Here is a 72,089-nt window from a genome sequence, read left to right as displayed (position 1 = left end):
TAAAAATTCACTCTCGGACTCACTGAATTTACATTTAACCTCTTTTTTGCCCAGAAAATGTTTTATTCATGAGGTTTTTCAAAATAAAGAGGCATACCACCTTCTCTTGTACCCGGGGAGATTACACTTAAGGCTGTGTATCAGGTTTCTTTGGTCGCATAAATTAATTAACACCGGCGCTAATTTCAGCAGCATTGCAGTGAATCCTCCTAAGGCGGGCACCTCTCTTTCCATCTAGTCAGCAGAAAGCACATCACAGTTGCTTCCCGGACTCAACTTCACAGCACATGAAGCCACAAATGTTGCACAATAACTTGAGGAAAGAAAGCCCAGTACATGTTCAAATCAAGTGGGACTCGTGTGAAAATGAATCCTTCACTCTCGCTGAATGTCTCAAACCCTCAGCAGTCATGATACTTCTCATATCGTCCACGCTGCTTTTCTCTGCACACCCTCTGAGGACAGCCTCTGTGTGCCGCTCAGCGTTTCCTGGGGGGATTAATGGAACCTAATATGGTGATTGCAGCAGGGAATTAATACAAAGGCTGCTCCATAAGCTTCCTAATACAAAGTGCAGGTATACTAATCTCCTGACATACGCTGTGCCATGATGCAGAGTGATCTTAGCTTTGAATTGGCCCGTGTGAGTCATCGTGGTACTCGTGACACTGTGGGTTTACACTCAAGAGGGTTGTGTAACTATGGCAAGCTGTTTTAACATTTAATAGCTAAACTTGACTATCTGTAATTAACATTAGAGATATCTACAATTGCATTTTGACTATTGAATTGTGACTAGTCAGAATTCGTATTCAAGATATCTATAACGTCATTCTGACTAGTCAAAGCCAAAGTTAGAGATATCCGTAATTCAGTTTTGACTATCATAAATGACAGTTACAGATATCTCAAACGTCATTATGACTAGCCAGAATTGTTGTGTATGACGTTGCTCATGCAAGGTTTCCCATTGGATATCGGTCCAACAGAGCATTTGAACAGTGTTAGCAGAAGCTTTTGCCAACTTAGATAGTTCGGTAAAGTTGGAAAGATAGTCACAGATTCAAACTTCCGGGATCAATAACTCACAAGCGAAACATTGTTAAAATACAAACGACGGCTCTTTCTAACCGTAGTTAGGTAGACAACGAGCTGCAACCTCATTTTAATCAAAACAAGCCATAGCCGTTGTAGATTTATTGTCTCCAGACACACTTTATAAACCTATATGGGGGCAGCGCAGCTATGTTTGAATAGCTTCCGCCTCCCACTTGCTGTTGCTGCTGACGTAATTACAGATATCTGCAATGTCATTTCGCCTAGTCAAAACTAGTTCAAGATATCTGTAATTACATTTTGACTATCCCCAACTCCAGTTAGAGAAATCTACAACATCATTCTGACTAGTCAAAATTTATTTTTAGATATCTAAAAAGGACAATGTAGATATCTTCAATTGAGGGGAATTAAAAATAACATGAACTGGAATTATGACTAGTCAGAATTAAATAGTAGATATCTGAAAATGGAATTACGACTAATCATAATTCAGTTGCGGATATCTGCAATGTGAATTACAGATATCCGCAACTGAATTGTAGATATCTGTAAAGAGAAACCCTATACACATGAATGGCAAAAGTAGTTTGAATCGTACTAGTCAAAATGTAATTACGGATATCAAAAATTAGAGTTTTGCATAGTCAAAATAGAATTGGGGATATCTTGAACTAGAGTTTTGACTAGGTAAAAAGACGTTGCAGATATCTCTTATGAATATCCAGTCTAGCTGTTAATGTTAAAACGGCTTGCCATAGTGTAACATCCCTGCAGTCGCCTTATGAAGACATAGTGTTGTCTGAGTGCATATAAATGTTGACTATAGCCACTGATTTTCACAAGTTACGTTTCTATGATATTCTGTGAGCAATTAATTATCACTTCTAATTAAAATGTATTTTACCAGTACATTTGATTTGAACTGTACTAACTCATTGATGAGTTTTACAGCAATCTTTTGTTGCAATGACAATGCGCGTGTACTCCTCTGAATCTTAATTATTCTCTCAGTCTCCAGCTCAGTTCTTTGGTCGCAACATTTTTAATGAAACGGCATAATGCAGGATTTTCCAGTTAATAAAGCACAAAGTTCAGAAGTGTCTGTTTCATTTTGCAGAAAACACAGAGGGCACAATGTAACCCAGAAAACTGCTCAGTCTTTTTCTGCCTATTAGCAATGTGCTGTGCTTTTTTGTTTTTGAATTGTACCCGGTCTCACATGGAGGACGTGCATAACAGCGACTGCAACAAAGAAAAACGTCTATTAAAAATTGAATTCACGAAGCTTTGATTTAGCTGTTTCCCTCAAATGCTAATCAAATGTCTTTTGCTTTTTTTTTTGCTTTTTTTACAGCGACTCGTGGAAGCTTTTAAAGTGCACTTGTTTTCAGACAGCTACTGTAGGTAAAATGTACGAGACTTGTGCAACTGACAGTGAAATATCTCCCCCATCATTCACCCTCTGGGGTCAGAGACCCTGCAGCAACAAGGAAGGTTCCTGCAAAAGAAAAGAGGTGCTCTTTACACCTACTTTTGGCATTCAGTACAAAGGAGGGAAATCTTTTTGGTCCTTGTAGTTGAATGTTTTCCTTTACTCATTCTCTGCTGATGAATAATGTTGATAAAATTGAGTTCTCTCTCTTTAATCCTTTCAGTTTACCATGTCTGACTGAGGTCAAGGTCCTCAGCTAGAAGGAGAGGCAGGTCTAGCAATTCAGCTGCACACTCGCCTTCTCCAATAAATAAATAAAAGTCTATCGCCGGGCCTGAAGTGACAGCTCCATGGATTTTAATAGTAAACAATGACTGCTCCGGCATATTAAGCCAATGCAGTGAACGTTGAGATTGCATCTCAATTGAATTATTGCCAGCAATTTTGCTGTCATTTTACATTCCCTCAGTTACTGCGCTGATGATAGAGGCGGGAGAGAAGAAACCATCTGTAAAGCCATCTCATTTTTTAACATTAGATGTGCGTGTTTGCTTGATATGACAGGCCATTTATTATAAAATATGATTCTACAAACTGTCAGTCTTTTGCTTCTGGATTTCAAAGGACAGGCAGATTTTAAAGCGGTTAAAAAATGTTATCACCGTGCCTCGTTTTCACCCGTCTTTGACAAAAAGTGAACAGATTTCACACTTATAGATGATTGAAAGTCATTCTCCTTTTCTGTTACAGAAAAATAAATCATATACCAGCACTGCAAAAGCTGTGAGCAGGAGGAAATAGGATTAGATACAAAAAAACAATTCATTTAAATGAGAATAAATGAAGAATTCAGACATCTCTTCTTCTGAATACCTTGATTTTGTTGATAAAAGACTGCCTGTACAACTAATGTTACTATATGTGTGTATAATAGGCTTATAAACATACTTATAAGCAGCTGTACATCATGATTTATTGGGCTAACTAATTAAACCACGACCAGAAAAAGATATACTGGAATACTCATACTTCTTTTTCACCTGCTGCTTATCACACCGTGGATCTGTTTGATTTAAAATTGTCTAATAATAATTATCTGCACACATCAAATACACCTGAGAATTTGTCTTTACTCTCAAATACAACTACACGTTTGGCGCCTTAGGAGGAGGGCGACTTGCCGGGAGCTCCGCATTTGTATTAAGTTTTTTATTTTAGGTTTTAGGCTATTTATTAGGGTTAGTTTTTAGGTTATTTATATGTTAATTAGTTTTGTAGTTTCGTATTTCATAGTTATTGCTTCTTATATTTTTTATTAAATTGTAATGTATTTTTTTATGTTCTTGGATATTTAAATTGTTTTCTTTCTCTTATAGAGATTCCCAGCAAAAGCATTTCACAGTCTTTGTACTTGTAAAACCGGAGTGACAATAAACATCTTGAACGTCTACCGTTCATACCAATTAAAATTTTACATTTGTTCCTCTTTGTACCAAATATGCATGAAGTCAGACTAATTATTATCCTCTCAGAGGGTATTGAAGCCTCTTTGTAGCAAATGGGAAGTTTTAAAGGAGAGAGAGACAGACTGGAAACCAATAACCGGTGCAATCAAGTGGTTTAAGCTCCAACATGTACCCCAGGACATTTTGTTTTGGCACATCACACATGACCAATCAAGCAAATCCTGTGACATCGCCCAGGCAAGTTGTTCCTGTAGTGTACAGTGGCTAATTAGGAAAGTTTGGATGGTTAGAAACTGTGATGGATCGGAGTTTTAGGGCTGTAGTTAACATGATTATTCATGTAAAAAACACAGAAATGAGAAATTCCAATCATTTAACAGATTTACTTGAAAAGCCACGATAGATAATTTGTGCAAACATGCTCTGTTTTCAGTACAGGTGCTTCTTTTGAGGCTCGTTACAGCTGTGAAATAGCAGAGATTGCAAGGACACATTACCAAACAGATAAATATGACAGTTACAATGAACTGTGCCTTGCTCTTTTGCTGCCAGATTCCTGGCCTACACTTTACAAAGCTATGCTTGTATGCTCTGAAAAATATTAATATTGCAGTTCCAACTAATGACACCAACACAACAGCAAAAATACACCTTAGAAGACTCCTGTGTTTAGTGAGCTGGATGAGTAGATGTTTAATCAGTACTCAAGGGACATCAGCTCGGATTAGTCTGAACAGATGAGAACATTGGCAACAGGTCACTTAGACGTACTAATGGATCAATGTAATTCATTCACAAGAGCAGAGGATCAATTAGTATCATCAGTGTCCTCTGCCACTTAATTAATTCTCTTATCTTTCTTGAATTTGTAAAGTGAAGAAACAGGGAGCTATTTTCTTTTTAAAAGAGCAGGACCGAGAGGATCGAAACGCTTGGTGAGTAGCTGAGAGTTATATCATCTTTTTGATTGTAAGTGCGTTTTCAGCACAGTTTCAGTTGAGTTGAGAAAACAATCCAGTCACAACGTCCTTCTCTTCAGTGATGCAGTAATCGTGAGTGGCAGTAATTAAAGTTGAAGAGGCCCAAACAACAAAAAGGTCTGCGTAGGAGCAGGTAGGCATGTTACATTCTTGGTGAGGGTGATGGATTTTCGTAGAAGACTCTGTGTTTCTGTCTCTTTTTGAACAAAAAGCCATTGTCTCTATAGATTCATGGATGAAATTGGGTCTGTTGACTGTAACCAGACAGCAGAGCAGTTTTATCTGCAGCCTGTCTTGGGTTGGCTCATTAACAGAAGACACAAGCTTGCCTGAGCAGAAATCTTTATCTTGGCTCTGTGGTTTGTTTGTTTGTTTGTTTACTTGTATTCATTGATTTAATCCTGAGAGTAGATAGCAGAGAGCCTGCGTGAATGTTCACGGCCTGGATTATTTCCCTGATTTGAACTCTCTAACATATTCATTGTTACCATTTTGAGAGCTGCAGAGGAAAACCAAACTCCTCGGAGGAAAAGACCGGGGAATGAAAGACTCTTCACTATTCTTATCAGATGAATGGCAGTTTTAATCTTGTATGTGCGGCGGCGTCTAATAAGGAATCCCATAAGGATTTTTATGAATTCTGCATACATGATTTCTTTGTTGCAGAGACGGGCCTGATGCTGAACTATCACGTCTCATTTATGGCAAATAAATGGTAAATGGACTTGCATTTATGTAGCGCTTTTCTAGTCTTCCGACCACTCAAAGCGCTTTACACTATGTCAGCATTCACCCATGGTATCATGGTATCTTCATCCTGAAAATTGGAAAGCGATTTATTTACTGTATACCTACAGGCAGTGCTGTTATTACAGATTGTTGCACCCAATGAAATAAAAACATACCTGCAAATTTGATGATAAAAGCTTTCTAGCTGCATGTCCGTCAGAAAACGAAAATGTAGTATACTGAATATTTCTAACAGCACTTTTTTATCATGTCCTGACTTTCAAATATTAAAACCGTTTCTATGTTCTGAAAATTGTTGCTTTTATTACAGGCAATCACAGCCCTCATGACCTTTCCTGCAAGCATCAACTGAGCACTGCTTTAAAGAAATAGTTTGACATTTTGGGAAATACATTTATAATTTAGCTTTTCTTGCCGAGAGGTAGGCGAGAAGATTGATACCACTCTCCAATATCTGTCTGCTAAATATGAAGCTACAGCCAGCAGGTGATCAGCTAAGCTTAGCATAACTTGACATTTTTACTTTTCTTTTCATGCACAGATTTAACTAATTAGATATAATTTAATATGTCACAGTAATTATTTGAATTTAGAGATGCTGGTAAGCAAAACTTTTTTGAAACTCTGTTGTCAGAGTTAGAAGACTAATAGCGCTCTCCTGTCAGCCATCTAGAGCCAGCAGTTTATGTTTACTTAGTTACTTATTGAATAAACAAGGTATAACTTTAGAAAATTTTGCTGGTAGGTGTATTTTTTAAAAACTTTGGACAGAGCGAGGCAAGCCGTCCTGCTTAATATTTTGCATACAGACGATATTTTGCACACATGACCACGCCCCCTTTTGTTGGAAAAACAATCCTGTGTTCCTCGTAGACGACAGCGTAAACAGAGGAAGTTGAAACGTGTATCCAAACTTCTACTTTAAACAAACCGGTTTAAATGAATAAGGATATGCCAAAAAATTGCTGTGTAGTTGGTTGCACCAACAATATATCCCAAAACGCTGATGTCCGATTTGTTCCCCTACTTTGTCCCAAAAACGATATAATAGAGGGGCTTTATGGCTCCAAGCTATATACCAGACCAGCGTCGCGCCATCGCCGAGGCTGCGCTCCCTTTTGGGGGAAAGAACGGCTGTCACGTTAAACAGAAAAATGCAGAAAAGCTGTTGTGTACTTAAAGTAAGTTTGCCAACACTAACAGCACCTCAAAATTTTACTAATTAATATACTAAGTTATACCTACTAACATATGTGTGTATAGGCTTATATACATATTTATAAGCAGCTGTACATCATGATTTATCTAACTAATTAACCCACGACCAGAAAAAGATATACCCATACTTTATCACCTGCTACTTATCACACCCTGTATCTAGGCCGTTTAAAACTGTCTAACAATCATTATTAGACTATTAATAATGTCGTTATCAGTTGACTAACTATGGAAATTGCCCCAGCTGACTTCCAGTATGATCAAATTATCTTCACTGTCTAGCAGCATTGGAATAATGTCCTAGAATATGACAAGTTAAGTGAATTACAATCGGGGGAGAAAATATGGTGATCATTGTGGCCAATTTGCCTGTAAGGCTGCGTCCTCTCTACAGTCTGCACAAGTTAAATACACCTGAGAATATTTACTGACTCTTCAAACATAACTACACCACTATCGTACATACCAATTTAGATTTGGCATCATTTTTCTCTTTGTACCAAATATGCATGAAGACAGACTAATTCTTATCCTGCCCTATTCTGCATAGGAAGTTTTAAAGGAGAGAGAGACCGACGGAGAATCATTAATGTAAGCTCCAACATGTAGACCGAGACATTTTTGTGTCACACATGGCCAAACAAACAAATCCTGTGACATCACTGAGGCAAGTTGTTGCTGTAGTGCACAGCAGCTAATTGGGAAAGTTTGGATGGTTAGAAACTGTGAGGGCTCAAAGTTTTAGGGTTGTATTTAACATGATTATTCAAGGTAAAATCTAGCATGGCTAGATAACGTTCGCTTGATGGGAGGCTGCTGCAGTAATACAGTCATACATTAACGTTATAGCAGCATCAGACTATCGTCTCCAACTAAATCTCAGCCTGTAGATCAAACAGTTGGCTATTAACAGGTTGGTTATTTACAGACACTTAGGCTAATGTGATTCAATCAAATATGTATAGAAGTCTGGATAAGCAATATGTCCACTGTGTTGGACGGGGGAAGACTGAAGGGACATGGCGGCGATCAACCTTAATTTATTAAGGTATAACGAACGCTCAGGTTCAGGCAAGATCGCAAAATAATTATTAGACATGTATATAACAATGTCAAAGTTTGTATGCATTCAAAGACCTCTGACCTCTAGATATGTGAATGAAAATGGGTTCTATGGGTACCCACGAGTCTCCCCTTCACAGACATGCCCACTTTATGATAATCACATGCAGTTTGGGGCAAGTCATAGTCACGTCAGCACACTGACACACTGACAGCTGTTGTTGCCTGTTGGGCTTCAGTTTGCCATGTTAGGATTTGAGCATATTTTTTATGCTAGATGCAGTACCTGTGAGGGTTTCTGGACAATATTTGTCATTGTTTTGTATTGTTAATTGACTTCCAATAATAAATATATACATACATTTGCATAAAGGAAGCATATTTGCCCACTCCCATGTTGATAAGAGCATTAAATACTTGACAAATCTCCCTTTAAGGTACATTTTGAACAGACAAAAAAAATCTGTGATTAATTTACAATTAATCATGATTAATCATTGATAGTCATGCGATTAATCATGATAAAATATTTTAATCATTTGTCAGCCCTAGTATACAGTATATCCATTTCACAAAGCAGATGATTATCTTAGCTTAGCGTTGTGTAAAGATTGGCATATGATGGCACTGTTCAAAGTTAAAGTAAGTCTGCAAGCACTAACAGCACCTCAAAATTGTACTAATTAACATACTAAGTTATACCTTGTTTATTAAATAAATAAATAGGACAAGGATAAGTGAATCTCTTGCTGGATCATACTGTAGTTAGCATACAGGCATGAGTGCATATGCATATCTTATCTAACTCTGACAACAAGTCCTGCAAATTAAACAGCAAAATATCAAACGGCTGATGCTGTCGTTCTTCTTGGGAGGACAGTCTCATCTCTCTCTGTTCCCATGCTTCTCCTCCAACCTTTTATTATGAAACACACGTGTCTGTGTAGTAACCTGATTTAGATTCATGCCAGGATGTCATGTTCAGTGTGTTGAGACAGGCTGGGTGAACTGTGTCATAGTGAAAAGCAAGGATTAATCCAAATTAGGTTTACTTTCTATGCCACCTAACCATGTGAGCAACAAGGATATAAGATGTGCAGTCTGCCATGTAGTATAAATACCATCCTGGTGGAAATAATGTATGGATTTGTCGAGGTCAGAATTTATAGGCAGATAGTGTTGAAGAATCTGAAGGGAGCTGATTTACAGTTACTCGTGGACCGGGTAGACATGAGGAACAACAGTGGGTAAATGGGGAAATGTCAGGTTGGTAATTTTAGTTTCATTTTTTAATAGCATCCTCTGTCTCAGTACAAATGAGAAGTGACAGGATGCCAGGCTTTTATTGACCAGTTGACATTTAAACCAATTGAGGATTCCCCGCCTTATTCAATCATCCCATCTACAAACAAATGTTGCAGAGCGATTCTCAAAACAGACCTCCCCCCCTCCCTCCACTGTGCTGTCAGCCTTACCAAATATAAAGCGTTACTGCCGGTGACATGCATGCATCTCAAGGGCAAGGACACAAATTTGAATTAGGACACTGCACCCTAAATGCTGCAGGGTTTCAGGGGCATGCAACCCTTGGAAACAATGCGCTGAAACAAGAGACAAGAAAGATGGATTGCTTCAGTTCAAGATCATAGTGAATTTGCTGGAGACAAAACTTGGCCAGTCTAGACAGAAAAGAAAACACAGGAGCCAAGTTTCTAATATTTAACTTTGACTGACTTTGTTGCTAGACAGATACACTGTGTATTTACAATACACTCGTATGTTTGAATCTAATGAGGCACAAAATGGTAATCACACAATGTTTTTGTTTGTTTACTCCCCCCCCTGAATAAAATCCTAAAGGGAGATATTTAAATCTTCCATCCGATAACACCTTGACAACAGTCACACAAATTAGGGGAGCAAAGGCATTTTTCACTGTCAAATTGACTGACAGACCTTTTAATTCAACGACTGACTGTGTGGCAGCTAATCATGTATTCTAAATCTACTTAACAGCTGTAAAGCCTTTCTGTCTGCACCGTTTGAATTCACCCTCTGGACAAAAACATTTCTGCATTAAATATCACTAAAATATACAAAAAGCATTTGTGTCTCTGTAAACTGAAAAGGCACGAAAAGAAAAAAAACATTGGGGCTTTTAAGGTCATGCAGAACATGGATTTGGACTATGCAGCCATCCCAAATTGGACCCCCTCTGGCAGCATTTTAGGGCAAACTGAAATGAGCCCAGCAAACCGCAAGAGCAGCCGCCACTTTGTGGTTTGTTATATTCACTCTGAAAAATACAGGTGCCATTAAAGCATTAAAAGTGCTGCATACGACCACAATTCTCCAAATGAATAAATATATAAATGAAAATATGGTTTATAAATGAGCAGCAGGAAATTAACATAGACTTTGCAGAATTTAAGTTCTGCTTATGAATGATGAGTGAATGACAATGAGGAAGCCAATAAATAATGCAATACTAAAAATACATGCCAAAATATATGCAAATAAATGGCAATCATTAAAAAAGTTCATCCAAAGATTTTATCGGTTTAATATATACATATTTCATCATTAACTTATATAATATAGATTATATAAATGTCAATATAAATAAGATCCCAGTTATTAGTTTCCTTAACATTAAGTTTAAATTACATGAAGAATGATCCCATCTAGAGCTGCAATGATGAATCAATAAGTTGTCAACTATTTAATTATTTGCCAACTATTTTGATAATTGATTAATAGATTTGAGTAAAAGTAAAAGTTCTCCGATTCCAGCTTAAAGGGACTGTTTGTAACTTTTTAAGCGTATAAATGTAGCGGGTCGGCACACATGCGCGTTCGCCCTTGCGCGTTGACCCTTAGCTCTGAGAATATCTAGTGAATGCACAGGGAACGTTTGTGCAGAAATAAATGCTGCAGCTCCTCCAGACCAACAGAGGTTTTCCGTGTCTTGTGAAGTGACGGGGCTCCTCAACGAGTTACGTTATCGTCTCGTTACCGACCGGGTGCCGGTGTCTTCGGCTGCCGGATGCGTCGGAAGGCGATAACGTAACTCGTTGAGGAGCCCCGCTGCTGAAGCCTGCACTGAGCAGGAAAAGCCAACACTAGGATCAGTATTGATTCATGGAGAGACCTTCTTCTGGTCTGGTAACATTACTGCCAAGCAGCTGAAATATAGAGTGATATTGTGGTTTTAGCTGACGTCTGCCTCACTGTTTTGAGCGATGCTCGTTCATGTCTATGTAGAGCAAGCAAGCGCGAGCTCGACGCTGACTTTTGTTGATTTCAAGGCCACAGGTGTCGCTGTTAAGCAGCATTTCTAAATCTTACAAATAGTCCCTTTAAGTGTGAATATTTTCTGGTTTCTTTACTCCTCTATGACAGTTAACTGAATATCTTTGAGTTGTGGACAAAACAAGACATTTTAAGGACGTCGTCTTGGGCTTTGGTAAACACTGATCGACATTTTTCACCATTGTCCGACATTTTAGAGACCAAACAACTATTAATTATAATAGTTAATAATTATAACTATTAATCTATTAATTAAGAAAATAATCGACACAATAATTGGAAATGAAAATAATTGTTAGATGAAGCCATAATCACATCCTGTACTGCGAATTGTCCAATAACGTTCATATACTGTAGTGTTTCTGCTTCTGGTGGGCTGGCCTGATCACATTTTGATTAATATATTTATACATAAAGTGCAAAAGAACAATAATGGATATGATAAATGTTTATTAGCACATGCACATATTGTAATACTTGAACAACACTAGGCTTCAGGGGTTATGAATACACTTTAATACAAGACCTAAAGTATCAATTTATATGTGTGGCTCCTTGCCATATAAACTCTGGCTGTCACATTCTGTAAGCAGGGTGCATTTGAGATGCTGTTTTATAAAGCTGCCGAAGCTCCCTTATTAGGCACTGTGGCTTTTTCTCTTCCCTCAAACTGCCTCACAGAAAACTCCAGCACATACGACTGCGGTGTTTGGCCATATTGAATGGAGCACTTACACATTTGGGAAAACTGAAATGGCTGTGATAATGGCTGCATTAGGTTTGTGTGTAATGGTGGACTGCTTTAGCTCTGCAGGGAAACAATGATGAATTTCAGTGAGGAAGTGGCTCGTTAATTTTTTGGTTTGTGACAACGTGCACGATGGAGAAAACGCCTTTTTGTTGCTGCAATCGCTTCTTACTAAGTGACATATTTGCTTTTGAAGTAAATACTAACCAACATAATGGCCTTTTCTTATTCGGGAAACAGAAAAGGCAATCTCACTTAGAATGGTAAACTTCACCGTTGGTAAAGCTGCACTCGTTCAGGCTTACTAATATTTCCTTTCATCATTTTAATAAGGTTAATGTGTGAAAGTTTCAATTAGTCAAATATTGTCCATGTCTCTATCTACTTATGGATCTTTACGGGAGGATTATTGTCTCCTTTCTTTGTCTTTGTAACATCACGTTCATGCTGACAGTATGTGCAGCAAAGTTAATACTAAGCCCAACAGCTTTTCTACATCTGCATCTTGCACTAGTTTGTATCTGGAGGCTATATCCTGACAACCTGAAGGTGCCCTTATGAAGAAAACACACACATAAAAAAAACATTCATGGTTGCAACTGTCAGTGGTGAAGCTAATTAGCTAAGGAACGCTGTCTCTTGAATGTCTTTAGATAGCTAACCACCTTTTTCCTGCCCTTATTTATGCTCCTAAATGCCAGCAGAAGATTTCACACATAGTATGCTACAAAACAATTCAATACAGTTGAATGTTAAACCTGCATTATTTATTTATTTTTTGGCCACTTAGGAGCACAAAAACACAAAATCCAGCAGCTCCAGAGGGAAATATCTGGCTCTTTAGCTGCTAAATGCTCCACTGTGTTCACTAGCTAGTTGATAACTTTGTCTGTGTGTTGTCTGGTGCTCGGCAGGTAGTGTGCAGTTGCTGTCTGGAGATGATGCCAAAGAGAGCAGTGAAAATGAACCACAACATTAAAGTTGCAGGCCGTAAAAAACAAAACAATGTGTTAAATAGGGCTGCGGCTATCGATTATTTTAGTAATCGAGTATTCTACCGATTATTCCATCGAGTAATTGCCTACAATAATATTAGCTGTCAAAACTAAACCAATTTAGTGCATTTAAGTGCCATATTAGGCTACTTTCTGGGTTTTAAACAAATCAATTTCTAAAAAAAATAATTTCAAATTGCTTTAAAAAGGTACACATCTTATTGGCTTCTCCTATAAAGATACTAGGGCTGTCCCGAATACCATTTTTTTGGGCTTTGCTGAGAAATATCCGAAGGTATTTGCAGCTTCGCGGCTGACAAGGCTGACATGTTTCAGTGCCCGGGACAGTGCACTTATGTACACACACGCACCTCTATACATAACAAACAGCGATATCCGTCTACTAATAATAATTAACGTTGAATATGAATAATGAATAATGTTGTGGGATTATTCCTTATTTCATGGGCTATTTTGGGATTTCTACATTATTATTACTACATACTTATATATATATATATATATATATATATATATATATATATATATAAAAAAAATAATAAATTAAAAGACACAAAGCATTCAAATACTGATTTTGAGGTCGATTACCATGACAATGGTCGAAGCTTCGAAGCATTCAGGTCAGCCCTAAAAGGTACTGTAATTATATTTAATTGAACTGGATTGGCATCGATGATTTTTAGAAATCGAATTACTCGAGTAATCGTTTCAGCCCTGGTGTTAAAGGACGCTGAGACAGCCCATAGCTTATGGTAACTGCAGAGTCGGGTGCTAATTCTTGATGGTTCGTCAGTACGAGCAACCCCTTTTAACATACAAGTCGTCATTCGACCACCTGTTGATATAAAAATATTGATTATAGAAGCTTTAAGCTAATTTCCCATGATATTGCTTATTTGTCTGATGCTTTAGCCCCTAGCTATAGCCCGAGAACAACCCAGCACTTATGCAATACCTTATATTTTTCTCCACCAGCCAGTTGACACATTTCATGGAAATACAGAGTACAGTTTGCACCCCCAGTGTGCCCCTGGTTTCAGTGAGAAATGCCATTCTCAGGAAAGTGAAACACAAAATTAGAATCTTTTCCCTCAGTCTGACAAACGTCTGGAGTTAGAGGAGTGCCAGTTAAAGTAGAAAATGCAACAGTATTCCTTCAGCCATTTAAACTGCACTCCCAACTTCAGCAGAGTTTTTCCAAAGCGATAGAAGCTAATGATCCACTGGCAATGCTGAGATAAAAATTGGGCCACTGTCTGTTGACATATTCTGGCAGCTCCATTATGAAGCAGATGATTTGACTTTGTTGGGGGATTATACAGTATGTATCCTGCAGCAGCAAACTCTGTGAAGTGAAGATATCAATAAAACGCAGCAGGCATCACGTTGGACTTCATACAGAGAAGTGTCTCTCTGACGCTCCTTAGAAACACATGAGTGCCGGTTTTAGATCCAGTCATTGCAGAGAAACCGTCCACTGCATTGTAGATATAATCTTGCGCTGATAAGAAATAGATGTTTTTCATTACATCAAACAGCTGTTTTGAATCTGGGCTCTGACATTTTCTGACCCCGGCAGTGCAATTGAGAAATATCCAGTCAGCATGGTGCGTATTGGGGTCATGAGGGGTGCCGACAGTTTCATTTTATTTATGATAATCCATCTTTCTAAAGTTGCTCTTCATCAATAACTCCAAAGGCAAGCATGGCTTACTCTGGCTTTGAAGCTTCCCCAGGAAATGTTGACAGGCATTGTGAAATATCACGTCACGAGCCATATAAAATATTGCCCTCTGATGAAATGTTGTCACCCTTTTGAATCATTGTTTCTCCATGCATTCATGATGTGACCTCTGCAGACAACTTATCCATGATTCACAGACTGAGGAGGACTGCTGTCTGCAGCTCGGTCCTGGTTTGCTTACCGTACTCTACTGTATACGACAGCAATGGCATATGTCATTTTAATTGGTTTTACCTTCCACAAAACTTCTACATTAGCGAGCAAGACCTTGTTGAGCTTGCAAGGTCTGCTTATTTTTTCCGGTCATAAATAATAAATTGATTGAAATGAGCTGCATTATGTGGCTAAATGGCTGGTGAGCAATTTGAATGTAAACAGCGCTTTCTGCTCCACTTATCCATTTATAAGTCTAGCAATAAAAAAGCAAACATAACCCATGAGCACTCAGCGTAAAGAGGGCTGCTCTACAGTAATGTCAGCAAAAGTAAATACCTGCAATAAAGTAGCATCCAGTGCCAATCTATTACAAAAGCCTTAAATTTGTGTTGATTTAAATCGTTGTTATAGTGTTTTTCCGCATTAAAAACATTGAGATGCAGCTCACACAGTAGCATGTAAGCTACAGTACATGCAGTGAATCATTTTACCACTAATTCAATCATTCTCCAGGAACATATAGTTCATCAGGGTAGTCAGTTTTTTTTTTTTAGGTGTTTTGTGCAGGATCTTCAGGTGTCTGTCTGTAATGCGCGTGTAGGCGGGTGAGTGATGCTCAGGTCACAGCAGCACTTAAACTCTCTGGTGTATGACAACATGAGTCAATTATTTGCAGCACCATTTGAAAAGTGCAGGTGTTGACAGGACGCTGACTTCGCTGTGCTCCCAGACATATTGTGTGCGTCACTGTGCTGTAAGATAAATATACTAAGTTTATTCTTTTGTCAAACGAAGACTGCAAACTGGCATTGTCTTCAAGGTGCTATTTAATTTAATTACTGCAGATAAAGGCTGAAAAAATAATTATTCTTTTCATATTCTGTACGTTTTTTCTAAGTGATTTGAAGAAATGATTTCTATATGAATAGAATATTTTGACATTTCGGGAAAAATGCTTATTTTTTTTCTTGATAGATAGAAACGGGGGAAACAGCTAGCCTCGCTCCGTCCAAAGGTAACAAAAAACACCTACCAGCAACTATTACAGACCAATTACCTCTCACAGTTTCAATGGGTGGCAACTAGGGATGGGTACCCACACCCGGGGCAAATTTTTTCAAGACTGTATATCGATAAGCTCCGACGTTAACAGTTCTGCTATCAGTATTGGAGAAATTAAGAAAATTGATTTCCTATTTATTTAGGTTACAAAAACGTTATCTCACTTTTGATCTCTCTTTAGATATTCTGATCTATGGATTTTTAAAAAAAACTTTGGACAGAGACAGGCTGGCTGTTTTTTACTCTTTCCTTTGTGCAAAGCTAAGTGGCTGATGGCAGTAGCCTCATATTTAACATAAAGACATGAGAGTGGTATCAAACTATTCTTTTCAAAGGGGACATATCATGAAAAACTCACTTTTTCAGTGTTTGTGCTCATATATTTGGGTATCTGGAGTGCCTACCAACCCACAAACTGTGAAATAAGACAACCCAGTCAGTTTTTTGTGGGCTGCCTAGATCAGACAACATGTGATTCAACAAGCAATTCAGCTTTGGGTCCCCTTTCTATGTCACATGCAGACTCATTAGAATATATCGCCCACGGCTTGACAACTACCTTTGCAAAGATGCATCATATATTTTTTGTCATCCAATCAGAGCAGACTGGGCTTTTTTCGGGAGGGGTTGCTTAAAGAGACACACACTAAAACCAGTGGGCAACTCCGCGGTCTGAAAAGTGAAACCAATGTGGAAGTGGCTTAAACTTGCATTCTCTCTAACAGCCAGCAGGGGGCGACTCCTCTGGTTGCAAAAAGTAGTCTGATTGTATAGAAGTCTATGAGAAAATGACCCTACTTTTCTCTTGATTTATTACCTCAGTAAACATTGTAAACATGAGTTTATGGTATCAATTGGTAGTTTCAAGTCTTCTTCAATACAGCATGATGTTCATTTAGTAAATTATGGTCCCATTCAGAGTCAAATAGACCATAAAGCAGGGGATGCTTTAGGGCAGGGGTCTCAAACTCGCGGCCCGCAAGACGATATTTTGTGGCCCCCACCCTGATATGAAAGTTTAATGTTAGTGCGGCCGCAAATTTTTTTTGTTTTTTTTATAAAGTTTTTTTTTTGGGGGGGCATTTTTTCATTTTTATTGACAGGACAGTGGATAGAGTCTTGGAAAGGAGGGAGAGAGAGAGTGGATGCGGAAAGAGCCACAGGCCGGATTCGAACCCGGGCCGCCGCGGTCAGGACCAAGCCTTGTTACATGGGCGCCCGCTCTACCAACTGAGCTAACCACGCGCCCTCAGCCCGCGAGTTCTATGTGAATGGCAGTTTGCCGTGGAAGGTCCCTTTGTTGCGCGAGCCCGAGCTGAACGAACCGACCAATCACAGCGGGGTATGTGCCTCCCGGGGGCGGGCAATCAGCCGGGCTTGAAGCAAGCAGAGAAACATTTCACAACAACTATGGCGGCCCGTGTAACATCGCATAAGCTTGATTAAAGCTTGATTTATACTTCTGCGTTGAATCGACGCCGTAGCCTGACGTCACCTCTCCAGACATGTAACTACACGTCGCGGCGACGCAGACCGCAACAGCTGTGATTGGTCCAGTCTCTCAGCGATGCTGAGCGGCCAGGACCAAGTTCTACTTCTCTCTGCCTCCATCTGTTCAATGTTTGTTCACACAAATCCACTCAGGTATATGTTCTCTTCTCGGCGTTGCAGTAATGTCAGTAAAAGTTCTGCGGTTCAACAGTTATTAGCTCCAACTGCCGCTCAGTTTCTGTTTGGAGTACAAGAAGAAGAAGAAACTCATAGAGACGCCGCCGCCAACTAGCGGTTTGGTGGTGTAACTGCAGAGCAACACAAACACAGCAGGCACAACTTTACTGTGGAGTGACACCAAGTGGAATGAATATATATCATGTCTTTTTCAAAGCCTGCAGTGAAGAGAAAGGTTGGTGACGAGCACAGACAATTTCAGGAAAAGTGGGAGACGCAATAGAGGCCATGTTCAGAAGAACCGTTCATGTTCTTCAATGTTCCACTCATGTTCAGAAGAACCGTTCATGTTCTTCAATGTTCCATTCATGTTCAGGACAGTTCATGTTCAGAAGAACCGTTCATGTTCAGAAGAACCCATTCAAGTTAAAGAACTGTTAATAATGACGTTTGAGAAGATTGTTTTTTTTTTTAACAAAGCTTTTTTTGTGGAATACCTGATGCGGCCCAGCCTCACCCAGACTCTGCCTCCAGCGGCCCCCAGGTAAATTGAGTTTGAGACCACTGCTTTAGGGCGTTGCTACCTTGTGATTGACAGGTTGCTACCACAACGTTGTCTGGTCTGGGAGTTGTCTGCATATTCATCTTACAACCTTTCTTAAAACCCTTTCAGTTGTTTTCAGTTCACGAAAGTTAATCATAACCTTTTTGGTCGCCTATAACTATTCAGCGTTGGGTTATACAGAGGGTTAATACAGGTACATTCAGACAGACAAGAGAAAAATAATGTGTTTTTTGAACATTAAAGCATGCAAACATGTTCTCGTAAAAACCCCAAATACAAGAGAGAAGAAGACAACCTGTACAGTGGTTCATGTGACTCAGAAAAACAGCATTTTTTTTGTCTTTAGTTGAGTGGCAGCTCCTCTTGGCAACATGTTCCACTCCACCTACACTCCCCGGAAAACACAGATCCTCTCTGATAATTTCTGTGCATAGGAAATATGTAATTAGCAACCAGACGTACTAATTAGTGAAATCTGCCTATTTCCATTTGCATTTCATCTCCATTTCCACTTCCCAAACAAAAAGCCACATATTACCCAATCTGTGCCTGACAGACGTGTTGATGTAGTCCTGTTGTTGTAATCATGGGTCAGCGGGAGCCAGAAAAATGTAATGGGAGCATGTTATGGTGCAGTGAGTGTGTGTTGGACTGTATGTGGATATAATGGAGTGTTACAGCATTGCTCGAGGCTTCACCCCCTACTCCCGAGCGTTTGCTGCAGTTCTTAGTTATTCAGTGCCACACCACAAGTAGATGCCTGAATCCATCAGACCATAAGCTGAATGAACGTGTGATTGAGTCCTAGAGGTAGTTTCTAAAGGTGCCAGCTCAGTGTACACACACACACTGATGAATGTGCCTCAGAAACATTGTTCTTAATGGACGACTTTGGATCCACCTCTGTTTTCTGCTTGTTGAAGTGCTCTCTCAGTTTCAGCAGTAAGTACTGACAAGTATGGCATCTCAGAACTAAACAACTCAAGACAGGCGAGTAGCTGCACTCTGAAACACCCCAGGTATTGTGTTGAACATCCTCCCTCATCCAAACACTCTTAGGTGCTGCAGGATGTGAATAACAAACCTAAAACCTGAAATTGAGTGCGCTACTATAGCTCGGCCACAAGCTGTACTTCCTCGCAGCATTTTTAGGTTCCTAGTGTCCCCAACAGAATCCCAAAGCTGGTGCAGACACGAATAATTTATCCAGGACTGTCGGGGAACATTTAGACCTTTCAGGCAGTCTCCGTTGTGAGCAACAACTTCACTATTATATGCTGGAAGCAAGGGGTGAAAATAAAAACCTCCACAGCGTTTAAGAGTTCATTGTCAATTCTGCAGAAAATTGCAGCTCTGAATAACATGATAAATAATTTTCAAGGTGAAGTTGGTTGTTAACTTACTTATTTACTTTATATTGTTGGAATGTGTGAGCACAGTAAGTGCAGCAGCAGCAGCACAGACTGAAGAGCAGGAACACAGCGGCGTACAAATAGTAAAGGGATGTAGCACATGGAAATACTGCTGATGTCTCGATTATATTTAAGAAGAAATTTAACCCACTCGGCACAGCAGGGATGGGTTAGGGTAGAAGTGTTTGTAGCAAGATATTTCCTCAGTATTCATCTAACAATATAAAAAAAACCGAACTCACTTCCTTTGTCGTTCCCCTGCAGTAACAGTAAATGGCAATTAGGGCATGCTGAGGAAGAGTTTCGAGAGTCAGCACTGATGGCACACATGGTGGGGGGATGGGTCTGACTCGTAATTAGCCACTGATACAATGTGAGAGACATCAGGAAAGCAATGGTGTTAGGGTGGTGTTATGCCATGCTGAGATGATCCTGCATGGGTGAATTGTTTGATTTTTTTGTTTTGGACTGCAATTTGGGACTTTTCCAGTCTCCATTTACCCATAAAATAAAACCTGAACTGTCTACATCCAACCAGATCTCATGGGAAAGCGTATAATAGCACAGCATTTTAAGGACATTCTGCGTGTCATGATCACGCAATTTAAGTAGGGCTGTATTAATTATAATATTTAATTGTGATTAATCACGTGATTGTCCATAGTTAATCGCAAATTCATAGCACATTTTATATCTCTTCAAAATGTACCTTAAAGGGAGATTTGTCAAGTGTTTAATACTCTTATCAACATGGGACTGGGCCAATATGCTGCTTTATGCAAATGTATTTACAGTATATATTTATTATTGGAAATCAATTAAAAACACAAAACAATGACAATTATTACACGGCTTTGTTGAATACTCGATTCTGATTGGTCAATCACGGCGTTCTACGGTCTGTTATTTCTGTAAAGCAGACCGTTGCTATGGGCGCAGTTCTGATGTCGGACTCTGGCGGACCGTTTCTGTGTCAAATTATTGATTTCTTAAGTAAGTAGCCGTGTAATAAGCGGGATAATGTACAGCTAGCGGGTCATTGTTGTGAAATAATCGATAATGGATTGCGTTAATGCATTCAAGTAATTAGTGGCATTAAAACGATTTTGCATTAACGCGTTATCGCATTGACATTGACAGCTGTTAAGCTTTTTGCAGTTCATTTAACGCCACGTCGTTACAGTGAAACGGTCATGGTTATGTTTAGACAACAAAACCTAGTTAGGTTTAGGAAAAACATCATAGTTGGGCTTAAAATAAGTGCGTAAACTAAGTAAAATAGGTGCTGAAAACACTGAATGCAACTGAAGGTGTCTGGTAACTGCCAAAAACACCAGAAGAAGAATAACCATGTAACAGTAATTCATAGGAACATCACTATGTCCTTTTTGAGTCACAAATGTTACATATTTGGTGTTCAATCCTACAGTTAACGTGGCCTAATAGTGATGGGAATTACTGTCCTGAGGTAAATAACATGAAAGTAATGTAGGCTATGGACCTAAAAGCAATGATAAGAAGAAACAATACAACCCCTGTGCCTACTATGGCTACAGCCTTTCCATCTGAATTGCACTTTGTTACACTAGAAATGGTTTGTTTCATTACTGGATCATCACAGGAATTACTGCATCACATTACTTCACCAGATTAGTTATATCTATAATTGAAAAAGACAAGATTTTGCTAAATTGTGCTAGCTTATGTAAGACTTAATGGTCAATTTCTTCCCAGATGTAATTGAAAAGGGCCTATAAATTGCCACAGGCCAGACGAGGCCAGACAATTCAAGGCATCACTTTTCACACTGAATGTCTGAGGCTGAACCGACGGAGGTGCTTCATGTGGTTGAAGCTCTTTACACAGACAGACCTCACAGTTAAAGTCTACAATAAAACAGAGTAGAAACAAAAATACTTGATCTTTTAAGGTTCAGCTTTATTGTCATTATACAATACAGGATTGCACAATGAAATGCAGACATAGCCACCTCTATGCTACACACATTTATAAACAAATATTCACATATACAGCCATTGCTGAGATTTTTTTACCAGGGTAGATATGTGGGATATCTGTGTGAGGTTCTTCGTGATGCTCCACCTCAGCTCCACTGATGTAGACAGTGGAGCTGAGGTTTTGATCAATGATCAGCTTCTTGGTTTTGCTGACATTGAGCAGTAGGTTGTTCTCTGAGCACCACCCTGCGAGATTGTTAATTTTCCTCACGATATGAAGTCTCACCGTTGTTCATGATGCCAATGATGGTGGTGAACAAGGGTGATAAGAGTGGGGTGAGCACACAGCACGCGAAGGAGGTGCGACCCGTCAATCTGAACTGTCTGTGATCTGTTTATAAGGAGGTCAAGTGTCCAGTAGCGAAGTGTGGTACTCAAACCCGGTGTTGTGTGCTGAGTTTGCCAGCCAGCTGCATGGGGGTGATAGTGTTAAATGCTGAGCTGAAATCAACAAACAGCATTCTGATGTAGGTGTTGTTATTTTCAATGTGTGAGGGTTGAGTGGAGGGCAGTAGAGAGATGGTATCTGTTGGTTCAGAATACAAACTGGTGAGGGCACAGACTGACTGGGATGTTGTCTTTGATGTGCTGGAGAACCAGTTTCTCAAAGCACATCATTAGACTGAGGGTGAGTGCCACATAAGGTGTGATGATGGTAGCACTAGACTTGCTGCGGTAGTCGGTGTTACCAGTGTTAAACGTGGTCGGCCATACACCGATTACACCGTCGTTTTGCTTTTTTTTTTATAGAAATAAATCCAATGTAGTTCATTTTGGCGTATCAGCGGCATGTTATCAATACATAGTCGGACGACAGACGCTACAAACTGAAAGTGTCTGCTCCATAGGGAGTCTGAGCACAGAGTAGCAGGAGTCAGATTTCACACACTGGATGAAAGATTGTTGACAGACAAGATGATGGCGGAGGATTTGGTGTCAAAGCGAAAAGCAAAAGCGCCTATTTGGCAATACTTTGGATTTAAACCCAATGCTATAGCGGGAACCATAACGTTAATGAGGCAATTACCGTGCAGAAGGACGGAGCGGTCATAGCCGGTTTGCACGGCGCAGTGGCGGCTGATGGAAACCTGCAGCCTTGCAACGAAAGCTGGACCGGAGAGGCCAGAAACACAGCCATCCGACGGTAAAGTTTAAAGTAAGTGCTCTACATACAGTATATTGAGCCCCGTCTTTTCTTGTAAAATGTCCGGTATAATTGGTAACACCAGTGTTGTCGCAAGTTTATTAACTGGTGGGAAAATGTCCTCACCGTGACATCCCTAGGTGGCACCCCTGCTTTTTGTACCTTGTGAGGGTCTGCATCTTCATGTGTCCTTGTTGTTGTTAGTGTTGAGGTCACCCTCCACTCAGTCTCTCCTGATCCCTCCGCTTTGCCTCCTTGACGCCAGCTATCAGTCTCGCTCTGGTGGTTCTGGATGCCTCCTTGTCACCTGATCAAAAGGCAGCTTTTTTTGGCTCTCCATTCATTCAGGCTTTTCTGATTGGGGAATGATTTTATTGTCTTTGTGCTCAACACATTATCAACACATTTGTTGATGTATGAGTAACGGATGATGCATATTCCTTTAGGTCGGTGTGGTTCTCGTGGGTGGCGGCATCTCTGAACATGTGCCAGTCTGCAATCAAACAGTCCTGTAGAGCTTCATCTGTCCGTACTTTAAATGGTTTTTTTTCTGATGGTTTGATCCTTTGTATCAGCAGGGAGTACGTTGGCAGGAGAAGCAGAGAAATGTGGTCTGACTGTCCAAAGTGGGGGCGGTGGAGGGCTTTGTAGCTGCCAGGAATGTTTATGCAAACATAGTCCCGGGTATTGATTCCTCTAGTGGGGCTGAGGACATGCTGGTGAAATCTAGGTAAAACACACAACTGTTTGGCTAAAATCGCCAGGTACAATAAAAAAACCCCATCTGGTTGTTTTGTCATGTGCCTACTGATGGCCTCATATAGTTCTTTTACTCACTCTCTGGCTTTCTGTTTTATGAGAGAGTTATTTATGTTCAGGAGCGTGACAGAGAACACAGAAATGACCTTTAACACCGCTTTAAAGTGGATTTTCTGTCGCTGTAACTCAAGCCTGATTTCTGGGAACATGCCATAACTTAAAGACCTACTGTACAAATTTGTAAGAGTAGCCATGTTCCATGAAACACATGTCAGCATGAATACTGATTTGAGCAGCTGTATCATACTCTTGACTGAATTCTTTCTTCCCTGAGGCTTTACTGTTGCGTTCCTTCATCCCTGATTTAGCAAACATGATGCAGAGCTGTGGCTATGTCTTACTCTCAACAGTGATAAATAAGTGCACCAGTATATAGAAACTGCAGGCAACACAAAGGTTACAAGGAAACAAGGTGTAAAATGGCAGAGAATAATGGGTTGTTTTAGTGTTTGACTTAGGATTTATAGGGCCTGGGTGAATTCAGAGAAAGCAGCATAAAGGCTTTGGAGTGTCGTCTCCTGACATTTAGTGAAATGAGGACAGTGTCTTGAAATGCAAATGCTTTGTGCACAAAAAGTTAGCAAAAGATATTTTCCCGACACATGAAGAGTTCACGAATCAAAAAGAGTTTGTTGTTTTGACGGTGAACTAATTTGGGTGAAAAACAGTGTTGGTGTTAGTGCTAAACCGAAACCACGAGCTGCTCTACCCCAGTATTTTAAAATAACTTCAAAAAAGACATGGCGAACATGATTAAGCTTATAATGATAAATATGCAGTACATATTACAGGTAAAATATTTTTAAATATTAAAGAGGCAGTTCACTAATTATGACAATTATGAGGCATTATTTTTCACTATTGTTGTGATTGCAATATCACCTGGAGGGAAATTTTTCAAATTTGGCACAAACGTCCACTTGGACTCGAGGATGAACTGATTACATTTTGGTGGTCAAAGGTCACTGTGACCTCCAAAAACACGTTTTTGGCCATAACTCAAGAATTCATATGCTAGTCATGACAATTTCACAAAAGTGACTAATAGGATAAAATGATGAAGTGATGACATTTTGGACAGACATGGCTGTAAACTGCAACTTCACCGGTTGGTGGAGGCATGCATCCGCGAGGCGCTGATTCTAGTTTTACACATGAAATTCAGTTTTCTCATCATCTGGAGTACTACTCAGCCTGTAGAAGCAGTTGAATAATGTCATCTGTGGCTCTGGAGGAGTTTGTCAAATCTGTGAAAATAACAGTGATGTCATAGTGATGTCATCAGGCTTGCTCTCAAAGAGTTACAATTTTAAAAAGGTACAACACGCAGAGCCCAGAAGCTGTCAGGTTTAACAATGCTGGAATCCTGAGGACTAGATGCACAACTTCAGCACATGCACCAACTAGCCACATCAAGATTCACAAAATGAAACTGGAAACTAGTCAGTGTTTCTTTCACGTTTGTAAGGTTGAATAAAGTGGCTTCAGTGACTAAAACCGTCAACAGTCATGTACTTTTTGTGTTTAACTTCTTACAGTATTCATAGAGTTCTTTTGGGCCCGAGGCGTCTTTAGAGCTGTGTTCAGATAGCGGTGCAGTAGCATACAGGACAGGACATTATCTTGTAATGTAGAACTCCAACCATGATTAAATGATTCATTCCCGTCCACCCGTCAGCTGTTGGCCCCTGTCACTCACTAAAATTGTCTACAATGTACTGCTATTGATTTCTAGGTTGTCATGCCCCGTGGGAAGGAGATAACCCAATCAAATGCAGACTTTGCCTCTAACATGAAAAACACAATTTTCTCTCTGCAGAATCTTCACACCGCCTCGCTGTGTTTGAAAGCCCTCAGGTGAATCTCTTTGAATTCCTTCAGTTTTGTCTTCAGCTGTTTTTTATCATTTGCATTCACAAGGGGGCATCTCACATTTACTGAGGAATTGATAATCTGCAAACCTAATTAATAAATCCATTTTTCAGAAATGGGATTTTTCTGGTTGTGCAGAGTGCTGAAAGACATCTGTCATGTTTATTATGCTAATATGAAAGTCTCACATTAAAACAGTTTAGCACCAGACATTTAAAACTTCCCTTTCTTGGCGTCGAAATACCTTTGAGAGATTTTGTTCCTCCTCTCTCTGATTTCCTCCACCGGCCTACAGGCTATAATCAGAATACAGGAAATAAAGGAAAAGCAAAAAACAGAAAAGCCTTGAAAGTTTGGCAGTTAAACTTTGTGGTTGCTCTTCTATTGAACACAGTTGTTTGAGAATTCCTTCCACATAACTTACATTTACAACATTTGGACAAAGGAAAATAAAGAGTAGGATCAGAGGGAGAGAAGCTATCTCCATTTTATGCCAGTTGATAATGTTAATGTGGTTACATTTATACGTACATTTAAAAATGTCTATTGGCTGTTTTTTTTCACATGCGTTTTCATCCTTTGTTGCAATGCCTGACAGTGCAATATCCCCTGTTATGGCACGTTTTCTGTCATCCATGTAGACTTCCCCATGACCTCCCCCCCCCCACGTTGCCAGAGCCGGCTCTGACCGGTTTGGTGCCTGAGGCAAGATTTTCGCTGGTGCCCCTTCGTGTTCATGAACTCACACAGAAAACTGCATAGCTATATGTCTTTGAGATTAAGCAATGCAAAACACACGTAAAAGAAAAACTATATATATGTATGTATATATAATTTCTCAAAATTATGGCGGGTGATGTCAGTGGTGTAATGGTCGTTGACGAGGTGGGTATACTAGGCAAATGGTAGCCAATAGGTTACCGAGGAGGAGGTGGGTATACTCTCCTATACATTCCAATGTGAACTATAAACCGCCAGAAAAAGATGGGTGGGTATAATCTGTTTACCTGCGTATACCCTCCACTCCATCACTAGCTGATGGGCTGGATTGAGGCTGCAGGCAACCCAGAAAACCCAGCCTATTTAATAGGCTACATAGTTATGTTTTATTTTTTTTGTAATATTTCAAAATAAATTGCATTACAATAATATTATTAAAACACAGTAAAAAGTTATACATTTTGAATTATTTTTTTATTCCCTCATTTGGACGCCTCTAGCATTCATCTATACCGCTTATGCCTAGGGCTGATCCATCGCCTTGCTGTGGCAAGGTGCTTTTTTTTAATCCATTTTCATATCAAACCATTTCCTGACCGTACGACCCTCAGGTGACACGGCATTAACGGCACTTGTTATTTTTTTTCCCATTCCTTGGCTTTAGCAGGTCCCTTAAGACCACTGCTGACACTGTTAAAAAATATAGTTATTATAATTATATACTTTCCTTTATTGATCTTTGGAAGCAGGACTTCAATCTCTGAGTCTTCTTTTTACTATTTGGTGCCATTTTCATGAATGAACATATGAGGCAGTCTGGCATTCATCATGTTTATTCTGTCATTTACACAGTTATCTGAAGTTAGGGGCGTTTGATGAATCTGACGTGGCATTCTCATATGAGCCATGAGGCCCAATGATGAAGGGATGTCATGGTGAGGAAATCTTCCCACTGGTTAGTAAACTTGTGACAATACCGATGTTACAGATATCGCCGGACATATTACAAGAAAAGATGACACTCATTACTGTATATGTAGAGCGCTTACTTTGATCTCTATCGTTGAATGGCTGTGTGTCTGGCCTCTCTTGTCGAGCTTTCACTGCTGGAGTGCAGGTTTCCACCTGGCGCCGCCGTGCCGCACGGTAATTGCCTCATTTTCTTTATGGTTCCCTTATAGCATTGTCTTTAAATCTGAAATATAGGCGCTTTTGCTTTTCGCTTTGACACCAGATCCTCCGTCATCATCTTGTCTGTCAACTCTCTCTCTCGTCCCTTGTGTGTGAAATCTGACTCCTGCTACTCTGTGCTCAGAGCAGACACTTTCCCTTTCAGATTGTAGCGTCCGTCATCCATCAATGTATTGATAACGACGGTGGGGGCGGTGGGCAGGTAACGTAATCGGTGTATGCCTGAACACTGGTAACACCGACTACCGCGGCAAGCCTACCCACCAACTTCAATATCATTCTCGTTTGCATAAAACCCATGTGTCGACAAAATTCCTTCATAATCCCATTCATTGCTGCACAAAAGTAAATTTGTTTTTCAGTGTGATAATAATAATGATTGTTACGTTCAATCTTTCAGACGCTGCTGTCATTTGCTCTTCATGCAGAAATTCAAAATATGGATTAACATTAAACCAACACACCATTATTGTATCAAAAAGAAAAGACCTAAAACAAAATGAACAGAAATGGTTACTACAGTCCGGGTACATCATTTCCTGAGGAATTAAGTTTTCACAGACAAGAAAATCATGGTGTAAAGTTAGAAATGCAATTTCTTTGGGGACTTTTTACTTGTAGCTTTGTGTTGTTTCTTTGTAACAACATCTAACAGATGGACTCCGGGTATCTGGCCTTTTTTTTGCCCTTTTTCCAGCAGATATAACTTCTGGATCTGTCTCAACTACTTCACTGGAGTGCTTGTTTTTCAGAACTTTGTTGTGGCAGGCATACTAGTGATTCTGTCTGACCCGTTTCCTGGATATGGAGATGCTCTCTTCCTTCTCTCTCACTCTCTTCCTGTTAGATTTTACCAGAGGTGGATGATGAGAGGCAGGCCAGAAAGAAAGGAATTGGGGGTTCAGCTGAGCTCACGTGGACCAGCTGCCCCCTGCTTATTGAGGAGTTTATATGTGAGCTGCAGTCTCCGTCCTCCTCTCAGCTGGCCATCAGGCGTTTCTAAGGGGTGCTCTTGGAGATGAAAGAATTACTGCACCAGTCTCTGGTTATGTGATAACATAATGTAGTGAGATACTTCTGTTTTCATTATTCATCTAGGAAGGCTTTGTGATGAGATGGCCTCAATTTCACTGCAGGTCACATCAAGTAACCTAATTTTAAAGAAAAACCAAGGCAGCTATTATATTGATGGATAGATTCTTTATTGTGCAAGGAAATGTGTTACCACAGTCTGTACGTGTATTATAATACATTATTTTAAGCCAACACTCAATCACGACAGGAAACAAAACCAAGGTCATATCAAGATAGAGCAGTGCAATAGGTGTGAAAGTGCATGAAAACTTTTTAAACCTTATGACTGTAGTGGTAATTTAAGCCCACAGTTATGTGCCAATGGCTTCAAGGTAGGAGGACCAAAACCAAAGAATTGAAAAATATTTACTGGCTGCATTTAATAGAGCGCTTTACAATTTGCCTCTCATTCACTCATTCACACACACCAAGGACACTTCGACTTGTAGACACCAACACTCACCGTTGTTTATTGACGATTCACTGCATGAATACACACAGTTAAACGCAACTGAAAGTCTGGTTGTCATTGTCACCGGTTTCAGAATCAGCAGAGGTTAGAGGGCTAAGAGTCATTCACAGCATCATTGCAGAGTCTGTTTTAAAGGGCAACGTTCACTGGAGAGAAAGAAAAGTAAATCTCTCAATAGAAGTGGACAGAGTCACCTGACTTCGCAAATCTCTATTCCATCTGAATTATATCATCTAAATGTAATGACATATGGAGAGGACATAATGGCATGAATTCAGCTAAGGTAGTTTTACGTCATTCAAAAGTTTCAACATTGTACAGGGTCAGTAAACTGAAAGCAAAGGCTGCAACACGGTAATATTGGAAGCTGCATCTTTTATCAAAAGTTTTAAATCTGGTTTCGAATGTATTATTCCAACACCACAAGGTCAACAACAAAATCCACCGATGCAAACAAAACAAACAAACAGAATGTAAGATGAATAACCTAGACTGCAGTAATAAAATCACAGCATACAAATGCCTTAGAAACCCACACAAATTATGTGCAGCACAAAAGATGAGCATAGGTTGTCACATCCTGACAAAATATGATCAGGTTTGGGAGGTTCTGTATTAACCCGGCGCTTCCTCTGTCACTATCCAAATCTAAAATTTAATGTATTTTCTGAAACATCAAATGTTTTCTGTTTTGCTTATTATAATATATTTAATATTTAATTTGCATTCCTTTATGTGTTATCTGCTAATGTGTTTTTGCTGCGTCATGAGTCACATGACGTTACGTCTGTAGCTTATGTTACGTTACAAGTGTACTTATTTTAAGCCAAACTATAAACTAACCAAGTAGTTTTGTCTGCCCAAGCGGCAAAATATGACGAGTAGGGATGAGATCACCTTGCTTTTACCTAATCCAAAATGTACAACTTTTCATCCTGTCCTTTATTATTTAAAGGGACTGTTTGTAACTTTTTAAGCATATAAATGTAGCGGGTCGGCACACATGCGCGTTCGCATATGCGCGCTCGCTTGTGGCCGGAGCCTCGTCTCCGCTGCCTGCTCTCCTTCACTCAGACAGCGCGCGCGTCCTCGCTGTCTCACTCCACCTCTAGACGTGAACGCGCGCTCACTCCACACTGCAGAAGAGTTAGTTTAGCTCTGAGAATATCTAGTGAATGTAGAGTGGACGTTTGTGCAGAAATAAATGCTGCAGCTCCTCCAGACCAACAGAGGTTTTCCGTGTCTTGTGAAGTGACGGGGCTCCTCAACGAGTTTAGTTATCGTCTTGTTACCGACCGGGTGCCGGTGTCTTCGGCTGCCGGTTGCGGTCGGGAGGCGATAACGTAACTCGTTGAGGAGCCCCGCTGCTGAAGCCTGCACTGAGCAGGAAAAGCCTACACTAGGATCAGCATTGATTCATGGAGAGACCTTCATCTGGTCAGCTAACATTACTGCCAAGCAGCTGAAATATAGAGTGATATTGTGGTTTTAGCTGACGTGTGTCGCCTTACTGTTTTGAGCGATGCTCGTTCATGTCTATGTAGAGCGAGCAAGCGCGAGCCCGACGCTGACTTTCGTTGATTTCAAGGCCACAGGTGTCGCTGTTAAGCAGCATTTATGAATCTTACAAATAGTCCCTTTAAAACAAGTGGGTATATATTTAAGCAATAACTCATGACAGGCCGTGGTATGTTGTGATTATTTCACAGCTAAAAGGCTTTTATAAAAGGATCATCAAGTATGGTAATATGAAAGTTATAGACACATTTCAATTTAATTAGTTTTTATTAATTAATAATAATGTTCACAATAAAATAGGCTGCACATACCGAGGCGCTTGCTATGGAATGTACAACAACACAGGCTTATTAACTGGCTCTTTATTTACATTATTGTATGTTGCCATTTATTGTTTAACCAATGAAAAACTGTCCAGCATCAGTAGGATGACTTTGATAACTGCTTGCACTAGGCTTGCCTTTTTGTGTTAGATGGAGGTGTGTTGCTTGGCATGGCGAGGATGCTGCTCCACTTTTCTCCGGTCCCTGAGTTTTGGTTGCCAATCCACGTAAGGTCATAATCTCTCTTGTGTCAAAACCCGTGTCGTGGAGGCAGTTGTTGGTGGATTTCTGCTGCGTTCCTGCTTGCTTATATATTCTGGGCAACATTGTGTAGCCAGCTCTTTAGGTAGCGTTGCATGCTGTTTAGCAGGTGGATTTTTTTTTAAGTTAACCTTCAATTTGTTCCATTTTGTATCAGGTTTTGGCAGCTGACTTTGTCGTTACTTTGTACCTGTAACCTGTGCCGTGTTGGCAGAAGTGATCCCCCCGTGATGCTGTTGCTAAGCAACCATGAGTCTAAATTTTTTTTTCTCAGACGCGGAAGGTTAGACACGTCGTAGCAGTGGCATGTGGAAATTATATCACGACTATGAACCAATCAGATTGCGTGATTTGAGCTACCCGTTTTATAAATATAGTTAATTCTATTCTCATTATTAATGAAAACTCAATATTTTCTAATTATTTTTCACTGTGAATGAGACTCCCAGTCAGTATTATTCTCTGTTTCTGGTTCTGCAGAGCCTGGCCTGTAAACTAGTTAACATTTTCCGTGGCATTCCTAAAGGTCACAGTAAACTCGCAACAACATGTTTTCAGTGGAAATATGGAAAAGGATTAAGGAAAGGTCACATTCAGCAACACCTCTGATTAACTTTTCTGATTAGCATGTTAAAACTTTTTTTTTTTTTTTTTTAATGTATCACATTGAACTGAACAAGTTAAGATGTGTGCTGGACAAGTTCTTCCAGACTGAGCTGATGCAGATGGTCATTTGTGCCAGCTGCCATGTGGCCACGTAATGCTTCCTGTCACCTTGGCCGCAATCACAGTCAGACAGGGCACAGCTGGTCCCAGCTTGCACTTCATCGTCCGCTGTGTGTGCACTGCTCCGGCCTGATGTGCACATCTGCCCTGCTAGAGGAATTGCATCTGTGCTGATCCACAATGCCTTCACACGTCTCTATATGTATCCGCGTGTATGAGCGAGTGCATGTTTGATAAATATCTCTCTATATGCAATATGTCATCTGCATCTGTGAGTTTAAAGTTGATCTAAAACATATTTATATCGTGTGTCGAAATGTTTCCTATAGTAAAAACCAAACCAATGTATTTCATAGTACAGTCATGACATACATGGTAGATGTTAAACATGATATCACACCAGGGATATCTTGCGCGATACTCTAATCCATGCTGCACATCTGACATGCTTGCCACTAAAGGAATACATCTAGAATTTAAAAAATCTTTCATCCCAGAATTAGCTCGAGGGAGATGAATTAATGCGACGATCATCTCTTTAAAATAAATCAAAACATTTCTAAAATTATCTTAGATATCAATTATGTATTGCCAGCTTTAATCTGATGTGTGGTCATATAAAGTTTGAATCATGGATGATGTGCGCGGAGGACATCGCCTGCAGATTCAACTGCCGCTTGCATGTTACTGACTCTTGCATACGATTGCATCTCGTTCATTAGAAGTAAATTTGACGCCTTATTTTACTCACCTACGGGACAAGTCCTCTAAAATTAGAGCATCTGGGTTTAATAAGAGGATTTGTTTCAAACAAAAACAATACTGTCTATAATGTCCCATAATTTAAAACATGAATTCTCGTATAATGTAGTATTGAGGAATGTTTTCAACACAGTCTAGCCACCTACTAAATTTCCTTTGACAATTCTTCCTGATTGGGTTTTTATCTTGAGTTGAAGTTTTTCAAATTGATTTTCTCATCCTGGTTCACGGAGACATTTGTCAAAAAGCTTGCTGCATACAGAAGGTATTTGGACCGCTGCAACTTCTGATAATGTCAACATTATCTGAAACCGAGGTTATTCTTGTTCATTAAGCCCGGCGCCAAAAAGAGACTGGAGGAAAAATTTAAATATAAATTTAAACGAAACAGGGAGGCATGCGAAAATATTTACACCAAACTGAACTACCCAGCTTCCACAGGGCTAAACTTCATATTTTGTCATTTCGAAGACATATTTTCTTTTCCAAAGCTAAAGTTGTAATGTACGTTCTGTGCCTGAGGAAATATATCCGGCCTGTAATATGTAATTGTTATCAAAAGAAGAAAACCTGAAGAGCCAGACAAACACAACAAATTAGTCACCATTTTCAATCCAACTCGGTGTCTGTTTAAACTGCTCATTATTTGCTCAGAATACAAATTGAGAATATAAAGTTGCAACTGGCACACGTTCTGCTTTGAGTTTGCTCTGGTGTTGAAGACTCTTGTTTGTACAAGAAGAAATCAAAAACCCAAATAAGTATAAACCACACTTGATGGTTGAAGTCACTGGTTTCGCTAAAACAGCCAGTTAGACAGATACTGATAAGGGTGACTATAGAGCCAAACACCACCCAAAAACATACATAAAAACGCTCTCAGACGACACCTGTCTGTTGATTAGTGTGTCAGGGCTCTCGCACTCCACCTGCAAGATGTAATCTAAAAAGATTATACATATATATAAATATTATGAATTCGTAATTTTAAATGCATCCCGGGAGTTATTTTGTGATGAGGCGTTGTAATTGTTTCTTTCTGCTTTCCCTAAACCTGCCTCGTCCATTTCCATTCAATTAGTGATTTTCTTTCCCAGCATGCCTCTGAAAGAGCCACAGGGAATAGATGGTTAGTGGATTTTTAATGATTGTGAAGCAGAACGCTAAAAAAAGTGTCTGCTATCTTTGAGCATATTGCATCGTCATTATTTTACACGTGTACTGTAAAGAAGATGATTGGCAAATAGGAATTGTGTCATTTGTAGTAAAAATTAAAAAAAGAATATGGATCAAATCTGAAAGACCTAAAAATGATGACAAGAACAATTACTACCCACCTGCTCACATAATCCACAGCTGCATGCAGCGAGCTCCAGCTGTTCTCAGAGCGGTGAAAAGTGGAAGGCAGTAAGAAACTACTAACGAGTAGAAGTAAATCAGCCCGACTGAGAGAAACTGAGAACATCAGTAAATCAAAAAACTTTATAAAAAAGGAAATCCTTGAAACCTTCACTGATTAGGCGCGGCATGTGGATAGCCAACGAAGTGTCAGTGACAGAATACATCAGGACTACACACACCACATGTATCTGGTATCTTTTATAAAAAAGATTTAATAGCTAAAATCTCAACTTGCTGTCCCCAGAGATCGTACCAACCTGACCAACGTCTTCTCATTTAATAAAATATTGAGAGATATTTAATGAATGAATGAGTGAGTGACTAAGTATGAGGGTGAACTGAATTAATTAGGTGCTCTGCATCTAAAAAAAAGCATATAACAGTCCTCCCTTTACCAGTCATTTCTATAAGATATCCTACTGTATTTCTCAACGTGTAACTCTAGTTCTCAAGTCTTTCTTCGAAGTTTTGGTAATTTCTACAAGTAATACCGGCATCGCACTCGCCAAGTTAAGAGCTGCGATCTGGGAACACAGCTGCTTTGATAAAAAGAAATCCAACAGGGCAGGAACCACAAGCAGTCCGATGATCAGCCAGGTTGTAAGAAAAACCCTGACAAAAGCAAACCAACATGTGGATAAGGGGAGTACCGGCACTTATTTTTTTCCACTTCAAGCACTGGTTTAGAAAGAGAAAACGAATGAAAGCAGTCATTTTGATAGTATTTATTGACCAACAACAGCTAGCTTCGCTGCAGGGTTTACACATCCTCCAACTCTGAACAAAACAACATCCTCCTCCAACCTAAAAATCCAAAGAACTAAAAAATAATATCACCTTATTAACCTCCTAGAAAGACAGCAAACAAGCCGACCCCCCCAATATTTAAAAATATATGTATTTGTATATATATATATATTATCCTTTAAGAAAATATTGACTTAGTACTGTATAACATCATAAACTTCCACTTGCAACCTGGGCTGCAGAAAAGGGGAGGAATAATTGAGTATTTAATGGGTGGCATATCTGTCTTGGGAAGAACAAATGAACTTTGGAAATTGGGAAGATTATCACCTGAGGCTTCCGCACTCTCAAAATTGTTCACAGTCGAGTGATGAAATTCAAGTGAATGATTGTTTTTGAGTGAGCCTGTGCGAAAGCTTTGGTGAGACAAACAAAGAGGTTCATATAACAAAGAGAGAGCGGTGGTTGAAGCTGTCATTTGCTCTCCGGCAGGTCTTCCTCTGATATCGCAGGACTCCAGACTCAAAGCAGAGACCCCCATTTCAGTCAAAGCAACAATGAACAGCAGACGAATGAAGAATGAACAAAAGGTGATAAACTCCCTTTAGACTCCTATTAGTGGTAGTGGCTCCTTTTGAATTTTAAATTAGATGCTGTGCAGTTTCATCCAAGATGATTAACAACTTGGAATAATCCTCATCATGCTAGATTATGACAATATTGCTCAAGATGGAATAACCAAAAACAAAAAGAAGACACTCATCAGCATAAAGTAGCTGAGCAAAAAATTAAGTCTGTTTTATTTTTTTAATTATTTAAAGGAATAATTAAAAAAGTAAATGAGAAAAGTAAACTCTCTGAAAGAAAATAAATAAATCTAACACTTGGAACCCTCAAAATGCATAAGAAAAAACATAAATTAGTGGGTATCTCCATGAGATACCACCCTCATATTAAATAAGAAGCTGTAGCTGAGAGTTAGCTCAGACTGGAAACAGGGTAAACTTTGATTAAAGTTATAAAATTCACCTATCAGCTGCTCTAAAGCAAAGTTATTAACAGGAACCTGTGGGCATCGGCACAGTTTGAACTTTAAGGTTGGGGGTTCACAAAAAAAATCAAGAGGGTAAACCTCCGAGAGGTCTAATGTATCGGGATGTGTGTAGCCTACATATTACACCCTCCAAACAGAATGCAACGCAAGCAAGCGTCAGTTAGATTACATTGTTTTCTATGGGAATGTCCTAACTGGCCATGAGTGACGAAGCGCTGTGCAGCGTGCCGTTTTGAGCTGAACTTTTGTCAGACGCTGTTTCTATTTATTCCTGTCGCTCGCTTCGAAAGTGCCGAAACTGAAGAGGAAGGGCTGATTCGTGTTGTTGAAGTTGAAATGAGGAGTTCTCATTACGATACCTCCTCATTTTACTATAAACACCCAAATAAGGTGGCAGCAGGCTGGAGGGAGATTGCCTGAAAGTATGGCAGTATAAAACCTGTGTTTCTATAAAAACAAAAACACCAACGTCGGAAGATAGCAAGTACTACTCACCCATCTTTTAGTGGTTACGTCTCCAGTCTGATCTTCACCGCTCAGATGATGGAACGTGGTTTGTTTACATCGCGTAATAGAAGTGCATATTTAACAGTGTGTGGACAGAGAGCGTCCGATGTTATTAGGCTATGAGTAAATAAAGAGACCACACATTTATCGTCTTATCTTGTTGTTTTTTTATTCTGTCAATAAGAAGACACAACAGGGTTGATATTATTACAATAATATAAGAAAAATAAACAGAAAAAAGCACTAAAAATGTATTGTATATACAATAATAAATAGCAATTTAGAAGACCAATGAATGCAACAGTATACAATGTGCTTTTGATACACTGTGTCGAACTCATTTTGCAGCACAGGCTAGACTCAATTTCTCAGTACCTCTTAAGTCTTATCTTTCTCATTGGAGAAAACATTCAGATACTCTCTCTCTTTCTTCCTCTGTCTCAGTGTTTATTTACATCCCTCTCCAAAGCCCCCTCAGTATCCTCTCTCCATGCTCCACACAGTGGCAAAATGGCTTCATTTTCTCGTCCTCAGAAGCCAGAGGAAATCGATTGTGTGACTCAGAATCTCTCTCTGCGGCAACTCTCGCACACGACTTAAGGTCCTTAATTTAATCAAAAGGACAGCGTGATTACGTTATGTGTGAAATGCCGTGGTTTATCTGCCCTGAAATATTCAGGAGCTTACAGTGTGTGCTCGGCTCATTGTGCTGGGAGCAGGGGTCATAAATAACCCATTTTCTTTTGTGTCTATATTCCTGAATGTTACTATTTAGTGGCTGGCACCCAAGCAATTTCAGCTATGACCTTTAAGACTTACCTTGTCAGTTTCTGAGTCATTTCAGAAAGGTTTCATCCACTGTGAAGGCAGGAAAACATGCAGGTGAGATCTACTCAAGGCTGAGCGCAAATTGCTTAGTTTTGTGTCAGTCAGGCTGGTTAGTGCTTGTGTAGTCAGTGGCTAAATGCAATTAAATGTGAAACCTTGTGTGCTATGCGGTCCCATTATTAATCACATTAGTCTTGGAGCTGCATCATTTAAGCACAAATAATTTAATTTGAGTTTCTCAGTCATGGATTTCATTCCAAACTTAATCAGGGTCTGAGCTATCACCTGTCTCTCCAACTGTGCCGTGTTTAATCGGTTAATGGACCTTCCGGTGCGTGCCGATTTAAATATCAGCACAGAGTGTATAAAAAGAAATAAAAATGAATGGTTAATCTTTCTTTATCTTGGATTAGACTCTGCATGTACTTATTGTGTTGAAGAATGTTTTGGAAAGTAGAAGAACATAAATAAATTAGGTGATTAACATCAATATCCCAAGGTGCTACTTTGCCAACAATGTGATTGCTGGGGGGGAAAAAAATCAAATTATATGATCAGCAAAACTGACTAATTAATCCAAAATTAATTCTTAAAAATCCCTCCACGTTCTGATACTCGTAAATAGTGAAAGGAGAGCAATAATGAATTTATATTAGCTCTTAGTGGCTGTGATGTGAGTGCTGTGTAATTGAATGTCACCTGCCAGCTCTGCTTTAAGGTTTGATTAATAAATAGCTATTTTGTATCCTTAATTTATGATGTCCAAATAGCCAAATGGGATTGAGAAAATTACAAATTACAAACAGTCCAAGATTGGCACTTCAAAACTCACAAACGCTCCTTGTCCAGTCAGAGAGAAAAGATTAGATTCCTGAAATACACTAGAGGCCTGCGAAGGTGAAGCTCACCGATGCACCTGAATGGATTTATCTAAAACATGTTGACTTTTCTTCCTTGGGATTCTTTGTAAAGAACAACTCTTATTTTGTTATAGGCTTACTATGTTATTGCTCCGGCTTCCTTAACAATATTTCCCAGTGTCTCTGATATTGATGTTTTGCATGTAGGCGACAGTTTGTTGATTTTATTAAATTACTTTTTCATATCCGTCCAATGGCGCAGATATTAACTTGCTTTTTCTTTGCCGTTTGTAGAAATAGTCGCTGTCATGCTGCCATCAGATGTTACACCTTGAAAAATAAGCGGAGATTGTTGTCATGCCTGAAAATAGCAAACATTATGTAAAGCTCATGGTTCTCCCACAGAAATTCAGTGTTTATTTCTATTGGAACTTTCAATAGTCACTTTTAAAAAGGTCTTTTAAACATACAACCATTACTGCTGCAGTTGGTAACCCTGAGCAAATATGATAAAGTTATTTTTATAAAACTGTCACTATATCCTGACAGTAGTACATGAGACAGATAATCTGTGAAAAAATCATGTTGCTCTGCCTATTCCTAGTGCTCCTAATGGCATTTACAAGTTTCTACCGCGCCCGAACCTAAACAACCAATCATAGCCGAGAAGTCTCTGAGCTGCTGTCAACCACTCGCAAAATCCGATCAAACAGTCAAACTAGGCAGCGCTGATCAAATATGAATCAATATTCTGTTACTGTAATGCCTATTTCTCGCCTATAATGTGTGCAGAAATATATTTTAATGTATTGTTTAGCTGTAAAATGAGAAAGCTTGTGTCCCGGCTGTCATATTGAGCACAGTCGAGACAAAACCAAACACCGGCCTTAGCAAACTTTCTCATTTTACAGCTGAACAGTACAGTAAAATGTGTTTCTGAAAACATTTGAGGTGAGAAATAGGCATTACAGTAACAGAATATTGATTCAGATTTGATCAGCGCTGCCTAGTTTGACCGTTTGATCGGAGTTTCGCGAGCAGTGATTGACAGCTGCGTTAGAGACTCCTCGACTCTGATTGGTTGTTTTCCTCCGGTCTGTGAAATCTTTCAAATGCCGTTAGGAGCACCGGAGGACACACAGGAACATATTTTTTCAGATTACCTGTCTCATGCACTACTGTCAAGATATAGTGACTGTTTTAATGAATAACTTTTTTCTTTATCATATTTCCTCCACGTTACCAACATCAGCTTTAACGCCTGGGGAAAGTGGACCATACAGCCACAGGGAGAAGGGGCAAAAATGGCTCCACTCTTCAAGGAGAGCACAACATGCACAACAGACACGAGGAGGGATAAACTCTGCTTTTCCAGAAGAGCATAGATTACGAAAAAGGCGACCAATGCCGAAAATTGACTTTGAGAGATTGTAGCCATTGTAAGTCAGCTGGGCCTCCAAATAGACCTCATAATGTCATACACCCCAGCAGGACACAATCACCTGGCAACACGTTGATTGATAGCAGCAGGCGACACTCCAGCGCATCAGCTCAGGCAGATTTATCCATCATTGGAATTTGGATTTGATACGCTGGTTGATAGGAGAAAATACCATTAGAGTGGCAGGGGATGCAGCTGGGTGGGCCGCCAGAGGGAAGGCTCAAATGAGAGACAATGAGATATCCAGAATGGGTTTATTAAGAATGGCTGATATTGATGAATATCTTGTGGGGAAATATCAAATGCACAAGAGTACATTGGAACGGACAGGATGTCTGTAGAGGCTGATGATGTGTCGTCTACAATGTGCAGTCCATCCTCTTTTTTTTGCTTTTGTCATACATCTATAATCTCTCAATCATATTCACCGGCTTTATTGCAAAAGAAGAAGAAGAAGAGTGCTCACTGTGCAGAAATCTGCTGAGGTTTGTCTGCCTCCCGGGCTGTTTGCTGTGGAGGGTGACAACTTAAATGGCTGATATAAAACCTGACACAACTAATCTATCATGCATCCCCCTGCCTGTCTGCTTGAAATTCCTCTTTTTAAAGGATGGTTTATCGTGCAGCCATAAGTCATGGTGTACAATATTGCTGGCTGCGGCCTTGTGTGTTTACAAGATTGCACGTGTCGTCTGGATTTAGAATATCTGTAACACGGACATATCTGATCCTTTTTTGACATGCAATCTCGATGTTTGGATTACCCAGTAGGAGAGGAAATAACATTGCTTGGTTTATTTGTTTATGTCTTAACAAAAGGAACACTTGACAGATTGAAATGTCATGTACAACGTGTCAAAACAATAATGAAAGTTTGAAAATTTACAAAAGAAAAAAATCATTTTCACAGATTGGTTGATATATTTTTAGAAATAAATGCCTATTTAAGAATGATTCAATTTTTATATTATAAAAAAAACTCCCTTAATTCACTGTGAAGGCAACAGCGATGCTAATAATCCTTTAACATCAATTAAGGAAGAAAAGGGCAACCACGTTCTTTTGAACAGCTTATTAGCAGGCTGAACAAAGCAAGTGAAGCTTTGTAGAAAATCAGTACAGTAATATCAAAGCAGCACCTTATCTGTGAAAAAGCCCCAAAATTGTCTTTAATTTAATGGAAGCACTGAAATAATTCCCTCCCTGCCTCCCAAATGACACTTTAGGCCAGTTGTTGTCTTTGTTTTCCCCGCTGCCTTTGACAAACCCATTAAAACAAGTTAATCATCCATTTTTATGACACAAAACATCAATTAATCATGTCCATCTTCTTCTAACTCCTTTAGAGCCCCATTAAACCATCTATGTGAGCGCCTGTCATTAGAACACTTTCAGAGCAGCCGGCAGACTTCAGCAAGAAACACAGAAAAAATGAGAGAGATGCTCATTTAAAATTAGTCTGGGTCATGATCCAGCTTGATAAATGAAGAGCAACTGACTGTCAGGGTAACATAAACGGGCCAAGTTGAATCATAAAGTTTTGTCATTGTACTGCTGCATTATTCCAATTCGAGATTATTGACTTAATTTGTGTTTTGCTCATCGATGCGATACTTAAGCGTCCCCTGAAGTAGTTAGGGACTCCCAGCACTGCTGATCCACTGTTAACACATGCAGCACAGTACATATGCTGCACCAAATCATTAAATTAAATCGACAAATTCTAATCACATGTGTTTTTCAAACTGTATTTGCACTTCACAGCATGTATCAGCATTCACATATCTGCATGTACTGTTGTGTTCAACACACCATTCCTGTATAAACATGTCAAGGCAGCCACAACCAGTCACTGTCACTGCCCTCAACACGACTGCCAGAACGTTGAAACCTCTCGTCTGCATAATGCAACACCCACTGCCCTGTCAAACACAACTAACCTTGTCAGGTAATGTGCATTACCATGGTTACAGTGGTTTAATACTGCTCATGTCTCTCCGGTCCACGCACGCAGTAGAGGAAGCCTTTGTTGTAACATCGATTAACATTTCAGATCTTTCTATTTTCACCCTCTAATGAGTTCATCTCGCCAGTCTGCTTTGAAATGATACTTGTAATAATACACTGTTTTCTAATTCCTTCTCTTCTTGTCTGAGCACCAAATGATGCATTTGATCATAAGTCTGAGATTTAATGGGATTTAATTTCAAAATTGTATTACACTTTGGCACTGCAGTGATTTCAGCAACGTCTACCATTGAAGTTGAACAGAGATATTTTTGTTCTCGACAGTATCTCATCATACTGTGTGTGTGTGTGTGTGTGTATGCTGTCTGTCTTTTTACAACATCCAACCAGGCGGCAACCTCCAGTTCTGAAAAGTGAAGCCAATGCGACGAAGAAAGAAGTCTGATTGTATAGAAGTCTATGAGAAAATCAGCCTACTTCTCACTTGATTTATTACCTCAGTAAACATTGTAAACATGAGTTTATGGTCTCAATCGCTAGTTTCAAGTCTTTTTCAATACAGCATGATGTTCATTTAGTCAATTATGGTCCCATTTAGAGTCAAATAGACCATAAAGCAGGAGATGCTTCAGGGCGTGGCTACCTTGTGATTGACAGGTAGTTTACCACGGCGTCGTCCGGTCTGGGTGTTGTCCGTGTTACCATCTTACAACTTTAACCCTTTCACAGTGTGTTTTCAGTTCATGAAAGTTAATTGTAACATTTTGGTCTCCTGAAAATGTCTTATTCAGCGTTCGGTTGTACTTAACTCCACCCTCTCGTGTCACTTCTGGTTGCATTAGCAAAGATTCCTACTTCACATGTTATTTCAACACCTTCTGAATCAGAAGAATCAGAGAGAAACCGTATTTGGGATTTATTATGCCATGATCACTGGAAAGTCTGGGTGTGTGTGCCTCTTCATAAATACGCCTCAGATAATAATTTCAGTGTAACTGCGTGTATCTATTAGTGCTGATCTTTGTCATTGGACTGTTTTTTGCAATGAGACTCATTTGCATAGAAAGGGGCCAATTTTGTGCCAAATGTATACTGTATTACCTAATTTAAATATGTGCAAATTGCACAGGAGCACTGAGAAGCTATTTGTTTGGTAGGGGTGCATTTCACCATTTGCGGGTGCTGCATTATAGGAAGGATTAAAGGGGTCTAGCTAGCTAGCGTCCAGGGTCCAGTTGTGTTGATAGCAAATGACCAGACTGTCAAAACTCAGGTAGTCCTGTGATTCCAATCACGACACAGAGTAACTATTGTATGGAGTGATGGAGTGATGTAGGCAGTGCTCAGATCACAGATAGGGCTAAGCAACGGCTAACAAAGTCAGCCCCCCCCCCAGCTGCTTCAACATCTGTGTGGCCATTTCTATTTCTAGTGACAACAAACACAGATATTACATCAATCAAATTACAGTACCGACGTCGTCAGTTGGAAAAACACATGAAATTCATCCTAAGTTCAGCTTTGACAACCCATATATATACAGTAAATACTGTATATAAAAAAGCAAGTGTTATCAGAGGGGGTGAAATATGTCGGGACAGCGTCAACGCCTGCTGCAGACAGAGCATGGTGGAGCATTTGATGAATCTCTGAAGCTCACAACAGACCCAAAGTTGAGTTGCCAGCATGTGATCTTCTTCAATCTTCCACGATTCAGGTCAAACACCATACATCTCACAGTTTCTCCCTGCCATCACTGTCATCCGTTTCTCTCTGAATCTCATATTTGTTCCATTTCCCATGGTGCCTGTTTTCCTGTATTTCTCAAGAGTGAAGCCATTAGGTTTTCTCATGCACACATGCTGTCGATCACACAGCAAGTGTTGAGCCGTTCGTGTTGAAAGGAAATTTCACACAGAACTGAGGCACAGTGTCTACGTAGAATTAATGCATCATTTTTGACAAGACAATTTTTACATCTGTATTTAGCATTGAGTTTATTTATTTATTCTGTCAGTATAACACAGTATTTAACATGCACAACCACCAGCTGAACTGTACTGTGGTTTGTGCTCAAGGAATCAAATTCTAATCATGAAGAAGCAGACAGGAAATGATGAACAATAGAAACATAATGAAGAATACAAAATGTGATGTGTCTTTTCAATATTCTCTTACGGCAGCATTGATTAAATATTTGTCATTTTTGTTTTTAAAGGCATGAAAATAATACCAAAGAGGAATATCAATATAACAGGAGAACAAGTAAAAACACATTAATATCTTAAAATCATTACTTGAATTCATTATTTAAAGGAACATAAAGAGTAATGAGATCCAGTAAACCAATCTAAAATACTGTATTTTAATGAGATCTTTGGGTGCAATAAAGTTAGATGATTATTTTTTTTTTTGTGGTGGAAGTTAACATTTTGGGGCGGCGCTGCCATTTTCTTTGCAGTCATTATCTGCCACTGGTCTTGTCATCTGACAATTGTTCATCAGAAATGAAGAGTACGCCCGAAAGACAAATGCCCATATAAAAAGAAGCTCTTGACAGAGGCAAGGGAGCGATATACAGTGGTATCATGTCTGTCGTTTTGTATTCTCATTTAGCCATTTGTTTTTAAGACACATAAAAGCTTAAAAATTCACAAGTGGGGTGTCTATTGATGTATTTTATGTCGTAGAACAAAACGTTAAAATCTCTTAAGCTTGTGTTAACCAAAGACCCTTTTTCAGGCATCTAACTAAAACAAAGATGAACTGGAAGTGCTAAACTTATTTCTTGGTTTTAGGACTCATTCCTGTAGCACTCTATACTATACAGTATAATCTACATTTTGTGTTTTGAATCGTATTCAGTGTGTAGTGTTTTGTGTTAGTTCAACACTTCTCTTTGATACTTCCAGCCGACTTGCTGTTGATGACGACACATTCCCTATTGGAAATGAAGCCGGACCTGGAAGCAAAATTTTGCATTCAGGTTGTATGTTGAACAGATTTTTGGTAACCTGTCATCCTGCCAGGTTGGAGGTCTGTGGAGAATCTAAACTAAATTAGATTCCAGCTAAGCATGATGGATGCTTGTGCTCTGTGGTGTGTGTACCGCTAAAGATCACATGAAAAAAATCAATATGAGCATCATCCCAGGTTGTGGTTTGCCCTTCGTTCATTTAGTTCTGCTGTAGGCTTTCTAACAAAGCCGGTTACACTGATTTCAGGGCCCGAAGCAGAATTTGACCCAAGGCGTCTAAACCTCTAGAAAACACACGTATGATAGTTTTTATATGAACAATCCTTTCACCATATATAGACTATTTGTAGTGTATCTTTACCCGCCTCAGACCCTACCATCTGCCAGTCTCTGCAGAGGATCTGAAGTAAGAGGGTTTTGACAAGTCTGACTGCAGGCAGCTGAGGGCTCGCTTTGTTTTCCTGAGCCGTGAGCTCCTGTTGGTTTTTTAGCAGCTCTTCACAGTTCACAGCATCCTGGAGTAAATGTAGTTTGAGTCACATTCAGGGGGAATAGATTCAGCCCACAAATATGACACTCGATCATTTTAAAACAAAAGCGCCACCGATCTGAGCAGCAGCTTTGTAGGCATCGCAATAGAGACATAAAATGTGGAAAAAAACATCACCACCGTCTACAACATTTTCTAACCTTTGTTAGAATATCAATGTTTTTCTGTTGATAGTCCTTTTCCTTCGTGTGTTCTTAGTCAACCGAATGTGTCTGAGGGTTTTTTAATGTCTCCAGCAAGAGCAGTCTGGGTTTTACAGTATTTTTGCATAACGGCCGAAGCCATTATGAAATGTATGTTTCTTCCTGTAAAGTTAGTTACCTTTTAATAATTTAAATAAGCTTAAACAGTGCACAAAGTCACAACACAAAAGCATCCCAGAAGATATGAATTTTGAGGAAGACAAAATATCACACACACCCTCACACAAACCATAATTATTCTCCGTATGTTTTATAATCCTGTATCACACTTCTTATTGTTTATTTAAGTTTATAAAATGTGCATTCTTTATTGAACGCATTGTGAGTTCAGTGGTTTCTCATGTATTTAAAAATGTGGAATTAGCTTTCTATGGAAATATTTTGTTAAATAAATAATTAGGAGCAGTTTTTAAATGTTATTTGAAAAGAACTATAAGGCAAACTAAATGCACAAGTCTTAGGTCACCATTCACCATTTACCGCCTGCTTTTTAAGAAAGCTGTAACACAACCCCCTCATTAATCTCACGGTCAGCCCCTGTACTGCTTTAGTTCATGAATGTTTTTACAGTACATTACCTCATCATTATCATTATCATCAAGTTATTCTTACAACACTTCTCGGAGCAAACTCCGAGCGCTCTGAGTAGAGAGAGTGAGTGCTGAACTACAACGTGAGTCACGGCCTCAGTTTGGCCCGCAGCACTGATTCAGAACTTGGCACAGGACCTGTGCACAAACTTATCAATAAGAGGCTGCAGATTGCCAGCTCAGAACTTTCTTTCCCAGCTGAGTTTTTATCTCAATTATTCAGGTATGGCTTGCGATTTCCCTTAATCTCTGGCAGTTGAATTCTAGGAAAGGCCAGGTGGAATGATGAGTAAGGAGCTATAGGCGCTATGTTGTAGCTACAAACACAAGTTATTCTGCCTCGGCCATGAGCGGTGCAGCTTAATTTTCTCCCCAATCTTGACTGTTTTGTGAAATTTAAAAAGTTTGCCCACTTGGATAGAAATGTCAGAGGATTAGTAATCCCATGCTGTCTCTTCCATACACACTTTTGCCTCTTTTTTTTTAAGCGCTGTGTCTCTCAGGGACATGTAGCCTTGACAGGCACAGAGGGGGCACGACAGAAACCTCAGAGGACATGCCCTTTTATGTCAGAGGGAGATGAAGCTGGAGAGAGAGGGAGGCACGGAGGGAAGAGCGGGGCGGTTTGCAGGGAGGCGGGGAGCCACGCTACGGCAAGCCAAGCTAAATCTCCACCCTACTTTGTATGCATGCCTACGCTCACCGGCTATGCATAGTGCAGGAGGAAGGCAGAATTTGTCACCCGGCTCAGGAAATTATTCAGAATTAGTCAGACATGTTTGATATCCTGGGATGCACCTGTCATTTATGTGGTGTATTTACATACAGGATTTGAAGGGAGAAGAGAGAAAAATAGAGAAATGCTCTTAATGTGTTTCTAAATGAAGCGTCATTGAGAAAATGTACCAAATTTCAAAGACTTGAAACATTTAATTCTTCCTCCTCCCTTTGTGGCTTGTAGGTGAACTGAATAAAAGCGTGTTTCACAAATGAGATTATGAGATAAAGAGCAAGCACAGTATTATCTCAGAGATCAAACAGCGATGAAGGGTTTCGGCACTTGTTGCTTTTAATTTAAAATGCTCCTCAAGGTCCCTAATCTATTTATTTTCTGCAAATTCACTCATTAATGCCTGTAAATGATCCATATATCTGATAGATATTCATGATACATAACTGGAGCAATTTGCATGATTGCAGTGTCAACACCGAGGTCCAAGCACCAGTTATGAATATTTATGAGGATGTCTACAAATGCATAATTGTCAAGGTAACCTCTCAAGGCAGGCACGCATACGTACTGTGAGTAGCAGCTTTGAATGCTGGACATGGCTTCCTTTCTGAAGCTCAGTTCAAAGGTAACCGAGGGAGAGGCGCCGAGTATGTGGCGATAAATAACTGGAATGGAGGGTTAAGGTACAGCTGGAGACCATTTTCAATTATTTATTGGTCAATAACATCATATAATGAAAAAGGTACTTGTTATCAAAAAGAGCAGGGCTTTAACCCCTGATATCCCGGTGGCTGGATGACACGTGAGGGTAAAGGAAGGTGGGGGGGAAATGCCTATTAGCTGCGTGCAACGCATACATTCATGACCTCCTTTAGACCTTTCGTGAGAATCCAAAGTTGTTTTTCTCCCCTAAAATGCTCGGGTTTATTTTTCAAAGTGAAAATGTGTCCCTCAGAACTCACTTGATAGACCAATCCTCTTGGACAATAGAGCCCAGACCAGACAGTCTGCGACACCATCAAAAGGGACTTTCTGCTGCTCTTACTGATAATGGGAGGCTCGGGGCAGCACCCAGGGTGAATGTCTGGTGATAACCAAACATTTTCTGCTTCAGAGCTGTTATCATAGTGAAGATGAATGCATTTTGGATGGGAAATACTCAAAGAAACATTTAGTCCATTAAGTCAGACTCCCTTTTCTTTCTTATTGGAGCTGCTGTCTAACACTCGATAACTGTACAAGACAGATTAGTATTGTGGTCTCTAGATAAAGCAGAGAATGCACTCATATTTCCGCTCATATAATTAGTTTGAAGTCTGTGTTGTTCAACTACGACAAGTTTATCAAAGGTGTATTGTTAGCCACGCTAGCGACATAGCAAAGGATTGTAAGGTCCAAAATTTTAATCGTCTAATATTTTTGTTTATGACCAAATAACTAATGACATTCCCACCAGCCTCAGCTGTACTTGAGCTCAATGCACTGCTGGGTCATAAACTTCATCATACTTCAACATGGACATGGACGCGCACAGCTGCAGACTTGTATGCAAACAACAGATGTGCACTCGATTCTACTACAAATGGGGGTCTGTGCAGACGCGTTTCACTCATGCACAGTAGAAAACTAGATGGTGACTTCAAGTGCAATTTGTTTTTTTGTGCCAGGTAGGCTTATGTTATGATGGCTACTCGCCTGCATCCACCCATGTGTGACCGTGCCCTGAGTGAGAGGAAGAGATGCATACTTTCAACCGCTGGAATTATTGTCATTATTTTGAGCTTGTCTCCGTAAAAGATGCAAAGAACATTGGCGTTGTAAACTTTGTGCGAGCAGCAAATAGCTTTCAACAGCGAAAAATACAACCCCTAATTTATTAAAGCATCTGATACGGCAGCACAGCCATGAGGCTGTAACTACTTACGAATAACTTAACTATTTACTTTTGATACCAAGCAATAAGTAAAGTAATATTATTTTATATATTATATATATATTAGCTCTTTTGTTTGTTGTATCCGGCAGAACAACAAGAATTGAAAAAAGAAAACGGTGTGCGTGGCAGCTTTTAATGAGAATAGGACTACAGACAAATACAGTATATTGTGCACGAAATAAGTGTCCAGTTTGCCTTTTTGGTGAGCTTGGCAAACGAGCAGGTAACAAAAATGTACGATGTCGCAACCATTAATTGTCCTTTAGTGTATCCTCACACAGCGTGTGACCTATATCTTATATATTTAATGATAGTGTAGGTGAGGAAAAACATTTTGCACGTGTGGTTGCAGCCAATTTATTTACTGAAGACAGAAATAAAGACAATACTGCATATTAACTTAACACTAGACAGCAATAGTCTAAATCCGTCTGTTCTACTGTGAATCAATGAAACAGACCAGAGTTTGCGTCTGAAGATCAGCTTGTAGCCTTGAGTTTGTGTTACTAGGAGCAAAAACAAAATTAGAAACCATCTTATCAAAAGCCCTCTCTTTTCAGAATCTTCTACATATACTAATGAAAAAACACATTTTCATTTCCTCTGAAATTACTGTATCCAGTCATGTTTTTTAATGTCAGCTGAACCTCAAAAGCCACAAACATTAATGACCTCCCTTAGCTGATGGCAACAAGCTTCTGAAGACTTATCTAAGCACCAAAGCACTCATATTTTTTAGATGTTTATGTTAACCCCCTGAAACCCATCATGTTGTCAACTTAATTTATGTGCAAAAACATGGAAAATCCAACTAATTCACAGCAGGAGCACCATCCACCCTGTAAATGTATAAATGATAATTAGCAACAAAACCAGATGTAACAGATGCAGATGCTTTGGCCTTTTGCAGAGTATACTCTCTATCAAATATGATAGAGAGAAATGTGGTTAACTAGTGTCCTGATTGGCTTTCCTCTCTCACTGGCTGATTTTGGTCTGGACTAACAATTTGATATTGAAAGTAACCTTGGAGCAAATCCATTTAGACTCAGCGCGGTGAAATTGTGTGCTTATGGAACCGGGGTAATACAAGTTTCTTGACTGACATAAAAATCTACCGAGCAATAATGTGATTATTTTTATATTGTACAAGTTTCCTGTGGTGGAATTGCCTCGCCTTACAGAACATGATGGAGACTGTTTTTCCTTTTCAGTCACTAATGCAGTCTTATCATCAGGATGATGTGTTCCACCACAGCAGCCTAATTGAATTTGTCACAGAAATGATCCACAAATTGTTACAAAGCAGAGAGCTATATTTCTTGTTAAACTGTTGATTAATTAATTTCCCTTGCGAAACAACAGATAAAACTTATTTTGTTCCTCTTGAGTGCTTAAAGCAGTTTTATCATAAGCTGATATTGGTTTGTTTGATGGCATTGCAGTAGAAATTTAGCTGCTGTTTTTTATACTTTAAGATGATCATTGCTGTTCTATTTCTATAGATTACATTACATTAGGTTTGTATTAAATATAATAAATCTGATCAGATTTGGGATCAGTGGGCAACCTCCGGGTCTGAAAAGTGAAGCCAATGCAGTAATAAGCCAATAGCCAGCAGGGGGCGACTCCTCTGGTTGCAAAAAGAAGTCTGATTGTATAGAAGTCTATGAGAAAATGAGCCTACTTCTCACTTGATTTATTACCTCAGTAAACATTGTAAACATGAGTTTATGGTCTTAATCGCTAGAATCAAGTCTTCTTCAATACAGCATGATGTTCATTTAGTAAATTATGGTCCTATTTAGAGTCACATAGACCATAAAGCAGGGTATGCTTTAGGGCGTGGCTACCTTGTGACTGACAGGTGGTTACCACGGCGTTGTCCAGTCTGGGAGTTGCCCGTGTTTTCGTCTTACAACTTTAACCCTTTGTTAAATATGTCACAATGTGTTTTCAGTTCATGAAAGTTAATTATAACACTTCGTTCACCTAAAAAGGTCTTATTCAGTGTTCAGTTGTACTTATCTCCACCCTATCGTGTCATATCTGGTTGCAAAAAAACAACATGGTGACCGGCAAAATGCCAAACTCAAGGCTTCAAAACAGCAGTCCTAAAACCAATGGGTGACGTCAGGGTGACTACGTCCACTTCTTATATACAGTCTATGTTTAGGATCTATTGTCCTATGAATAATGAATTCTAAGGACCCCCTCAATTACACTTTTACTTTGAGGGATTGTCTCTGTATGGACAAACATCGTTATTAGACAATGCAGGGGAAGCTAAATAAACACTTGTATCCTCCTTTTTTTTTATGTTTGGCACACACCGAAAACTGCTTACCAACAACAGACCCAGCACGGCCCCATGCATTTTCTTAATGCTCAATTTGGCTGCAAAGCCTCAACGGTAATTACACAGGAAGCACTGACAAATATGTGACTATGCCTTGTTGAATTGACCAGTTTACTTTGGTCCGACTCCTAAAATATTTACTGCCAATGAATATGGAAGCAGGAGACGTGTCCATCTCTCTCTCCCCCCCGTGTTGCAGAGACTCGCGCTATTGTAAAACCGTATCACTGAGGGGAGAAAACAAAGCAAGGTTATGGTCAAATGTAAAGTGGTGCAGGGTGCTTAATGTTGGGACATTAGTCTCTGTCAGGGCTTGGTTAGAGGGAGTTGTGTGCAAGGCTGTGCTATCTGGAGAGGATCCAGCCAAGTCAGCAGGGTGAGAACAGGCTCATTTACCTCCAGTCAGATGTTGCCTTACATCACAGGGCCTCGCTTAAAGCACTGGAGGGCTTAGACTGTTGACTCTTCCTGTGTCTGACCAATTAGAGGATTTTTACTCCAGACACAGTGGATTAACTATATGGGATGAATAAACAGAATTTCTATCAATGTCATATTTTCATACAGAGCCAAGAAACAGTGGACACTGAGGGGCAGAAGTTGTTTGTCTTTCACAGCATTGCTGGGAATTAAAGATTAGGACACCACCAAGAATCGCTTCATGTTGCATCACACACACAGATAATACGTCCTCTCAAATTTTATTTTCTATTCACACATTATGTTTTATTGATGATATGGCTGTCACTTGTCAGCCTGAGTTCACCTCCCTTCACACAGATTTGTGTGCAACAGTGCTGGCGCATCGCTTGAAGGGACTCCACTGTTCTCGCCTGGAAAAATATGTTCTGGTGTCATGCAAATGTTCTGATTTACATCAACTGGAGGCCATAAACTGATGTACTCTGTAGTGTCAGGCTGGATACCTCAGGTGAGGCTGTGCTATTCATCACAATCAATTGTGCGATGATTTCATTATTTATTTAACCAAGCATGTATAAGTCACGTCGAGATTTAAATGCCTTGTTCAAGAATTTCTTGGCCCAGAAGGCGGCTTGAAGACTGAGAAAAGAAACATGGTTATTGCGTTTACCTACAGTAGTATGTTTAAAATGAGGGAGATTGGTTTCATTATTAGTTACATAGTTGGTTGTGTAATGAACAGTAATGTGTTCATCTCCTCATGCTACATTTGTCAGACATATTCTGGAAAATGGAGAAGACAGAGACATTCGGGCAGTCAGTTTTTAATTTCTGTTAACAAACACTTCAGAGTTGGTATGTTTGGGCTGGACTCCAGCACAGCGACCATTATTTTGGCATTTGCTTTGCAAAAGTGGCCACTGAGAACAATTTGCCAATTTCCATGAATCTCAATTTGCAGACTTATTGTGTCTGTACAGCGGGTGAGCTTTTACTTTAGAAAGTGCTCGAGAAGGAGGGGAGCAAGTTGGCCAATTACTATAATTCCTATGTGATAATGGTGAGTTTGTTCTTAAGTGGCCGTAATCACACTCTCCTCGTGGCTGGCGGTTTTACCCTTGCCACCATTATGTATGCAAATGAATAAAACATTATATTATAGCATTTTGCTAAAATGGTGCTTAAACCTTTTTTTTTCCAAACAGTACTGAGTTTCGCTCTGCTAATTAATGTTGTTGTTTTGATGTTAGTGAATAAATTAATTATAACAGAGCTCCTGGGAAATTGAGATTCTCTGTTTCCACTGGAACCATTCGGATGTAATGTTGGGCTTTTTTCCTGAGAGTCAAGTGCTGTGAAAATCATCAGCATTTAACTGCACATTGTTAACTGCACTTGGGGTTTGTGATAAGCACCCTTATGTCACAAAAGTCTTCACATAATCAAAACTCTACAATTATTTCATTGGAATTGCATGTGAAGATTGTTGTTGTGTTTAGACTGCTGGTGAACTGTTTGTATTTCAAATTATGGTAGGCTATATGGTTAACCACTGTTTTCTGAGAGAATACAGGTCAAACGTTAAAGCTGATGTTTTTACATTAACAGTAGATCAAATGCAGCTCAGTTGCCAGCAAAAAATGCTGGCATTGTACGTTTCTGCAAACAACAGATACATTGAATGTGGACGTTTTTTGCATTCGGTCAGAGCAAGTTACGTAGTATATTGGTCGACCTTTATTCAAAGTTACGAGGTATAATGATGAGTGTAAAGAGAAAGAATGTCCATTAAGGGTGGATGGGAGTGGTGGTGGTTTAGTCAAACAAACACAGGACTTTGCTGTTTGTGTTCCATGTGAAACCAAAAGTAAACACTTAATGCTTGTTACGTAACATTGTGTAAGAAAGTCTGCTAAGGGCAGTTGTTATTTATTTTCGGTAGTTACGTTCCGTTGTTGCGTTCCGTTGTTGCGTTCCGTTGTTACGTTACTATTTTAACACAGACAATGAATTCTTTTCTAACCTTAGCCAAGTAGTTTTGTTGGTCTAACCAATCGTTTCACAACGTTAACCACGTGTCATTGTGCGTTTCTGTACGCGAGATACGAGGCTGATATGAAACGTATTTTTGGTTCAGAAACGTCGACATTCAACGTATTCCGTGGTTTGTAGAAACGTACAATGCCGACATTTTTTCTGGCGACTTGATTGATCAAATGACTAGTGTAGGTGCATGTGAAAGGTATTTAAAGGCAGTGACGAACCCACAGACAGAATTATCACCAGACTAGTGGTCACTGACTGTGGTTCCCCTCAGCTATACAGAAAACGTCTTTCAGTCTTTCAGCTCCTTGTTTTGGTTTTCCGGCTCGCAACTTCACTCTCACCGCTCTCATAGTGTAGCTTTCAGTCATTGCTGGCAGCTGTTTTCAGCTCTAAAAATCCTGTACACCACCTGCACATCAAATGGAAAAAACGGACAAAGTTAGGTACAAGCTGTTGAACACAGTGAAGCATTTATCTGCTAAAGAGCCAGCATTTCCCTCAAGAGTTGGTGGAGACCAAAAACAGAGCTAAAAGAGAGTGAATATTAATATTCACCAGGTTCATTTCTAAATGAGCAACTGTTTGCTAACAAGTTATCCATATCAACATTAAAGTGATAAAATGTCAATTTTCTGGGCATGTGTTCCCATCATAGGTTCAATATAGCACACCTCTTCATCCAGAACCAAAACAATATTTAATAACAAGATCATTTTACCACTTTTACATACCAGAGGTTGGCAACATTATATTCCATTCGGAAAGAGAGATGACTGGTTGCTCGGTGTGTTCAATCGTAAGGCAAAACGTGTCGGGTGCTCTTGGAAAACGGGGAAAAAATCAGGATAAACAGGAAGGCAATCCAGGCACTCCAAAATATCAAAAAAGTAGCATGGGGAAGAGAATAAATTAAAAAGCCTTTATTATAATGGCTAAATCATTTAAAAAGCCAACGCTTTAATATTCCATTCGCTGGGTAATGCAACTTAATTTAATTAGCAAGAAACATGACTGATTGGTGACACTTTGTGTTATAGTCATTGACGTGTGATTGGTCGACATATGATCAGGTTGTTATACAAGTGCAGCAGCTCAGCAGTTTTCCCAAAGGTCGTTGTGTTTTCCACAGAGTTTGCTAATGTATATTGCACTTAGGTTTGGCCATATATGAGCGCCACTGAATGAAAATGGTCTTGGATTATTTCCAGGTGGCTGTGCTTTTGAATTACCTCTCAGGGCTTAAAAGGATTCAGCATCCCGTTTTTGCCAAAACTGCCCCTACAGATGCATAGTCAATTCAATTTGTAATTGATTCTTTAACACGCTCGTGGGGATAATGAGTGCTCTGCTTGCTGTTAATAGCTTGCTCAAGTCTTTTGTTAATGCTTTTATATTGTTGGGATACAGAATGTCTTGGTAAACAGGAGCTACACTTGTATACACTTGAGAAGTGTATTTTATTTTCTACATTGATTTAATTGCTTTGCATACGCGTTCCCTTGAAGTGCCCATGATACTATGGATGGGTACCTTATAGAAGTAAATACCATCAGATCAGGCGCAGCTTAAGTGCCTCCCAAAACAATTTAGAAGACAAGCAAGGAGCAATATTTGCATCTCAGTGCAGATGATTTGCAGTACCATAGTAACTCCATCTCAATCCCATCTGAATAAATCTATAACAGACCATTCATGAAAATGGGAAGCCCTCTATTAAAGCCATTTGACAAAGTGGATGCTTGCCTGAATTCATTAATGCCACAGGCTGTTCCTTAAGAATACTGATGAACTCTTACTTCATGTTTGGACGCTGCCAGTGGCCACCGAAAGCCACCGTTATATTTCATGTTAGAATTATTAGAATTAATCCCCAACAGCCCACTGAAAATGTGTTTATTCCTAATAAATGTGCCTTTCTGCATTCTTTGAATAATGTGCTTGTTTTGTTCATAGATGAACTGCAGCGCAACAGCTTGCAGTGCTGTGGAACTTTATCAGACACAAGGGACACAGAGAGCTTTTAAAATACTACTAGTGTTATTTTTTAAACCCGACATTGTTGGTATTGACCACCAGCTCTGTGTGGTGGCTGTAGTGGAGTTAACATCTTTTATACCTCTGTGAGAGCTGTCAGAAGTGTGTTTGTGTGTGGCCTTCATAGTCTGTTTCCTCCCTGGGTGCTCATGCGACTCCCTCACCGGAGCTGCGAATTAATCTGCTGGTAGTGAATCACCATGTTGCCCGCTCCTTGGCATCGGTTCACTCTAATATCTAGTTCAACATAGGTTGGCTGACGGCAAGAGATATGCTAATTCAATACTCTTTTTTACACATCATAAATAAAAGTCTCTACCAAGCCTGGATTTGTGGAAACGCTGCTTCTGTTCTGTGAGATAGTTTCTCTGATTTTGCAAACATCCTCCTCAAATATCGCTCAACAATTTCTACATTGAATGACAAGGACAGTGTGTGACATGACTAACATTGCCAAACCTTGTTATCTGGCTAGACCAAACCATATTTTTTAACTGTCTTTTATGATGGATGTCAGATTTCTGCTCATCTACTTAATAAATGAAAGCATAAGAAAGAGAGTTGCGGAGGATGATTATTTTGGGGTGCCTTTATAGCTCTCCCCCTTCACGCTGCCTGCGTGGTGTGATTTGTAGAGAGATTGAAATGAGGCTGGCTGGTCGAGCAGAGACCCGCTCTTGATTTACACACACTGGTAAATCACACAGACAGCTGGCTGCCGCCGCTGCCCACCGCCCCGCCTAAGACACAGATCTATCTCCGCGCAGGAGCCCCTCCAGATACAGAACCTTATGGCAGGCGGCTATAACACACCGCCCAGCGCCGAGTCCCAACTCCAGCCTGCTGTTGACAGCGTTGGATGCTGTGCAACAACTGCCAGTAAATGATTTCTGGCCCAGGATTGCTCAAGAGGATATTGGACCAAACCTCAGAAAGAGACTTGGTGACAGAGAAAACAGAGCGGTTCAGAAGGACCTGCTGGTCAGGTGGCCATTGTTTGTGGTGGCATGGATAAATACCCATGACTGAAAGTACAGAGACTTTCTGCCGTCCCGTCTCCCTGAAGGAAGGTGGATGCTTTTCTTTCAGTGTGGGAAAACAATTATTTGTTTAAATGAACCTGTGCTTTGTGTCTCTGTGTGCATGTGTGTGTTTGGATGGAGAATGTCCCCGTAGAAAACTTCAAAACGGCAGAGTTTTCACATAAAATCACAAAAACAGTTCTTTAAATTCCATTATATTGCAAACTCACAGTGTTTACTTATCTGGCAGTGTTTCCACATTGTGTGGGCGCTGTTGAATCTACCCAGATCATTTTAACTAGGGCTGTGTATTGTGCAAAAATCTGGCGATATGAAACATATCGTGATGCAGGGGTAACGATTTAAAATATTACGATATATTGCGATACTGTAAGCAAGGCGATACATTGTGATTTTTTCAAATCTAATTATAGGAAACTGTCATAGTATAAAGACAGTAAAAAAAAGTCACTGTGAAATGGCTACTATGGGGACTGACATCATTACACATGAATACAATTGGACTCATTGGATCCACAAGAGTCTCAGCTTTACAGTCATACCCAATTTATGTAATTCCAAGACTGTTTAGGGACCCCAGTATGCAGAAATCAAATATAATTCAAATACACCATTTTAGGGTTGGTGAAAAAAACACATTTATAATGCATGCAGAAAAACTGCATGTAACATAAAGTGGGCATGTCTGTAAAGGGGAGACTCGTGGGTACCCATAGAACTCATTTTCATTCACATATCTTGAGGTCAGAGGTCAAGGGACCCCTTTTGAAAATGGCCATGGCAGTTTTTCATTAACCAAAATTTAGTGTACTTCGTTATCGTTATTTAGCAGTCTTTGTGATGTGCAAATGTGACGTGGTTGGTAACAATGGATTCCTTAGGTTTTTCTAGTTTCATAGGATGCCAGTTAAGATGTTGATTAAAAAATCGATACAGCGTTTTGGAGAATCAATACAGTATCGCAAAACATCATATCGCAATACTCATGGGTTTCGATATTTTTTATACCCCTAATATTAACACAGACAGACGCCTATTTATTCAGATTGTTCAATAAGTTCTTCATACTAAACCAGGATGCAGATGAATTATTAAGCGAGAGACTTCGGTCACACTTTAAAGAATCAGGACACTGCATGAGACAATACTGTAGTATTTAACAAGCACATCACTGTCAGTGATAATGACTTGTACACACAAAACAGTCAGGGTGACTCAACTCATTAAATTGCAATTTGGCATAGAGCACACGTCCCATTAATTCCATTTTTACATCGCCAAAGAACACAAGATTAGATTTTCAATTATTTTTTATTCTATTCAAATTGGGAGATGTGTTTTTGGATGCCAAAACACTTATTTCACAACAGCTTCTGGAGTCCAGGAGAGAACACGTCTGGCCAGAGATTTTCAGACTGAATTCATCATGACTAATCTCGCCCGTTGAATTTTTTAAAAGCGTAGTTTTAGGAGTCGTACTGAGTGAAGAACTTTCTTGACTCTTGCACATAAAACGGACCATTACAGTCACAATCATCATCAAGTATCGGCTACAAAATTGTTAATTTGCATTTGTAACATTTGCACAGCATTTAATCTGTAATTACTTTACAATGTAGGCTTATTTATAACAGTATAATTATTATACTTTAATCACTGTGCTCTCACTGTGAAGTATAAAAAGTGCAACACAGTTTTTTAATGAGAGAACTCGTCTGGATCTAAAATGGAAATCACATATTACAGTATTCATCTTTTCAAGCTGTAGATTTGGCTTCTGTAATCACTTTTTGGTATTATTCTTATCTGTATCTGAGTTTCTCATGGTGCCATTTTATTTTATGTGAACTGTTTAAAGCAAGTCAACCCATTCTGCCGTTCTTGAATGTTGAATCCTGATTTCGTCACTTAAAACATGTTGCATGATCAAGGATGGCACCATGCAGAGAAATAGGTCATCTATAGGGTAGCAATATTGACACAAAAAGAGCTCAACCTCCCATTGAAATTCCCAACAGTAATACACGCTTGTTTTCGTGCCAGCGTTGCTTACTGAGGCTGTCATCACTGCAACAACAAAGCCTCCCTTCCGCGTTACACAGCTGTGAAAAAAGCCGTTATTTACCAGATACCATATTGAGATCACTCGGAGCTCGCTTCACACACATAATCACTAGCTGAGCATGCTGCACCATGCGGGAAATAAGTTCCCCTCGTTAGCTCCAACGTTTACATCCAAACATAGCATTGCATCTCTTCTGCCAACATAATTATTCAGTAGTTTATCCAAACTATTCTGGCCTTTGACATGGACTGAAAAATTATATTTGACATGAGTCTCAATCTGGACAATGATCTGTCACATCGAGGCTCATTCCTCGTATCTGAAACGTTGCAGCCAACCCTTTTTTAATGCAGGCTTAGTGTCATGGTGGCTTATTACCTTATGTGCTGCATGGTTGGCATGAAGTACCTGCTGGCAGCTGAACTGAGGCTGCTGCTGGGGACTTTTCTCTGCTTAATCTTATTAGTGCAAAAGGCCTCTTTTCTTGAGGCCACTATATGTTTCCCAAGTAATTCTGTGTCACCCTTGAGTGACAGTGTAAGGCTTAATAGATTTTACTTACAGTGTCAGGTAGCTGCATGTGTACAGCAAAATGACACGCACAAGATATTTCAGACGGGCTTGTTTCCAGGTCGTCAAATACCAACACTTTGTCACGCCTCTCAAGCATAAGGCAAATGTTTGGCGTATGTATGAGACGCACCGGGCTTTCAAATGCATTTTTTTCGGCGCCCCCTGCTTCCCCACCGCCATATGTTAAACGCACTACTGACGTTTTCGCCACAACACCTGATTTGGTGTGAATGCAGCCTAACTCCAATGTAAACAGAGCCACTGCTGGCTTGCGTCTGGAGGTCAGGCCGGATGCCTTCAGCCAGTGTCTGAGATGTGCGTGGCCTGTCACACTATTGGCTCAGTTAGTCCTTTCATAAAAAAAAACATAATATTATGTTAATCACGTTGTCATATTGCTTATCACTCATGCAATACAGGCTGGATTTAGCACCGTGACGCCATCGGCAAAGGTTGCTGTCATTGGCTTCTTTTTAATTTGCCAGAACATGTCATAATGACAAATGCCGGTTCAGCCGGTTGGCATAAAATCAAAGCTCCTTGATTCCTCCTTGAAGCTCGTCGTACACTGGATCAGACTGGCAAAACCGGGAATAAACAAACTCTAGGTGGATGGATGGATGGGTCAAGCAAACGCAGGACTTTCACAGAGGACACTGCTGTTTGTGTCCCATGTGAAACGTATCTAACTTACATACAGTACATTGCTTAAGTTATGTAACAACCTCACTTATTTTAACCCAAACCGTGATCTTTTCCTAAACCTAAACAAGTAGTTTTGTTGCCTAAACTTAAGTGACCAAGCGTCTGTATGTGACGAGTTGGGAATGAGAACAGGTTGGATGATTATGAATCTTACGTTTATTGTATGCAGATGTGTCTATAAATACATCGTTCCATTCTTACTGATTCAGCAGCTGGACTTGTTTATTACAAATTTAAAGAAATAGTTCAACATTTTGGAAGTCATCCTTTGCTTTCTGGCAGAGAGTTAGGTGAGAGGATTGCTACCACTCTCATATACTACATGTCTTTATGCTAAACTTGAAGCTATCTATGCATATATTAAGTGTAAAAACTGCTGGTTACCTGGCTACTGGACATAGCCAAGAAATAGTCTGGCACATGAACGATAAATTGTCACTTTTACATGTCGTTTTTATGTACGAATTAGACAACAATATACATGTTAATTAGTGACCTTTAGAGGTGCTGGTAGGCAGATTTTCTTATCATTGGACAGAGCAAGGCTAGCTGTTTCCAACCTTTATGTTAAGCTTAGCTAGACTTCGACAGATATGAGAGGGATATCAATCTTTTCATATTACTCTCAACCAGAAAGCGTATCTCCCAAAATGTTGAACTATTCCTTTAAACCTACGAGCTGAAGATGAGCGTGTAAGTGTTACCTCTCACCTTATAAATCCATGATTAACCAAAAAACATCTCTCTGCTAGAATGGCAAACTTAAACAGAGAAAGGTCGTTAATGGAAATTCAGAAATCATCTGCATAAAATCTCCTCATTTATTTTCAGTGCTCATCTCTCTCTTCCTCTTTACAGATCAGCTCTGAGGTTCTGCTCTCTGACCTTATCTGTATGACATTACTCTCTCCATGCCCCACCCTTCATCCACCCCGCTTCATCTTGATTTCCTACTTCACTGTAGACTAATTAGGTTACCCGAGCACGGGTTCAAATGGAACGATTAAAATCCTACAAGGTCGTGTTGGTGTCAAAGCTGGAAGTGAACTGAGAAAAGTCAACATTATACCATATGTTTAGACTTCAGCTACACAGCCTGCTGTGAGCTGGGAATATATTGCTCATCAAAGCATGAGGTGCATGATTGCCTCCCGTTATCTCCACTATTTTATCAGCTTGGCAACTTGGCAGCTTAATATATGCCTCCTACTCATTGTCCAACATTGTATCAGAATTTACGGTTTAATAAGCTTATAAACAATCCCCGTTGTGTCCACAGATACAAAGAAGGTTAGAGAATGTCACTACATGGCCATCGATAGAGAGGCGGGTTCGGTGACGGCGGGCAAATGTCTCCTGCCCCCTCGCTATCTCGGCTAAACAATTTCCCAAGAGACATCTCTCCGAGAGGGGTCATTCCTGTACTGTGAGCTTGTGACTCATCCTCCTTATGTTCCCGCCCTCCCGGTGGCCACAGTAAAGCTCACTGCTTCCATCTATATCAGTTCTTTGGTCTGCTTGCTGTGAACTAACCCGACCCCCGTCCTCTCTCCTCCCCCACATCCTTCACTGAGCTGCAAGCTGCTCCGTCTTCCCCTATCTCTCCACAAGCCGTCCAGGCTCTCTCCAGAGGCCACTTTATCTATACCACCCTGGCAGTCTGGCAGTAATAACTATGGCCATTTACAAACAGCTGATACACCTTTGACTTTTCACTTTGCATTCATAAATTTGCTCTAATGATCAGCAGCCGCCTCATCTCTTTAACGAGGGACAAAAACTGTCTACGTCATCAAAAGGCCTCGTCCTCTGCATCTGTTTAAAGTTTACAGATGTTTCCACTAGTGTAAACAACTTTGCTGTCAAGTATAGGCTATGTACCTTACAGGAGAAGCCCTCCTGTTTTCGTTGTATGGTTTTGAACGATACAACGACGATAAGGGCATTCTATTCTATGTGCTTTATTCTAGTTATTGAATAAAGTCAGCTTCAAGTGTTACTTCATTAACATCTCTGCTGCTGTAAGTGGTTCGCATTCCCGTTGTGAAGTGTTTTCATTATGTTCTTCAGTTTCTTTTCATTGGAAAAAATAAGAAAGTTCTGTTGAACAAAGAAAACGACAACAGGAAAATGCTGTTATTAATAATTTATTTACTTATTATTTAACTTCCTGTTGGGTTTTGTTAAGGATTTACATTCATAGATAAACACTTTGCAATAAAGAAATAGAATACAATAAAAATATAACCACCGTTATGTTATATTCTTTTCTGCATCATAGTCTTTTTAAAATTCAGGAAAAAGAATTAATGGATGGATGCAATCTGGTCTCACTCCCAGGACGGTTGAGCTCGATACCACACTGGGTTTTCAATTAACTCCAATGAAAACCCATCCACATCATTATTAGACGCTCAGAGCAACGGACGTGGTATTAAGAGCGAGAAAGTCCGCTGAGGGCGGGAGGGAGGACTGGTGGACGGGTCAAACAAACACAGGACTTTTACTCAGGGGGCTGGCGTTCGTCTCCTGTGATGTGAAACCAAAAGTTGAGTGATTTTTATGTCAAGTGACGCTACGTCATGAGTCATGAGACTTATTTTACGCCAAACCATGATGTTTTTTCTAAACCTAACCAAGTGGTTTTGTTGCCTAAACCTAACCACCACGTTTCACAACGTTAACCACGTGTGAGAACCTTCTGTGTCTGCAAAATATGCTGAGTAAAGATGAGATCATGTTGATGAATGAATGTATTGGGATTCACTTAGTAGGGATTGCTTACCTTTTTGAATGTCTTTTCTCTTTCTGTTAATGAATTTTGTTTATCATATTTGAAAGAAAAACGATTTTTACAATATGTCTCAGTTGGACCAAATTGCTAAATTGAGACTGACAGTGATTGATTACCCCACATGCACTGACACAAATAGTCGAATCTGAAGCTTGATAACTGTTGACCTAAGTCCCTAACTGGTAGTGTCACAGACTAGAGAAAATGCAAAAGGAAAAGGTGTGATACTGCAGTAATAAAGTTATGTAACATTAATAATCAAGTTTTTCACATGACAGCATTCATCAGAAGCCAAGGTCAGTCAGTTCATTCGTCAAACAGAGAGAGCGATGCAGTGTCTCCGGGCTTTACAAACGCAGTAGCTCAGTAATCTTTCAGGATGAAAAATATTTCAGTTAGTTTAGTAAGAGACTGTTTTGTTAAGTTTGCAGTTAAATACATTCATACTGAAATCACAGTTAGTCTTACTTTTTTTTTGCTGTCAACCTGTCAAGGTGATACTTCAATGTATTGTTATTTCAGATATGCACCTTTTCTCTCCAGCCTCTGAGTGGGCATGTTGGAGCACAGAGGCAAAGAAAACTAACTTGTGATTGTAACTGTATAGCTTAAAAGCCGAGGCTAGACGGAGAATAAGGAGCCATAATCAACATTTGCAGGTAAATGTTTGCCTTATTTAATGCTCTACAGCTGACTATCTAATTAGCAAGTTCCCCGCCTACGTAGATAATGATCCAACAACATTTGTTAATACACAGATAGGAGGTGCAATCACTGAATCAAAAATATCAAATATTAATTTATTTTTGGGGAAATAGATTTTTCTCTCAAATGAGGGCACATGACCTGTTATTTACAGAGCTGATATGTGAAAAAAAAGTTAATTAATTTCAGATGATCTAAGTTTGGATAATGCTAACAAAACCTTGGCAAGCAGGCAGGATACAAAAAGACAGCTAACCACTTTTGGACAATACTCTTGAGTGATGTTGGTTGTCCTGATTATTAATAAGCAGCAGCTGTAGGGCTGTAGAACATCTGGACCTGTCTGTTTTCTCACTGCGAAAACGGTGAGTGAGTCAGTCCTGTTGTTGCTTTGGATGAGGTTCTCTGTCTTTGTGCTTTAATCCTAAACATTTCACACCAAAATCCTACCCCGAGACAAAGGCAGTAAACACATGCGGTGCACAAACCGCAAGCCAATTCTCACTGTCTTGTTGTATTACAGCCATTACATGCTATTAAAATTAATTTGAGAATGAAATATTTAAATGCTCTACACACAGGGTTTTAACAAAATTCAACAAAACACCCATTTGCTCTATTATTTCTTAAATCCCCTCTACAAATCACCAGCTCCTGGGTCGAAGAGGAATCACTATATAATTGTGGATTAATTGCTGGGGAGGACTTGCCTGGTGAGAGTTTGAAAATGGATATTTTTTTTTAAATGATCAGTTAAACAGAAGCACCAGGCTCAAACCGTCTGAATTACTTCTCTATTGATTCTCCTCATTTCCTCTAATTCCTTATTTTCATGTGGCTTACCAAGCCTTTCTTTGTAAAAAAAAAAAAAATCCTGCAGGCGTCTTAAAAATCAGAAATGTTTTTTTCATAGTTTATATAGTGCAGTGGAAATTAAGGGCATGGAGGTTGAGTTTCAGTCCAATATTCACTGACCTTTTAGATCTGTTTTGGTCTTCAACAGCTCATGAGAGAAATATCAGGCTCTTTAAATGGTGGACTTTCTTAACCAGCTGGCAGTTTGCTTCAGCTGCTTTGTTAAAACAGCTTGTAGGGTTTCATTAGAGCCCTGAGACTCAACCATAAAGTCTACATATGGGCCAAAAAAATAAAATGTCTAAAAGCTGCATAGAGCTGCACAGTGGGTGGCTATAGGCTCTTATTCACTGCAGACTTTTTAACATGTTATAACATGAAAAGCACAGGTGTAACTGACCGTTCACTAATTTTCTGCCCACACAGAAAGTAACTACGTTTACATGCACATTAATATTCCACTATTATTCAGAATATGACAATATTATGTTTGGATATTCTGAATTAGACCTTCTTCCGAATTGAGCATTTTCCGATTAAGACATTTGAGATATGCCGATATTATTCGGGTTCTAGTATTCTTTGGACATGTATACAGCACATTCGTAATATGTGTCTCAATTGGGGTTTTACGACAGTTTGCGGCACATGACCCTACGACCCTCTTGCCTGTTTACGGCCAGCTTTGTGCGTTGTACACAAAACAGCTAGCCGACAGTTTACAGAGAAGCATGCTCAAAAGAAAAGCCCACATTTCTGGTTGGAAGGAGAAACACACTTCATGACATTATGAAAGACTTGGATATCAACAGGTTTTTTGGATAAGCACAACTATCGCAAAACAGATCTTTTTAAGAAGGTGGTTGAAGGAATGAAAGAGGGAGGCTGTGTTCGCACGGTCGACCACCAGTTCCTTTAATCAGAGTATGCACGGCTGCATGTAAGGGAATATTAGTGGAATATTAATTTTCATTAGCAATGTTAACCGATTAGTAGGAATACTGTCTTTTTCAGAATTATCTCAAAGAACGGAATATTTTGCATTTTGCATGTAAACATCGTCATCGTCAACATCGTGTGTCACCCACATTTTTTCATGTGCATCTGACGAAACACATACGTTATCTATTTCAATAAATCTCGCTGTCTACACTCACGCTATTCGCACGTTAACACGAGCCAAAGCTTATTTTTTTAACTCATCCTATGTAGACCAAGCCCCCAGGAAAGCCAATTGAAGCCAATTTGACATAGGGGCCAAACCGATTAATTACAACTTCTGGGTCCGTCAAGTGATATTTACACCTGTGCTTTTCCTACTGTGAAATGTCAAAATGTCTTCAATGAAAATGTAGGACATAAGGTTAAGACATATGTGTTGCTCTTTCGTATCTTTTGGCCCATTACTATACATGTTTGTCTAAAAAAGGTTTACATCAATGAAATTTCAGTGCACAATATGCTCACAGGGGTATGGACCAAGCATCTGGAATGACAAACATCTGTCAGCAAAATATTTGCTGACGCTTTTAAATGACAGCATGTTTATTTAATGGAGATTCAATCAGTGCGTTAACATGTGTAATTGGGTTTTCCTTCAGTCTCAAAGGAATAGTTCAGATGCTTAATATAAGGTGCCACTGGTAATATTCATGCATGGACATCAGCTCGGTTTACAGATAATGTGGACGTAGATTTTTCTACAGCCTGTCAAATACAAATAAAGAACATTTTAATCTAAAAATAAAGTCTTAAGGGAATATAACATATTTGCAGTATTTTAATGCTCAGCATTCTCTGTATGATGGAACTGTTTATCATGTTAATCATCTCTAGCTTCTCCTTAACAGACATGCTGACTCAAACATTCAAGATCCACAAGGGATTGACATCTGATGTGACTAAAACGTTAACCCTTTCTTGGCCAGATGCTCAATGACTAAACACTGCTAAGCAGTTTAACTGAGCACATTAACAGACATTTTAACCAAATAATAACTATTGTAGAGCATCAATTAATATGAATCAATTAGTTGTCAACTATTAGATTAATCGACAACTATTTTGATAATCGATTCATCTGTTTGAGTAATTTTTTAAGAAAAAAAGGTCAAAATTCTCTGATTTCAGCTTCTTAAATGTGAATATTTTCTGGTTTCTTTACTCCTCTATGACAGTAAACTGAATATCTTTGAGTTGTGGACAAAGCAAGACATTTGAGGACGTCATCTGGGGCTTTGGGAAACACTGAACAACATTTTTCATAATTTTCTGATATTTTATAGTCCAAACAAAGAAAGTAATCAACAATGAAAATAATTGTTAGTTGCAGCCCTACACTATTACACAACACAGTATGAGTTCTTTTACCCAGGATGCTCCACTATTCATTGTAAGGGATATCCCACTTCCTCTGTGAAGCTCCATTTAATCTTTCAGGACCCAGCTGAGAAGCACCCCCAACTAACAATGACTGCTCAGTCATAATTGTCTGGCTGTAGCCACTGTCATGCCAGAGGCATGCTGTGGAAAAATTACAATGCCAGATTTGCCTCATTACAATAAAAATAGCACGGCCCTCGCCAATACAAAAACAGTATTACAAATGTAATCAAGTATGTGCTGCAACGACATCATAAACAAACACCTGCGATTGAAGCTCTACTAGATCACACACAGTATATCACAAGCAAACCACTGAAGTACTAGCTCAGCTAAATATATCATCTGTTTGGCTGAATCTTCAATGAAACCAAGGACATGTTGGGCAGAGATCAATTTGCCATGGGCTGGCTTGTGGGCCTGTAGCACGGGGAGGTTATAGTAACAATAATGGACAGAGGTAAGAAATCACTGCTGTTTCTCGTAACATTTGCCTGCACTCACCATCTGTTTCATTAATGCCTGAGGTGGTTATTTTTGATAGCAGTTTCCTCAACCTTGGGCTAGATGCTGTATCAAGGTAGACAGCTCATCAAAATGAGTGACAGGTGTTTGTGGAGCGGATTTGACCAACTGCAGGGGTGGAGCTGACAACAAGGTGAAACAGCTTTAACAAAGAACCAAGGGAAAAATTAAATGATCAAGACCTCTTCCTGTTTATCCTCTTTTTATACTGTATATTCCCTTTTAAAGTACCAGTGTGTAACAATTAGGAGGATCTATTGGTATAAATGGAATATCATTTTAATAAGTATGTTTTCTTTCATGTATAATCACCTGAAAATAAGAATCGTTGTGTTTTCGTTACCTTAGAATGAGCCGTTTATATCTACACATGGAGCGGGTCCTCTCTTCACGTAGCCGGCTGCCATGTTTCTACAGTAGCCCAGAACGGACAAACCAAACACTGTGTTAACTTATCCTGCTTGGGCCAGAGTCGATAACGTTACTCACTCACAAGACAAGACACGGGAAAACTGTTGGTCTTGAGGAGCTGCAGCATTACTGTACATTCACTTGATATTTTTCAGAGCTAAACTAACTCGGTTTTCTGTTCCACAATCTCACTTGTTCGCTGACGCACCTTCGCCGCCGCTCTCTATCTCTTGCATCACCACTCACTTCGCACGTACTCCAAATGAGCTATGCTACTCTTACAACAACTGGCTCTAGATAAAGGCCATTCGCGTTTTCACGTTGGTCACCGTAGTTCTCCTATACGCTTGGCACACGGGAGAGGCTGCCATCTGCAACCTCACTGCTAGATGCCGCCAGTTGTTACACATTGTAGCTTTAACAAAGAACCAAGGGAAACATGAAATGATGAAGACCTCTTCCTGTTTATCGTCTCTGAATATTCCCTTTTAGGTGCAAGTGAATAACAAATGCTTTAAAATATAAATGAAGTCACAGACAGTGTGTGATCAGTGTGTCCTTCAACAATAGGTATGACGCAGAGCAAACATTCTTTTAGATCTTTAGGGACCTGACTAATACATTTATGTGTAAACGGGTGCCTGAGAAAAAGCCCTGCAAGCAAGAGAGAGAATCATAAACCACCTGAATCTTTTATAGGTCAACAAACGCCTGACAGAAAACTTGCAGAATCGCTCGGATTGAAATGCTAAATCTCAAGAAACAGGTTTAAATATTGAAACACCTCTCCATAATTCACATTCAGCACTACACACGGCGCCCTGAGCGACCGTCTCTCATCTCCGACACCTGGGTTCCCTGTTGGGTCGACCGAAAGTCGCCAGCAGTCCAGCAGAGTGACCTGATTATTAGGAAGATCATGCTGTAGCTGCGAGTCACAGGCCTGATCCTCTGTCGAGTTCACACTTCACAGCTGTTGTTAATCCTCGCTGAACTGTGCATGTGCAAGATAGTGAAACCTTCCCTCTTACAGGGGCTCTCAAATCTCCTCTCATAAAATGCATACATCCGTGTCTAAGGGCTCTATGCAAGGAAACAGTTTTTGTAATTACACTGGCTGCAATTTGGTGATTGAGTGCACTAAAAAAAGAGATAAGTTGCACAAGTGTTTTGACTGACGAATAGATAATTGCGACTCCTCAGCAAAATAGTTCAAGGATGTCAAATGTTGCCCAGAGCTAATGTGCGAGTCCTTGGAAAATCTGTATACGTATGGTATGTTTAGTAGGAAGTGGATGAATCTCTGCAGAATAACTTTCTGACCTTTCGGTGCTTTGTTCATGTGCACAGCATCTGAATTTTAGATTAAAGCATTCATTATCATGTGAACTGGCCGCTCCACTGTTTGAAAGATGCACAGTGCTTTAAGTTAAAGCATTACAGAGGAGCATTAAATACACCAAGTGCAGCAGCATCGCACACTTTCCTCTGCTCCGTCTAAAAAAAGCCCCGTTGTTATTTGTTTTTGGAGAGTGGTCTTTTTAAATCTAATATCAGTTACCCTCCAGACAAGAGAATCAATACTTGATGAGCATTAATTTTCCGTACTGGTTTGTTCTCCTCGTGCTCTAACATGCCTTCCATGAAAAATACATTTGTTTCCCCGGATCTGTTGCCATCCAAGACCGCCGAAGGTCGAGCTGTGAATTTACTGCGGCCGTTTGTCTTGCTCGCTTGGCACCGGCCGCTTTGTCCGTGTTAATGTGGTGAGTGTGTAGGTGCATCCAGCAGCCTTCCCAGTTTATTAACATTCGAGAGTGCAAAGCAAAAAAACATGGTCATCTGGATGAATGCAACATTCATTCAGGGTCTGGCAGTGTGAGAAGGGTGATGTGAGGTGGGTGGGAGGGTGCGGGTAGATTGGGTTGGATGGCTGCCCAAAGGCACACTTGTGGCTTCCAGAGGAGTGGATCATCATTTTGTTCTTTAAACCATTTGTATGTGATAGAAACATATGAACACCAGTTGTATGTGAATAATAAGTGCTTTGTTGATACTAAAAGCAGAACTAGATTAAACCAATGATGAACAGTGATGCAGTTTTATATATTTTGCCAACATAACATATAGTAATAATAGAGTAATATGTACAGTGCACTGCCTGATATCCTACTAATGTTTGATTTAACACTAAATAATCTACATACAGTACTGTAAGTGGTGGAATAACTAAATACATTTACTCAAGTACTGTACTTAAAGTGCGGGTCCTTTTTGTGATTTTATATAATTCTGTAACTTCCCAGTGTTCCTTTTGTATTCAAATCCAAACATTCAAATTTTGGTCAAAGTATATATACGTTGGAGTAAAAACTGTTATTGTCCAAGCCCTTCTAAAAACCTTTTCTCATGTGACCTGACATAGGTTTCTGCAGGATGACGCTGCTACAATACATGTATACAGTACATCCATATAGTCAAAGTATTGACGTTACATACTTGGATGGCGGTCGGCATGCTCTTAGTTTGGAGAAGCAGACAGGCACAGAAGCTAAGCAATGTACTTCTGTGGATGGCACATTATTTCGAATCCGAAAGTCACACAATAACACAAACAAACCGATCGATGAAGCGGTAGACCAGCAACTCCTGTGTTCTGCGAGGTAAAATTACTGTTTTTGTGAATGGAGTCTGGTCTGGTGGCTTTGAAGATAACGATATAACGGCTTCGGTTCCTCCTCAGAAAGGGCTGTTTGATGGCAAAGTGTATATAAATACAGCATACACTTAAACTGTTATTGTTTTTGTTTTTTTATTCATAACCTTATTGATTAGCTTCATGATTAAAAACATTTCGGTAACCTACATCACTGCTTTTTGTTAACGGCTGAGTGGGCGTTTCCATTTGAAAAAAAAGAAAATGAATGCAGATGGTATTTACTTGAATATTTCCATTTTATGCAAATTTATACTTCTACTGCACTACATCCCAGGGGGCAAATATTATACTTTTTAAACATTATATTTGTCTGACAGCTTTAGTTTCCAGTTACTTTTCAGATTAAAATTGTTCGTACCTTTTCTGTTCAGTGAAAAACACTGTCACTGGGAATATTTATCTGCAGAATGAGTACTTTTACCTTTGATACTTTAACCCTTAGAGACCCACCATACTGTTGACCAGAAGATTAATTTGAGGTGCAGCTCAGTACTGTGTGTCAAGTTGTTTTAGTCATAAATCAGAAAAAAATAAGGGTTTAGAACATCATGATGGAAGTACAGTATATGATGGCCATTTCCATACTCTATTATGTCTCATAAGTTGTTGCAGCAATTTTTGGGTTGATACCATTTGTTACAAAGATTTGGTGCTAAATTTAACAATTTTTGAACACTCGAGAATTTATAAAAATGATCAATAATCCCTTTAAAATACCACATTAAGACACCAAGACCTTGAGGAACAACATAGAAAAAGCCATGCTCTAATTTTGTTTCAAACACTTTTGACATTTGGAGATTTCTGCAAGAATTGCATTTTTCGGTGATTTCACTTCTGTTCTGGAAACTGCTCAGAAACCCCCTTATTATTATTTCCAGTCATACCCAGATTATGCAATTCCAAGACTGTTTAGGGACCCCAGTATGCAGAAATATTCAAATACAGCATATTTGGAATAAGTGAAAATAACACATTTATACTGCATTCAAAAAATGGCATGTTTTTGCCCCAAAACTGCATGTGATTATCATAAAGTGGGCATGTCTGTAAAGGGGACACTCGTGGGTACCCATAGAACCCGTTTTCATTCACATGTCTTGAGGTCAGAGGTCAAGGGACTTCTTTGAAAACGGCTATGCCAGTTTTTCCTCATCAAACTTTAATGGTTGGTACCAATGGATTCCTTACTGTACGTTTCATATGACACCAGGACCTTCTCTCTAGCTCTAAAACTGAGCCTGCTACAGCCTCTGAAAGACAGTAAAGTCGGTCAGGATCGCCAGCAACTTACTTACTTTTACCTAAGTAAGGTTTTCAATGCAGGATTTTTACTTGTGGTGGAGTATTTTCAGTGTCATATTAGTACTTTTTACTTAAATACTACTCTTACTACTTCTTCCACCATTGCATACTGTACAGCAAGTAAAGGCTTTTGCATTGAATACTGAGAACCAAAACAAGTTCATTATCCCTTCTTCAGCCATCTAGTTTTTGTGTGACTTGTGTGAACAAGTTGGAATGAATGAGAATGTGCTTTGCAGGACTTCACAGTGGTTCAGTTATCACAAGGGGGACCTGGGTTTGAATCTTTGAAGCATTAGTTTGCATAATGTTCTCCCCGTGTTCCCATAGATGCTTTTTTTTCCTGTCACAGTCAAAATGCATGCCACATGAACTAGAGACTCAAATAATGTGAAAAAGAGCACGCTTGTATGTTTGTTAGCTGTGCAGTGGACTGCTGACCTATCCATAGCGTCCTCTGCCCTCCACACATTGCATGCTGGGATAGATGTACTTATATAAACCGTGTTCCTTATATAAGCCGAGTTCTGCTGGTTGAATAGTTTTTCTTCTCCATATTTTCTGCTTTTGACCACAAAAGACACACGTGGGTTTAAGATTGAATGTCTATGAACAACACTAACGTCAGTGTGCAAGGACTTGAATGCTTTTGTAAGAGCAGTAACCGTATTGTGTGCAAATTATGTAAACCTTTTGTATAGATGCTAGAGCACACTAGAATGACGTTGTTTTATCGAAATTCTTAAATCGTCATCCACACAATCAAGGCAGCAATGCAGCCCATTTCTGCAGAAATATTT

At 39.6% G+C, this 72,089-nt stretch overlaps 1 long non-coding RNA gene across 1 annotated transcript; it reads left to right on the top strand.

Moving 5' to 3' along the window:
* Positions 1-31,443: 31,443 nt before the first annotated feature.
* On the top strand, positions 31,444-38,772 carry LOC119495276. Its single transcript, XR_005208422.1, has 4 exons — positions 31,444-31,811; positions 35,115-35,119; positions 36,356-36,360; positions 38,626-38,772. It is a non-coding gene; the product is annotated as an uncharacterized LOC119495276 (long non-coding RNA).
* Positions 38,773-72,089: the final 33,317 nt, after the last annotated feature.

Source organism: Sebastes umbrosus, chromosome 10 (genome assembly GCF_015220745.1).
Source record: "Sebastes umbrosus isolate fSebUmb1 chromosome 10, fSebUmb1.pri, whole genome shotgun sequence".
Lineage (NCBI taxonomy): Eukaryota > Metazoa > Chordata > Actinopteri > Perciformes > Sebastidae > Sebastes > Sebastes umbrosus.
Note: the sequence above shows the minus strand (reverse complement) of the source record. Positions and strands in the feature narration are given on the sequence as shown.